At 44.1% G+C, this 62994-nt stretch overlaps 1 protein-coding gene and 1 long non-coding RNA gene across 3 annotated transcripts; one reads left to right on the top strand and one right to left on the bottom strand.

The window, feature by feature from the left end:
- Positions 1-6578: 6578 nt before the first annotated feature.
- On the top strand, positions 6579-8142 carry LOC135240955 (uncharacterized). The gene is made up of 3 exons (XR_010325837.1): positions 6579-6764; positions 7333-7392; positions 7531-8142. It is a non-coding gene; the product is annotated as an uncharacterized LOC135240955 (long non-coding RNA).
- A 3646-nt stretch (positions 8143-11788) lies between these two features.
- Positions 11789-56049, bottom strand: tfpia (tissue factor pathway inhibitor a). 2 transcript variants are annotated; one of them, XR_010325749.1, is made up of 7 exons: positions 55782-56049; positions 29343-29546; positions 25376-25552; positions 23651-23716; positions 22777-22857; positions 13087-13369; positions 11789-12309 (listed from the first exon to the last, which is right to left on the bottom strand). XR_010325749.1 is itself a non-coding variant. In XM_064310523.1 (7 exons), the coding sequence occupies exons 1-7, from the start codon at positions 55870-55872 to the stop codon at positions 12242-12244; spliced, it is 867 nt and encodes a 288-aa protein (XP_064166593.1). In that variant the 5' UTR covers positions 55873-56039; the 3' UTR covers positions 11789-12241. The 2 variants fall into 2 exon arrangements, 1 of the variants encoding a protein (XP_064166593.1); XM_064310523.1 differs by having other exon boundaries at positions 13190-13369; positions 55782-56039.
- Positions 56050-62994: the final 6945 nt, after the last annotated feature.

The following is a 62994-nucleotide window of genomic DNA, read 5'->3' as shown; positions in this document are numbered from 1 at the left end:
TAACCTTCCTATTGTGTTAGAATGTTGCACGCACCTTTTGTATTGGCGGGTCAAATTTGACCCATACTTTAACTCAGCAGATAATAATAAAAATAAAAAAAAACAATGATTATTATCCAATATTGTTTTTTTTTTTTTTTTTTTTTACCTTATAACGAACGTATTATCCATTCATAACCATACAATCATCTTTTTAATTTTTTATTTCATGGTCCCAAGACCACTTACAATATACCACTCGTTTTCAGTAAAAAAAAAAAAAAAGAGTCTAAATTCACTTATTACATTTCCTATAGCGAAGACAAGGGGTAATTATTTTATCTGACTACAAGAGACAAATATTAGAACACACTTTTCTGGAATAAATTGCTTGTGGTTTTTTTTCTTACTTTACATTATTAACCGTTGTGGCACCTGTGGTGTTATGGGTCAAAACTGACCCGTATAGATCTATGTTAGAAAAAAGGTAAAAAGTCTTATTTTTTCCTAAAACCAAACTTTATTTTGTTCAAAATAATACATTCAACTTAAATATGAACAAGGGGTTTCTCAAATCATGTAGTCAAGGCAGTCCACCTTACTGAAATAAAGGTACCACCATGTGCATCCATTTGTAATGTGAAAAATGTCCTGTTATTTGTCTGAATAATAATTTGTACTCAAAGCTTATTTGAAGGCCTAAACAAATATTTGACTATAACATATAACATCTTTGCCAAAGGTTGCACAAGGTTTGATTAAAGGCTCAAAATAGTAAGCCTAATAGTAACCCAGGTCTCCTGTCACAGCACAGTGACTGGGAAAATGTCTCAAATCAAATCAAAATGTATTTATATAGCACATTTCACAAACAATTGTCACAATACACTTCACAGACAACCCTAGCCTAAACCCCCACAGGAGCAAGCCTAAGGTAACAGTGTCAAGGTAAAACTCCCTGTGGCAGATGGGAAGAAACCTCAGAAGGAACCAGGATCTGGGGGGGGGGGGGGGGGGGGGCACCAATCCTCTACTGGTCGACTGAGGGTGTAGCTTGGTGATCAACATGGTCAGTCAATCAATGTTCACATTGATCAATATAGTGGCAGCTAAATGACAATTCTGACGTAGCAGATCAGATGATGGGTGGGGCCAGGTAGCAGTGGTGGGGAGTGGCAGGTGAAGACGGAAGTGGGCATAGTGGTGGTGGCAATTAAAGATGGGCCGGACCACAGTGGTGGGGGAGTCCAGACAACAACATTGTGAGAAACCCTGAACAATTATATTTATAACCAGACAATACCAAATACAGGATTATCTCTCTGAAGAATCTCTTTACCATTGAAGAGGATGTGTCTCTTTTTTCTGTGTGTGTGTTCATGTTCAATTTCCTTGTTAGTGTGTGAGTGTATGTGTGTGTGTGTGTGTTCAAGTTTATTTTGTGTGTGTGTGCGTGCATGCATCCATATTCTGCGAGAACAGTAGAGTTCCCATGGGGGGAGGGGTGCTGGTGGGAGACGAGGGGTGCAAGTCCATACTGCAAGAATAATGTTGTTTATGGTAAGGAAGACAGAAAGACAGAGAGAGTGGGGATGTGTGTGTGTGTGTGTGTGTGTGTGTCAGTTTCCACATTCTGCAAGAAAAATGTTGTTCCCGTTGGGGGAGGGGTGCCAGAGGGATTGGGAGCATGAGTCCATAATGCAAGAAAATAAGCGTTCCTGGGGAGGAAGGGGAGCGGTGGGGAGTCTAGACTCAAAGGTGAATCTTGTTTGAGTCAAATTTGATCCACAGAGCTACCCACAACTTTTCAATGCTGCATGCCATACTGTCAACAGTCAATATTCTCTGCTGGGTCATATTTGACCCATAACACCACAGATGTAACCTTCAGAATTGAGACCTTCAGAATTGAATTAAATGGTGACCATTGGATTTGTTGTGTTCAAGTAGCTGTTTTTGAGGATATCATGAAGCCTTGTTCCAATAAAATAAACTATATGGTATTTATCACATATTTTAATTTCAAATTTGACCCTAACACAATAGGAGGGTTAAAGTGTTAAGCAATAAAAAAATATCGTGCTAATGTTCAAATTCCAGAGAAGGTATTGAAACGACCAATTTCATGGCAATGCTGCCCTCTTGTGGAGAATGCCTGCGGCAGCATAAAGAAAAAACAATTTGCGGTTGCATTTTGAGAAGGGGACCGCTGCTCTACGATCGGGCTTTCCCTTTTATTCCTTAACCTTACCATTATGAAAAAAGAGGCTAAACTGATCCTAGATCAGCAGAATATTTATGAAGATCGACCCTGAAGCCAGAAAAGAGCAGGACAGGCCTTTAGTTTGACAGAGCCAGACCTGACAACTAGCTACAAAAAAATAAACAGTATTAAGTAGCCTAATAACACTGATAAAAATGGGAACAATTAACCAAACAACACGTTTTTTCAGTACATTGTCACCAGATTAAAGCTAACAGCCATATTAAGAAACAACAGATAAACACAAGAGGACAGGACATATCATACATAAGTGTCTCAAACTCTGCATAGATAATACAATCAGACTCACACAGTTACAAAGTATAAGAAACAAAAATATTACGGATTGTATACATATTTATACATGAGTCTTATTTAGCAAGGGTACTGTACTTTCACTCAAGTAGGCCTACAGGATTTGTGTACTTCGTCCACCACTGCTTATTTTCTTGTTGCTCATCAAAACACATATTACTCCACTAAAAGTCTTCAATTTAAATTTCTACTTGAGTCAAAGTACAAAAGTACCTGCTTTTAAAAATACTTAAGTATCAAAAGTAAAAAGTACTATTATTTAGTATGGTTATGTTTGTCAGGGGTTGCTGACATGACAAATAATTTTAACATACAGTAGGAAAACGAAATTGTTCACCTCCTAACATACTGTATGTAAGAGTGAAGACTATGGTATAAATACAAATTCACAGTTTAATTAAAAAAAAAATGGAACAAAGGCACCATCAATTCCAATATTTCACTATCAAATATCAAAATACATTGAGGTTTCCTGGTGACTTAGCCACCAGAAATAATATAGCACAGGCAACAGGTCATAGCTTAATGCAAAAGTGAATGGATAAAAACGCTATTCCAAATGCAAAATTACAAATGAAAACGATGTCAGCTAGGTATATCAACAAACACATGGCTTAGGCATACCCAGAAGTCCTCAATAATATTAGTATTTCCCAAGAAATTACAAAAAATTGTTGACAACGTTTCGTCAGGTGCAGCGTCTTTGACTGCTAACGCAGAGTGAATGCGTAAGTGAATGCGATGATGAGAAAACTTTCGGTTGACCTATTAAACGCTATTCCAAAACCAAAAATAGACGTGTTATACATGGCTAGAAAGCTTATACTCACACCTACTGAATAAATGAATTCTCAATCAAGCCAGACTGTACTAAAAAGGGCAACAACGCCGTCAACAACACGTGTGCAGCAGCTTCTGGTCCCGTCTTACTCCAGAAAACGAGGTCAGCTAGTAATACCACACGTTGCTTTCGGTGTTGTCGTCCTTTGTAGTACAACCTGGTTTGATCCACAGTTAAATGATCCAATATGTGACAGAATAAGCTTTCTAACCATGTTCAATATGTCTAATTTTACTTTTGTAATACCGTTTTATATCCCAGGGTATTCAAAGGTTTTGTCTCATTATAGCTGAATTAGCCTACACATTCATTTTGTGGTAGCAGTGAAAGCAACGCTTTATCACCCCAACTCATGGGTAAAAGATGACTTTCGTCGTTTCTTGGAAAATACTATTATTCTTGAGAAATTCTGAGCGCGGCTGAGGCATGTTTGCTGTTAGATCGAGCTCATATACTGTTTTAAGATGTACTTGGACTGCTAAGCTGTCTCTCTGTGTTCCAAACAAGCGGCCAAAACCAGACTTTGTTTTTGAAGCTCATTTCCTGGTCTTGTTGTTCCTGGTTGCTCACTAGCGCCACTACGGTTGGCTCCAGTATAGGTGTTTTCATATCCGGTTTCCATGTAAGTCTACGGTACAAATGCGGTCAAAATACAAAGTCAATAATTTTTTCTCATGAGAACAAATAGTCACAATATGTATATTTTATTCGTCTTATGACTGTCCATGGGTCGATTTCATGATTTATTGTGTCATTTGGGCACTGTTATAATATTTGTTGTGGACCAATGAGGTACAGTTTGCGTCACTTCCTGATTACTGCAGAGGACTAAGCTACAGTAGGGGCTACAGTCTATGGTCACTGGGGTGGGAGGTGGCGCCTCTTGGCCTTGACATTGCGGCTCCGACCACGGTCCACCTGTGCGAAGTCAGAAAATGCAGGCATCCCATTTCGTAGTGATTTCATTATGGCGTGTGCGTGTTTACAGCTGCACTAGACGACCATAAAATAATCCTCCTCTTAGGTTTTTCGGTAGCCGAGTCATTTTTACTATTTCCTTTAGCCTACTTAACCAAATGATTAGTTGGGAGAAAGTGTAATCAGCTTGCTATATTTGCCATTTGACTAGCTAGCTAACCCTAAGCTGCAAATATTCAATCTGTCAAACGTGTTTGACGGCTTGTCAGTCGTGTACATTCCGTAAATGTCTACCTGGGCCATGTTTCACGCATGTGCCAAAGCTACTATAATCCCGATTTTGGGATAAACACTGCAAAATTTTCAGTTTCACAAAGTGAATTAAGAGTCTTAAGGTTTATTTGCTGAATAGCATACAACACACGATGAAATCACACACACAGAATTTAACGAAATTAACCATCTTTGTAAGACTGGCATTTAGAAAGGAACATGTTTTTAGCATTTAAGAGACCGACAAGAGCATTTAAGACAGTGGTTCTCAGAATCGGTCCTGGGGGCTCCTTGTGTATATTGGCTTTTCTCCATTGATTTTGATGATTTACAAGAAAAAAATAATAGTCTAATAATAATTAGAAATTCAATGTACACTATTTTTGTCTTCATGCACCAGGTGGAAAACTTGCTGTACAAAGTGCGTTGTCATATTTACACCCCTGCAGATCAGTTATTAAAATACTTGGTAGATTTGTTAATCACCGCTGACAGTGTTAATTTTTATTTGGTAGAAAGTGACTTGCGAATGATTGGTCAGCTAGTGTCACCCAGCAAGTGAACACCACAAACGGCGATGGCGTAGCTAGTAGCAGTTACTGGCTCATTAACTGACTGTGGCGAAAACCTACGACGATAACTTGCTCGGTTAACAGCAGGTCTACCAGACAGTTATACGAAAATGAGCCTAGTCAAATCACCAGTAGCCTACACATCTCTGACTGATTGACCGACCACCAGTGTAGTCGATGTTCTTCCCCTGTGGTTCATATTGCTAATGCGTGAGCTAACCACGGATAGCCTACCTAGCTCACTGGCAAGCTGATATGCTAGCTAAGCATATTCGTTTTGCTGAGAAACCTAGCAGATAACTGAACATAATTGTATTATTACTGTCATACATATAACGTGATTACATGAAACAGTACAGTCACGGATGGAAATTAAACTCCGTAAACATTTCATAATATATTTTAAAACATAATGGCAGACAGTCAGCTGGCCTCAAGTTCGTTCTGCAATCGTTTGTTCAGGTTGATGGGCTTTTCCGCACCGGACTGTCAATTACATTGTCAAAATCACAAGACCGCTTAACTCTATGGTTTTGGCTCCAAATCGACAACATGGCCGCGCCCGCCATTGAGCTTCAAAACGTGTTTTAGAGACCCACAGAGTGTCAATGGGTGATGTCACAGTAGCTTTGTCCATATTTTTTACAGTCTCTGGTTCCAAATTGCCTGTCTCTACTCACCTTCCCGCCTAGCCAACGTCTTTGGTTCAAAGTGTCATGAGCCGATCGAAACGCACGCTGCACCCTGATTGGTAGGCTTCAGTATGAAAGTGATGTCGTATTATTATTCTATAGGATCTTTTGGACAATCCATTTTCTCCACATCAAAGTAACAAGTAACAGACAGATATCGCACAAAAGTAGTGGAGTAAAAAGTAGGATATTTCATTTGAAATCCCTACAAACACACTACGTAATGACAACGCTACACTTTGGTCGTAATTTGGTAAGTCGCAACATTACCAACAGGTGACGTTGTGACAACATTGCTCTTATGGTCGCAAAATAACCAGTCCTCATGGAGACTGTTCTGCAACGTTGCTGTAACGTTATAGAATTACGTAAATACGATGTAATTTAATAACGTAATGATTACGTTATATCACAGTCCTCATCCTTACTTAATTTGAAACGTTACTGGTAGGTTGTCAGAACGTTTGTAAATGACGTATTGGCTTACAGTAAAATATCTATCTGTCTGCGCGTTTACGCTTGGACCGTTAACACGTTATATCCAATGCAGGGTTTATTATTTATTTATTTATTTATTTTTAAATATAGGATATGATGGATAAGCAGGTATAGGGTTCTTGGGTGGCTGACATGGATAGGGATTTTATAGTAGGACTCGATGTAAAGCATGGAGGATAAAATATAGCTTAGGGTGAAGGGATTTTTGAGTGTAAATCTATTGTCTGATACACATTCTGGAGCAGAAGGTGGCGGTAATTCACCAATAAGCTGTGTACCACCCTCTGTTAAACAAGAAGAAGACGGTATATCCAATCACATGCGCATGTTGCTGTGACGTGCTCTTGGAAGAAGATCGTTGTGATTTCAAATTCTCGGTGGGAAAATCTGGGTTTGACGGCGTTCAAGAGCAGGTAAGCGTTTCATTATGCCTTTATATTTTTAACTGAATGTATTAATGCAACAATACTCGATGCCAACCGCCGTAAAAACTAACAAGAAGAACTGAATGCATTGGAGACCTTTTCAGTTAGTAGTATTTGCAATGTAATGATGGAGTCCTACTTTCAACATGCATGTTTGCAGTTCTAGCTGAATGTTGCTAATGCTTTAAGTTAGTAGGTGAAATGGCGTCTGTTCAGACCTGGCGTCTGTTTGGGACTTATTTTTAGTTAGTGTTCTGTTAGATAACATATTTGCTACTTTGAGTATTTAACGCTAATATTCCAGTGCAAATGTAATGTAAGACCAGCTAGCATTACCTAGCTGATCTGGGCGATGGCCTGTTTAGTTAGCTAACAATTGAGCTAATTCGACATGTATAAACAGCTGTCCGTAAAGCACCTTTGTTTATGTCCTTTTAGCTAGCATTGTTGCCAGTGCCTCTTTTTCAAGCGCCAGTGCATTGTGTAATCAATATTAATCAAGAGTATTTCTCTGTATTTTCACCAAATACTGACTTAAATTGATTTTCTTTTGCAGAGTTCTCTACATTTGGCCCAACAGCTCAAATGGAAACTAGAGCACAATATCAGAATGAAGGTAGTTATGGATATTTTATGGAAACAGCTCTTTGCTCATTGACTGTTTGTCATTGTCAAAACACAATTACAATTTTAGCCTGCTGCGTGTGTTACTCAATGTATTTTTCTTACTTGGTCCAATTTCATATCCTTTCAGCTCCCACACATGGCCTTATGACTGTTGCCCCAGTGAAGAACCCGAGGTCCAGCCTTCCCCACTCAAGACATGCCGGAGACAAGAGTGACTGTATTACAAATTGATCCAAGGTGATCCTAACTTAAATGTAGTTCACCGCTTGAAAAAGACAAAAATACTCAACACTATTAATGTTGAAATCATTGGTCTATGGTGATTACTGTCCTGAAACTACCCTTCGCCCTTTTTTATGTTTTTGTATCTAGTTTTATATGTTTGTCTCATCTTCTGTACCATAATTATGCTTGCACATATTGCCTACCTAGAAATGTAAGTTGAACCTGATCTTAATGGTATTCTATACAATGACAATAAAGGCTTTCTATTCTATTTGGGCTTGATATGTGTACATTTTTTATTGCTGCACTTAAAGTATCTTAAATTTTGAATATATGAATTACAGAAGCAATGGCATTTCATTGGTAGGATAGAATGTAGATCAAAATTACGACACCATGATATACCTTTTTTTAACACACAAAATCAAAATGTATGGTCAGGGTTTAGTAAGTAAGTGACCAATCCGCAACGTTGTGGAAAGGTAAATAACGTAATAAAGAAGTTTAAACAACGTGTCAGTGACATAAATCTATAAAAAATTAAGACAGTTATGTCTTAAGTAGAGGTTGGGTCTCATTGTCACAGGGAATGGTTGAGGAATTATTCCACTGAAAAATGTAGGACTTATTGAAATTTCGTTCAATGAATTAATATGTATCTTTGCTTCCCTTAATGTGTAAGGGCTTGAGGTTCTCATCTTCAGTTTTGCTGTCAAAGTCAGAACCAAAAATGACTTCAAATGTCTCTGAAGGTGCTTTGTAGGCAAAAATCTACAAATACACTACATGGCAGGAGCGATATGTGCCCAGGGATGCTCTACAGATAGCTCATCACTGTCACTGTACCATAGAAGCTCTGCCATGCACTCATCACAGAAATGCCACATGGGATACATCGGTTAGCCAGAGGCCCAGCATCGGTACAGCCGTAAGACTGCCAGCTTATCCACTCCACAGGAATCCACTCTAGGGCAGTGGACCCCTGTGCATACTGATGTTTCCTACAGCCGTCAACATCTCTTGCTGAATTATGGCTGTTGAACATGTGTTTAAGTTCTTTCAGAATGTTTTCGCTGGCACAAGCGCACTTTTAGTGCTGTGGGCGGCCTGTATGATGTAGAATAATCACTGGCTCTCCTGTAGTACTGCATGTGGCCTGTAGGGTGTAGAATAGTCACTGGCTCTCCTGTAGTACTGCATGTGGCCTGTAGGGTATAGAATAGTCACTGTATCACCTGTAGTACTGTGTGTGGCCTGAAGTGTGTAGAATAGTCACTGGCTCTCCTGTAGTACTGTATGTGGCCTGTAGGGTGTAGAATAGTCACTGGCTCTCCTGTAGTACTGCAAGTGGCCTGTAGAGTGTAGAATAGTCACTGGCTGTCCTGTAGTACTGCATGTGGCCTTTAGAGTGTAGAATAGTCACTGGTTCTCCAGTAGTACTGAAAATGGCCTGTAGATTGTAGAATAGTCACAGGCACTCCTGTAGTACTGTGTGTGCCCTGAAGTGTGTATAATAGTCACTGGCTCTCCTGTAGTACTGTGCGTGGCCTGGAGCGTGTAGAATAGTCACTGGCTCTCCTGTAGTACTGTGTGTGGCCTGAAGAGTGTATAATAGTCACTGGTTCTCCCGTAGAACTGTGAGTGGCCTGTAGGGTGTAGAATAGTCACTGGCTCTCCTGTAGAACTGTGAGTGGCCTTAAGCATGTAGAATAGTCACTGGCTCTCCAGTAGTACTGTGTGGCCTGTAGGGTGTAGAATCATCACAGGCTCTTCTGTAATACTGTGAGTGTCCTGTAGGGTGTAGAATAGTCACAGGCAGACCTGGGTCAAATACAAATATGTATTTGTATTTGAAAATATATGTATATACATATTTGAAGTATATTCAAATACATTTAAACACGAAATACTTTGTATTTGATTTATTTAAATTATTTCAATAGAAAACCAAATGCTTTCACAAATACTGTAGCATTTAAAAAATACTTTCCTGGGAAACCAAGTACATTTTCTAATAGTATTTGGAGCTTTTTAAAAATTACATTAAAATACAAATACAAGAATGCTATGTTGTTTTTTCAACATAAAGGTATTACCTTATACCACAGTGTTAGTGTACTCTGGACTCCAGTGATAGACAACAGAAATGACCGAGCCAGCAACAATATAGGCTTCATACTGAAGGGGGTATGCCAGACCTGTTTGCACAATCTTTGTGAGTGGCTTTCTATGTGATGTCGGTAAGCTATAATACTGAGGGCACTCCAGGGGAACTACTAGGGGCTAGGGCTTGAATTTGGATTATGGGAAAGGCCAGCTTATGTTGGCAATTTTAAACAACCCATGCACTGCCTCTAACAGACAGTAGCCTAAATGCCCGTACATCTCTTTGAATAGGGGGATGGAAAACTCAGACTTCTTGATAAGCTACTTGCCAGTTTATTGGAACCCATGTAATCTTTTTCAAGTTAGTGACCTTTTACTGCATTTCCTCTTTTTTTCTGTTGTCAGAGCGTTCGACAGCAATATGTACAGTTCCATCTTTTACATTTTGTAAGGTCAGACACTGATGAAATAGAATTCAGCCGTGCATATTCACTACCAATTAACAATGTAAATCGGTACAATCGGTATTGCTCCTTAAATGTATTTTCAAATACATGTAATTAAAATACTCAGTATTTATAAATGCTGTACTTCAAATCATTTCTAAAAAAGTATTTAAAAATAATTAAAATACTGGAAATATGTATTTGACCCAGGTATGGGTCACAGGCTTTGTGTTGAGGGCATCACAGGAGCGTCAGCAGGTCAGCCACAGTGTTCTCTAAACGGGTGAGGGATGTGTGGAGCTACTTTAGGTGCATGAATGGCGATTACAAACCGAGGAGGAAAATAAAGCAATTTCAAAAATAAAACCTACAGCTGAGGGGATTGTCTGTAAAACGTCAGATTTCTAAGCTGTATGATAGATATTTCGAGCAAAAAACTTACTGGGCCATGTCAGAAAAGTGCTCTGGTGTCATTATTTACCACAATGGTATTTTTTTTTTTTGTGATGTCACATTTTGCCATTTTGAGCTTTTTAGCTCGGACGCGGGGGATACAGGTGTGGCTCATCACCCTCGACAGAGAGCTGAGATCATCAGAACAGGCACACAGCAGTACAGCACAAAGAGCTGAGATCAGCTGCAGACGAACAGTCACTCTATCACCAGAACAGGCACACAGCAGTACAGCACAAAGAGCTGAGATCAGCTGCAGACGAACAGTCACTCTATCACCAGAACAGGCACACAGCAGTACAGCACAAAGAGCTGAGATCAGCTGCAGACGAACAGTCACTCTATCACCAGAACAGGCACACAGCAGTACAGCACAAAGAGCTGAGATCAGCTGCAGACAAACAGTCACTCTATCACCAGAACAGGCACACAGCACTACAGCACAAAGAGCTGAGATCAGCTGCAGACAACAGTCACTCTATCACCAGAACAGGCACACAGCAGTACAGCACAAAGAGCTGAGATCAGCTGCAGACAAACAGTCACTCTATCACCAGAACAGGCACACAGCACTACAGCACAAAGAGCTGAGATCAGCTGCAGACGAACAGTCACTCTATCACCAGAACAGGCACACAGCAGTACAGCACAAAGAGCTGAGATCAGCTGCAGACAAACAGTCACTCTATCACCAGAACAGGCACACAGCACTACAGCACAAAGAGCTGAGATCAGCTGCAGACGAACAGTCACTCTATCACCAGAACAGGCACACAGCAGTACAGCACAAAGAGCTGAGATCAGCTGCAGACAAACAGTCACTCTATCACCAGAACAGGCACACAGCACTACAGCACAAAGAGCTGAGATCAGCTGCAGACGAACAGTCACTCTATCACCAGAACAGGCACACAGTACTACAGCAGGGACTGCTAGTAATACCTGAGACAGCCAGCTAGATACTGCAATGCCTCCAAAACTCAAGATCTCATTAAACGAAGGGCAATAAAAACTTTTCAAGCTAGGAAAGGATTGAACAAGTTCTGAAATTCTCCTTATGGGTTAAATCAAGCTGAAAATAAGACTGGCTGAGAAGAACAGAGGGGGAGAAAGCACATTATTATCTTTGAAATGAATCACAAAACTCATGTTGAGTCATTTATTCTTGTGTTTTTTAATTGTATTAATAGTTTGGACATACAGTTTAGATCAGAAACTAATCAGAAATGAGTCCTCTGGCACAGCTTTGTAGAGTGATATGGAGCAGAATGGCTTTTTCTGCATCTTGTTTACAGTAAAATACCTTTTTTCATAGCACTTTTCAGTACAATAAAAAGTGCATATTCCTTTAAAAACAGACATGTGTCAATGGGCCCGTGAACTCATTTCTAAATGTGATTAAAACAGCCATAAAAATACATTTCATATAAGAGCATCGCAGTGAAAATGTTTAACATTACTATTCTACATCTAAATAGTGAGGCAAGGCCAGCGTCTGAACATTATGAAGACGAATACAGTAAACAGCAGAAACAAGACATAAATAAAGGCTGAAAATGAACCGAAATGGTAGTGTTGAATAGAAAAGTTCCAAATGCAGATTTAGGTTCAGACGGATCGAAATATGATGTTGAAATTCCTCTTCTTGACCCGTATCCTCATTCTTCCAGCTTGATCTAAAAAGGCAGTCGAGTATTTACACAGTCAAACAAGCATGGCAGTGCTGCATTCATAAGGCACATGCATCTTTTTGATATAAAATGATTAGGAGCCTGCTAGTAAATAAATCATATAATACCATAATCGAGAGACTTATAGTAATAGTGATTTATCCTCTGGTTAAACAATAAGAATAATAATACATTCTATTTAATATAAAACAGAGAGCCAGCTGGTTTGGGAACTGGGCCCCTAACTCAGAAGATGCAGGGGCATTTCTGAGCTGGGGGGCTGTCACTGTACCCTAGAGCAGCGTAATACCCTGAGCCATTTCAGTAAAACACAGCTGATTGTGTATAAAATTGTGATCTCTCTGAATTAGGGCTTCTGTTAAATGTAATATGAACACGAATGCAGCAAACCTGTCAGTGTTTAACTCTCAACAGACAACAGGGACCACATCCACTGTACTGAGAACGTGTCAGTGTTTAGCTCTCAACAGACAACAGGGACCATCTGACGATTCAGGTGAATAACACTGAATTTTTGGTGATGAGGTCATCATGAATACTCAATGCAAATAAGAATTCAACCGTGCGCTTTCCTGAATGAGAATAAATACACCTAAAAATAAAATATAAAACACACACAAAATGAGTCAGTGAATATCTACACTTTCAAAATCACTTTGGTCAAAAGCAATCAAAATTTTTGAAGAACAGTTTAAAAAAAAAAAAAAACAGCTGAAGGAGGAAAAAAATCAAACGCTTCCCACAACAAAATGCTGCACTCACCAAAAAGGACCGCAAAGGTTTCAAAAACAGGATTTGAAAGAAACCGGACGTGTTCAAAGATGGAGTCACAGAAAGTGCCGGAAAGCAGGCTGTCCCACGCTACCTCTCATGCAGGTCCTGACGCACTCGCGTTTGGAGGCGAAGTTGTTCTGGTTTCCCCCGCAGCCGGTGTAGCGGAACGCCTGGCAGCGCTTCTTGTGTGGGTTGTAGACGTACCTCCGGATGGTGTCGTCGCACGACCCTCTGTCAGGGCGGGTGAGGCACAGTGTGGGCGGATGAGCATCTGAAAACAGAACAGGCCGTCATGAGTGAGACGGACCACTGACCTAACACGTCCCTCACGCACAGAACCGCTGCCCCCCGGCCCTGGAGGATGAGGTAAGGACCTGGGCCTGAAACCTGAAGGTTGCAGGTTTGAGTCCCCGGGCCGGGAGGACACTGCCGTTGTACCCTTGAGCTTCAGTATATATCCAGCTGTATAAATGGATACAATGTTTAAACCAAACGCAAGTGGCACTCTTTATAAGAGCATCTGCTAAATTCCTGTGATGTCATGTAATGTCATTCAATGGAATAATGTGTTAAAGAAACACTACAGGGAGAATGCAGGACAGACTCTTAAGGATTCTGACCAGATGATTTTAATACGTGCACTATCACTTAAAACCTCAAATAATCATAACCCACTTGATGGATTAATTTTATGGTTAATTCACAAAATGTATCATAAACTAGGCAACCTAAATAATACATGTACACAATAACAGCACTATTAAGAAAAAAAGAAAAAAAAAACTTTATAGCACCTTTCATATATGTCTGAAAAACTGAAGTAAGAAAAAAGTTAACACAAAACAAAGCAGAGAAACAACATAAAATGTAAAGTACCTCGAACATTAAAAACAACAATAGATTAATAAAACAGAAGTAAAATACAATAAAACAATAAAATGAGGGATAAAAAGCATATAAAACACAAAAGAGAATAAAGGAGTATGCCTTAATGGTATGGTGTGTACCTTGCTGTGCATACACTGAAGTGTTTAAGTCAACACACTCATCCTATAGGAGTAGCTGTGTATCAAACAAGACTAATTAACTAATGACTGATGAAGGTCAGCCTGCTTAGAAGATCATAACCAGCGATAATTCTGCTCTATTCCACTGAGAAAACAGGCATGGAAACCCAAACAGCTGTTTGATTCTACAGCTTTCCTTATGAACCATTACAGTGGATTTTCAGCCTACATCAGGTTGTATATCATCTAGTTACCTTCTGCCATTGTAAACAACTGTGCAACGTTTTTAATGGCCTACTAATTTCTCAGTGGCATCCAATGTATCACCAAAGCCAATTAAGATGAAATATATGTTCCTCTAAACAGAGGATCAACACTGACATTAAATGAGTTCGAAATATTGTTACAAAAAGGAAACTGACAATAAGCTGATAAAAAAGACTGCCATTTTGTGGAAATCCACAAGATGGCACCATGGGATGCAGCTTCTGCTATTCACTTTACCAGAAAGCAGAAGAGAGGTGTGTTCTCCTTGGGCTGTGGATGTGGAAAGCCCTAACAGAACTAAAAAAATATCTTTTGTTCAGAGAATTCTGCAAAAATACACAAAAAAGAGTTAGAGATGTATAATGCATGATATAAGCTCTGTCTGAGCAGGATTTTTTTCCAACTAAAAAAATCTTGTGACATAAACGTGTACATGAGATTCCAGAACGACGTCCCCCGCTAACATGCTGCAATGAACTTTACCCAATATATCAGCACAAGCTCTGCTGATTCACCCTTGGGCCCTGTCACAGCACTATGGGTAAGAGCAGTGTATCACTGTCAGTACAGAGTCTTGGGCCCTGTCACAGCACTGTGGGTAAGAGTAGTGTATCACTGCCAGTACAGAGTCTTGGGCCCTGTCACAGCACTGTGGGTAAGAGTAGTGTATCACTGTCAGTACAGAGTCTTGGGCCCTGTCACAGCACTGTGGGTAAGAGTAGTGTATCACTGTCAGTACAGAGTCTTGGGCCCTGTCACAGCACTCTGGGTAAGAGCAGTGTATCACTGCCAGTACAGAGTCTTGGGCCCCACAGCACTCTAGGTAAGAGCAGTGTATCACTGTCAGTACAGAGTCTTGGGCCCCACAGCACTCCGGGTAAGAGCACTGCATCACTGTCAGTACAGACTCTTGGGCCCCACAGCACTCTGGGTAAGAGCAGTGCATCACTGTCAGTAAAGAGTCTTGGGCCCCACAGCACTCTGGGTAAGAGCAGTGCATCACTGTCAGTACAGAGTCTTGGGTCCCACAGCACTCTGGGTAAGAGCTGTGTATCACTGTCAGTACACAGTCTTGGGCCCCACAGCACTCTGGGTAAGAGCTGTGTATCACTCTCAGTACAGAGTCTTGGGCCCCACAGCACTCTGGGTAAGAGCTGTGCATCACTCTCAGTACAAAGTCTTGGGCCCCACAGCACTCTGGGTAAGAGCTGTATCACAGTTAGAGCAGAGCGAGGAACCGCGATTGCAGCCCAGGCCTGGGCCCCCAGCTTCCCGCCCATTTGCAGGCCATCTGGCCCCCCAGCCTCGGCTCATTAGTGAGATTATGACAGAAACGTGCGTGCAGCAAACACACAGGTGCTGCGGAAAGCCCCGGAACATTCATAACGAGGCACATTCATAAAGAGGCCTCCTGCTTATTACAACACACCCCATCTGAAACAGACACACGGAACAGACACATTCATAAAGAGGCCTCCTGCTTATTACAACACACCCCATCTGAAACAGACACACGGAACAGACACATTCATAATGTGGCCTCCTGCTTATTACAACACACCCCATCTGAAACAGACACACGGAACAGACACATTCATAAAGAGGCCTCCTGCTTATTACAACACACCCCATCTGAAACAGACACACGGAACAGACACATTCATAAAGAGGCCTCCTGCTTATTACAACACACCCCATCTGAAACAGACACATCTCTGCAGAGGAACAATGAAGTATAAATACATTCAGAGCACAAGATAATGAACATTTTGTGGTATATGATATATGGCTTATTTTCCTGCTGTTGCTGTTGCATGGTCATTTTTATGTATTTATTATTTTTTATTTTTAAGAAATTAAGTTTAGGGAGACGGTCGATCTATGCGCTTCTGAGTCTGTGGGTCTGAGTCACCTTTTGAGCCAAATGCTCATTGTTCTTATGTTCTGACAAAATCACACGTTCACTTGTCACTGAAATGAATGACAATATGATGTAATACATAAAAATGTTAGGCATAATCTCTCACCCAGACTCAAGCAACGAGTGGCATAATGACTGGGTTTAATTCCCCTTCCTCATCTGAATTCTGGTGCTTATTGAATGTTGTAAACATTAAAGAGCACGATATTGCTGTATAATTTTAGTCCCATCCCAGTCATAAGCCGCGTTTCCACCGCAGGAACTTTACCCCGGAACTAGGAACCTTTTGAGGAACTCAGTGCGTTTCCACCGCAGGAACTAGGGTCTAAATTTAGTTCTGGGGGATTTATTTTACCCCCAAAAAAGTTCCTGCTCGGGGGGTAGTACTTTCCGAAAGTACAGGAACCTTTTGGGTGGAGCTTGCAGCGCTGAACATTTTTGATTGGTCGAGTACTTGCAGCATTTTTTTGTGTTTATTTTCAACCGCCATGTTTAAAAATATGCAGCCGCAAACCGATTTATTTTCATAATAACTTCAAATCAAACTTGTATGTTATGCGGCGCAGTAGCCTAGTTTTGGTTATAGCCTGCCAACGTCTTGGAATTATAACGTGTGCTCTTCTGTTCTTTTCTTGCTTTAGCATTCGTTTTATAAAATGCTAAGCATTTGTGCTGGGACAGCATATTACGTACCAAAACATTCAAACGGATTAATTCGGTTGCTGAATATTTTCTTCCGGATTTTCTTTGTTAGCCCGTTGTAATTGACTCAAAACGTTTGATACAGTTATGTGAGGTAGTTCTGCGTAATTCACATTGGTGATACAGTAAAAGCAAACTGGAAATCACCTTCCACACTTTTTGTCAGGGTAAAATAACAGGTTAATTCTAGTAATCGTCCCTTTAGCTTTTTCAGACTGCCGTAATTTTACTCTGCCATTCTTCAATTCCACAAAAAGACCAGGAAGACTATGGACTAATTTATGGTGCATGGTTCGCATCTGGAGGGCACACTTCGCTGCTCGGCTAGCAGTAACTTTGAAGGAAAGCAAACGGTGGCTGTACCACTGCTAATTTAAATTTTCATGCAAGAGTTTTCGTTCTATTCTTGTCATTTTGCGATTAGCCTATATTGAATTGACGATGAGAAAGTAATCAAACAGCAAATTGTTTACAACGTGTGCATGTTTTCTGCTGTTGTTGCCAGTTATATTGGAAATGTGAATGCATTCTGTCGCTTCGGATGTCAAGACATGAAAGCGAATGTTCGCATAAAAACATAATGAATGTGTTTGAGAGGATATATAAAACAGTTACAATCTGACTATCAGCCTGTTATATCCTATTTGTTGCATAACAACGGTCCAAGTTCAACTACCAACGACAGTTTTGCTTGACAACGGTACAATATGCCCAAACGGCTGCAGAAGAATATTTAAATTCCAGATGATTAAATCGATAAAAATCAATAAATACAAAAGTAACCATATATAATCATTGTTGGTAACCCGTTGTATATAAGTGGAATAAACCCCTCCGGGCTGTCCCGGTTATTAGAAAATAATGTAGGCTACTTCGGTGGTAGTAGAAGAAATCATAGGATAGATGGACCGACGACAACGTCGTTTTTTCATACGTCAGTGGGCTGATTTTCCTAATCTTCGCGGGACTTTAGACCGCGGTGGAAACGCAGACAACAATGGGCTGAAGGAACCTTTTAGTTCCGGGTACTTTTGGTGGAAACGCGGCTATACTAATTTACTATAGAAAGCCTTCACTGAACCATGAATTTCAAAACAAAAACAAACAATTAATCACTCCTGGATTTGACATGCATTTCCATTCTGAGCTAAGTCCTTAAAACCTAGAGCTTCAGGAATCCCCACTTATCTCATTTCTTCTGAAATACTCCCAAGTGAGACACTGAGAGAACCTGGACACTAAAAGAGCAGGAGAACATCTGAGACGTCTAAAGAGACATACTCTTTACTAAATCCATCCTGGTAGTAAAGAATTGGCTAAATTAATTTGACCGACGGTGTCACAGAAAGACATTAAGAACATGTACGCGCTATAAATAAATCTGAAAGTTTTGATAAGCAGGTTGAGTTTCTGGTATCTATAATCTCAACGACAAAAAAACCCATATTTAAAAATTTTATTTTATTTTATTTATTTTAAAAATGCCACTGTGGTGTGGGGATGGCTGGTTTAAGCAGCCACACCTGCCCTGGGTCAAGCTAATTAGACCTGGCCAATTGGATAATTGGTTAAGAATTAGATAATTGGCCAGGCTAATTGGACCCAGGAACAGGAGTGGCTGCACCTGTGCGTAGTGAGGTAATCAGTGCGCACAGGTTAAATCTGCCATCCCCACTCACAGAAGGGAGCCTCTGTCATGACTGTTTTACATCTGCTCAGTTGGCTGTAACATCTTGCCGACCCTTGTAAATAAATGTGGACTGTTGGAACATCGTCTCCCTGTGTCTCTGTGCTGGAGGGCCCCGTGGAAAGCCACTTCATTAGGTACACCTGTTCAACTGCTCGTTAACGCAAATATCTAATGCATTTAGGCATGTGGACATGGTCAAGACGATCTGCTGAAGTTCAAACCAAGCATCAGAATGGGGAAGAAAGGTGATTTAAGTGACTTTGAACGTGGCATGGTTGTTGGTGCCAGATGGGCTGGTTTGAGTATTTCAGAAACTGCTGATCTACTGGGATTTTCACGCACAACCATCTCTAAGGTTTACAGAGAATGGTCCGAAAAAGAGAAAATATCCGGTGAGCGACAGTTCTCTGGGCAAAAATGCTTTGTTGATGGCAGAGGTCAGAGGAGGATGGCCAGACTGGTTCGAACTGATAAAGGCAACAGTAACTCAAATAGCCACTTGTTACAATTGAGGTATGCAGAAGAGCATCTCTGAACGCACAACACGTCGAACCTTGAAACAGATGGGCTACAGCACCAGAAGACCACACCGGGTGCCACTCCTGTCAGCTAAGAACAGGAAACTGAGTCTACAATTGGCATGGGCTCACCAAAATTGGACAATAGAAGATTGGAAATACGTTGCATGGTCTGATGCGTCTCGATTTCTGCAGCGACATTGGTAGGGTCAGAATTTGGCGTAAACAACATGAAAGCATGGATCCATCCTGCCTTGTATCAACGGTTCAGCCTGGTGGTGTAATGGTGTGGGGAATATTTTCTTGGCACACTTCGGGCCCCTTAGTACCAATTGAGCATCGTTTAATGGCACATACTCAGAGGTAGACGTTGTCTGCAGTCGGAGGTTGCCGTTCAACCCCGCTGGCATGTCAAGCGTCCTTGAGCAGAACCTAACCCTACTGCTCTGGCGATGAGGCACATTAAAGCGCTTTGGATAAAAGCGCTATATAAACGCAGTCCATTTAAATGCCACAGCCTACCTAAGTATTGTTGCTGACCATGTCCACCCCTTTATGACCACAGTGTACCCATCTTCTAATGGCTACATCCAGCAGGATATCGCGCCATGTCACAAAGCTCAAATCATCTCAAACTGGTTTCTTGAACAGGACAATGAGTTCACTGTACTCAAATGGCCTCCACAGTCACCAGATCTCAATTCAATAGAGCACCTTTGGGGTGGGGTGGAACAGGAGATTCGCATCATGAATGTGCAGCCGACAAATCTGCAGCAACCGCGTGATGCTATCATGTCAATATGGCCCAAAATCTCTGAGGAATGTTTCCAGCACCTTGTTGAATCTATGCCACAAAGAATTAAGGCAGTTCTGAAGGCGAAAGGGGGTCCAACCCGGTACTAGCAGGGTGTACCTAATAAAGTGGCCGGTGAGTGTATAAAGCACTGTCTGTAAGTCATTCATTAAAACTTGCTAAATCTAGGCCTGCCATTAAAAGTATTGATATTTAAATGAGGCGAGGTTACAACAAACAATATTAGCTATCAGCTCTCACAACATAAACATCTCTGTTCCAAAGGAATGCCACTGAATGCTTCTTAGATTAATGTAACTTGGCCCTGCGCTTATCATCTGACACAGTGACAATCAGCGTTCCCCTAGCAACTTAAACCACCAATGGCATGCAAGCATCACATATGAACCCTGAACTGTCTGTTAGAAAGCAGGTAAATCAGTCTGTCTGTGACAGACTCCATCAGGGCTCAGCAGTGTGATCCCGGAGTGCCAGTGGTGCTCCTGCTTTCTGTTCCACCTGAGCACGACTGCAAGAGTGTGATGTTATTATGAACACTTAGAGCCAAAATGGTGAAACGCCGAGTGCCACTACCACATGGACACCTGTGTTGAAACCTGATAATTAATCCAATTATATAGACATAGGTTTGGATGGAGCAGAACCCAGGGACTTATCTAACACTGCAGCACCAGGGCTGCCGGCCCCTGGTCTATATCCTTATTGAAATATATGATCAATCTTGATATAACCTCTTCAAGCTTAGTAATAGACTGTGTGTGGAATAGCCTGCCAGGTCACGTAGTAGAGGCAGAAACTCTGGGGATTTGATACAGTGTTAGACACTGTCTAGTCTGTAGGTAATCAGAGCACACTAATTTAGTCAGGAAAATGGTGAGCATTGTTGGGCTGAATGGCCTGTTCTCGTCATTATATCATGTTATGTTAATATCAGCAAACACATCACAAGTTAAGAATATTTATACAAAATATTGCTGCATTCAAATCTTGCCATATACAGTGTGCTCCAGAATTGTTGGCACCCTTAATAAAAATGAAGAAAAAAGGCTGCATATAATAAATGACACAGATAATAATCTATATGTTATGTTCAAACATATGGGAAAACTATATACTTTTATTTCAATACATTTAATCTCATGCTTCAATGTTTTTTTATTAAGTAATCTAATTTTTTCTGAAAACCATAGGTGCCATAATTATTGACACCCCTAACAATTACTGTAAGCAAAATCAAACAAAATGAAATTGGCAATACAATTTTACTTAATTTAGTTCATCTCAGTCTAAAGGAACTATATTGTGTCATTCCATCACTTCCAGTTTCACTAGAGAATAAAAATTAGGTAACAAGCACACAAAATCCCTTTGTCATCCATCAGCATGGGAAAAGCCAAATAACTGTCAATTCAGAAGAGACCGATGGTAATTTACCATCACAAGTCTGGTAATGGGTACAAAAAAAGACATACACGGTTAAACATACCACTTAGCACTGTAAGGGCAATAATAAAAAGGTGTAAAACAAATGGAATGGTTGCAAATTTGCCAGGAAGAGGAAGCAAGTGCATGGTGTCTCCACGGACGGTGAGGAAGGCCATTAATAACCCAAGAATCACTGTTTAAGAATTGCAGAGACTGGTTTGTTTCTTCCGGTCAACAAGTCTAAAAAAAACATATAATGGCACCTCCATACCAACTAACTCTTTGGTAGCACGAAGACAGCACTTACTGAGCACAATAAACAAAACCAAGAATCTCAAGCTTGCCAAACCTCATTGGAATTATGACTGGAAGAGAGTGCTATTGTCAGATGAGACCAAAATTGAACGTTTTGGCCATACACATCATCAACGTTTGGCAGCAAAAGAGGAATGCATACAGGAGAAGCACCTCATACCTACGGTCAAATATGGAGGTGGGTCATTCATATTTTGGAGATGTTTTGCTGGCAGTGGTCCCGGGGCACTATTTTAGATCAATGGCACAATGAATTCAACGAAGTACCATGAAATTCTGGCAGAAAATATGGTTGTCTCTGCTAAGAAGCTAGGACTTGGTCATAGGTAGATTGTCCAGCAGGACAATGACTCCAAGCATACATCAAAATCTAAACAGAAATGCTTAAGTGAAATCAACATCCATGTTTTCCAATGGCCATCTCAGTCTCCAGACTTAAATTCCATCAAAAACCTGTGGTCTGAACTGAAGAGGGGGGGTCCATAAGTGCAAACCCAAAGATATCAATGATTCTGAAAAGTTCTACATGGAGCAATGGTCAAAAATCGCTCCGAATGTGTTCTCTAAACTTATCACAAATTATAGGAAAAGACTCAAGACTCATCTTTGCCAGGGGTGTTTTCACAAAGTATTAAACCAGGGGTGCCAATAATTGTGGAACCTGTTTTTTGGGGAAATATTTTTTTTAATTAAAACATTTAAGACTTTGGTTGATTCCAATGAATCATTAATGAAGTACACTAGTTTACACATGTTGGAAAATAAAGCTTATGTCAATAACTGTATTATTTTTTAGCTTAGCAAATTTTTTTTGCATTTTTTGTGCATATTTATCAAGGGTGCCAATAATTCTGGAGCCCACTGTATTCATACAAAATACAAAAAATTAATACAAAAAATACATGCAATTATATATTATATAACATAATATTTTCCCAAAAGTCCACATATTTGCGGCATACTGCAGTGTGCCCTCCTGTTTAGTAAAAAGTTGGTGGTATTGAACATCCTGCTCTTACCAGTTGAGATGAGTGGCAGTGTGCTTGGTCTGGCTGGTTCTCGGACACTGACTACTCCTGGCTGTTCGACAACCTCCGGTTCTGTACAAACAGCAAAGAGAGACTGAAGTTGAATAATAACAACAACAACAACAACGACAACAACAACAACAACAATAATAATAATAATAATAATAATGCACTTCAGGCAACATCCCATGCCTCTAATTTGCACAGGTCTACCTATTATGGGTGATAGAATCAATATGTTGATGGAGACAAAAACAGGCAGATAATATGGGCTGCACCCTTCAACTTCAACCATGCTGGAGTCTCACATATTTGCATTTTCCAAATGCATGCATAAGTTTTTATGATGCTGTAATGAAAACTGAAAACGGGGCATTTGGTGGTTCAGACATTTTAAAATGGCAAGCATTTGAACAAGTAAATAAATGAATAAAATAAGGCATTGAACAAAAATATGAACTGAACAATGTTCCAATAGTGATGGATTGGGAAGGGTTTACAATGGTTGGGGGCGCACTTTTCTGGCATGATTTGGGTGCACCCACAAACGCACATAAATCATTACTTACAGTAATGCTCACAAGGGATAATCTGTAACTCATATTATGCGTGTGACGCGGCCTTCTCTGTCACCTGATCTGACCCCAATCTATGCAGAATTAATGGAGCATTCTGGAATGGTGGATGAGACAGTGCCGTGCCGCCCCCCCCCCCCCCCAATAATTTCAGGCACTGACACACTGGTATACAGGCTACTATGGCCCAACACATCACAGTCACTAAACACTGGTGTTACCGTACCACACAGTCTACAGTCTACTACACTCGCAGTACTGCATACTCTCAGTACTGAGCACAGACCTACCGGGGAGAGACTCTGCAGGTTCTGAGATTCTTCTGGTGTGAATGACAGGGGCCACTGGGTCAGGTTCTGCACAGACAGAAGAGAGAGATTGGCCTTGATATTTCAACATAATTGCTACTCAGTGAAGGTCATAAAATGATGGTGTTGATTTCTGATGCTCCTTGTTTTAAGGTTCATAAGGTAAGCATTAACCTACTCTATGCTATAAAAGCTCTTAATCTGAAATACAATAATACAAAATAAACGCCTCCTACAGTTTTAGGACTTTAGTGTTATCATGCTCTTTTACATCAAACACAATATTCTGTCAGAAGCACTGGGAAATGCACTGTATTCCCAAACTGTTTCAGACTAACAATCAATACAGCAACAGCAACACCACAGGGGCTTATTAATTCCACAGTCACATAAATCATTTAAAAAGAGATTTCATTTTCAAAGTTCCATTTAGAAAAGATTGGTGCTTTTCATTTCTCTGAGCTCAACATTAAATCTAATTTACATCAAGGTCACTGCATATCTGCACTTTCAGAACCGCATAATACCACAATATAAAGAAATAAGAGCAAGAAGTAGGTCTTTATGGCCATTTGAGTACTGTAAAAAATGAGTTAATGGACTTTGGCATTATGTGCCAATGACTGGATGTGCATCATGTGCCAAATGACCTGATGTGCATTACAGTATGTGCCAAATGACCTGATGTGCATTACAGTATGTGCCAAATGACCTGATGTTCATTACAGTATGTGCCAAATGACCTGATGTGCATTACAGTATGTGCCAAATGACCTGATGTGCATTACAGTATGTGCCAAATGACCTGATGTTCATTATGTGCCAGAGACCTGATGTGCACTATGCCAAAGACTTGATGTGCATTATGTGCCAAATGACCTGATGTGCATTACAGTATGTGCCAAATGACCTGATGTTCATTATGTGCCAAAGACCTGATGTGCATTATGTGCCAAAGACCGGATAAGTCTGAGTTGTGGAGGAAGAGGAAGAGGAAGCTCACGCTACCCCACACCTGCACCCCTAATTAAACAGCCTGATCAAGTAAAGATTCAATGTTTCCCTAAGCTGCCAGCCAGAGGGATGAAACAACACTTTTTGAAAAAATAAAATAAAATCCCCACCCCCTCCCCATATACACTACCCTCTACCCTCCCCTCACCCCTTATCAATTTCCGCAGAAATAAAACAACTTTGCATTAATGAAAGTCATTCAGCAACAAGCACAGGCTTATTGACATTATCCTGAGTATAACAAGATATGCGAACATAGGCCCACATGGATAATAATTATACAAACAGACTTATCTGGATAGTGCTCTTCATACATGGTGTAACACCATAAATTATGCATAAAATAAATAAACAGAGATGGAAACAGAATAAAGAAAGTGGATTCTGCCAAGATATTTACACAAGGCTGAAAACAAGTTGAAAGAATCGGTCTTTAACCACGATATAAACGACAACACAGTGACAAAGGCCTTAATGAAATCTGAATTCAAATTATTCCATAGAATTGGGGCCATAGAGGAAAATGACTATCTCTGGCTAATACCATGCGTTCACACAAACAGGCTGTTCCTTAGTTATATCCTCGTCCAAGATGACATCACTGACTGAGATGTTGCCGTGGGACACAGATCCGCCAAAGCCGCCGGGGCGGCGAGCGGAACCTCGGGCCGGGCTCTGTGGCGGGGCACTCACTGCGCTGGTGGCACCGGTGCTGGCACTGCTCCCGGGTCCGGAAGTTGTTGGCGTTGCCGAAGCAGCCGCCGTAGAAGAAGCGCTCGCACGCGCCGCTGGAGCTGTTGAAGAAGTAGCGCGGCACCAGCCCGCGGCAGGGCCCCGGCTCGTCGTCCAGGTGACACGGGTTCTTATCGGCTGGGGGGGGAGAAGAAGAGGGCAGGTGACACGGGTTCTTATCGCTGGGGGAGAAGAAGAGGGCAGGTGACACGGGTTCTTATCGGCTGGGGGGGGAGAAGAAGAGGGCAGGTGACACGGGTTCTTATCGGCTGGGGGGGAGAAGAAGAGGGCAGGTGACACGGGTTCTTATCGGCTGGGGGGGGAAGAAGAGGGCAGGTGACACGGGTTCTTATCGGCTGGGGGGGAGAAGAAGAGGGCAGGTGACACGGGTTCTTATCGGCTGGGGGGGAAGAAGAGGCAGGTGACACGGGTTCTTATCGGCTGGGGGGGGAGAGAGGGCGGTGACACGGTTTTATCGGCTGGGGGGGAGAGAGAAGAGGGCAGGTGACATGGGTTCTTATCGGCTGGGGGGGGAGAAGAAGAGGGCGGTGACACGGGTTCTTATCGCTGGGGGGGGGAGAAGAGGAAGGTCACACGGGTTCTTATCGGCGTGGGGGGGGGAAGAAGAGGGCAGGTGACACGGGTTCTTATTGGCTGGGGGGGGGGAGAAGAGGCAGAGGACGCGGTGGAGAAGGCAGTCACCCGGCAGAGCGGTGGAGCAGATTCAGCCGCACCCCTCAGATCCCACCACCTCCACAAACCTAATTAAGGTAGGAAGCACCGCGCAGGACTGAAATGCAAACAAACGCACCGTTTACTAGTGAATATTTATGACACAAAACCAGCAGGGAAACTGGTGGTGCCGCACAGCATGACTGATCACGTCCGGGCCGGTCTGTGGGATACACGACCCGCCCCCCCCCCCCACCCCCCCCACCCGCCCCCACCGCCCATCCCCCCCCCCACACACCCCACACCGCCCACTCCCCCCCCATCCCCACACACCCCCCACTCCCCCCCCCCCGCAGGCTACAGCCAGCGGTCCTCATATAATACAGCTTAATATCTGCTATCTTGCTCGTCTCTCTGCCCTGTATTTACGGCTGCCTTTAATTAAAATGCTTCCATTAAGCAGCCGTCTATCATCATTCCGGACACTTCAATACCCCCCCCCCCCACACACCGCCCCATTCCCCTGACAGAAAAAAACACTCCCCCTTCCCCCCTGACAGAAAACAAGAATGTTAAACTCCTTAATCAAATGTACGGTTTAACCCAGTCCTGCTGTCAGGCTGATTTTCCCAGCGATTGGGCCCAATGTGCTCTGCACGCACACAGCAATGCACACACTAATGCACACAGTACTGCACACACTAATGCACACAGTAATGCACACACTGATGCACACAGTAATGCACACAGTAATGCACATAGTACTGCACACACTGATGCACACAGTAATGCACACACTGATGCACACAGTAATGCACACAGTAATCCCTGCTGAACTCCTTTCTCTAATGCCGCTCGTTTGTGGCTCTCCCTGGCTATTCGGCGCAGTCGCACGTTTGGAAATAAACGAACGCACATCAGAGATAATAAATCCCAGCGAACGGAGAGGCGTGCAAAGCCTCTCTCACCTCAGCGCAGTCTCACACAGGCATTTCAAACGACCTTAATGAAGAAAAAACCACGCCAACAAAAAAAGCCTGTTGCTGAAGATGCTTTCTTTCTTTACTGGCTTGGATTAGCCGACCGCGTCCGGGACGCTTTATAAGTGCGATGGGGTTGATTGGGCAGCGGAAGACAATCCGTCTGTCGAGCGGTCTCGCACGCCACGCTTCTTCAAAGGACGGCTCCAGAAATCATTCCAAACTGCATTTTTTTTTTCCAGCAGCGACTGGAAGTGATTGAGTTAAATGCCCCAGAAAAGGCAATAACAAACAAGCAAGAGAGCGGGGGAAGCAGCCGATACGTCTTACTTTCAGAAATATTCACTCTGCCGGAAAACACCGCCGACAAGCTGAACACCGCACGCGGTAAAATGAATTTGCTTGGATGAATCGTTCAGAAAAAAGCAATTCTCCAATTCTCAGATGGAATACCACGAGAAAGATTGAGTGTTCGCGTCGTCTTATTGGTGACCTTCTCTCTTTCTTGATGAAGCACTTCGACTTTATTTGTGCATATCAATTTTCTCGGCACCTGAAGGACACCCGCATTTGCAGACTTGTCAATACGGGATTGAGAATTTAAGAAAGCAAAACTGGGGATTAATGCCAAGGCAGAGACTCAGTCCAATACCGAATGCTGAAGAGAAGATTGAGAAGACTACCCACCGAGCATACGCGCTAAATTTGGGAAAAGCATGTAGTGACATCAGGGCTCACTAGATGGAGACAAACATATTGTGATTTCAGCTGGGGATGAGAATTCAGCTGGGGAGATCAAATGAGAGCAGACTGCTGCCCCTCCAGACACACAGAGGAAAAAACAGCCCCCGTATTTAGAGAAAGGCAGTCTCGTCTGTTAAAGCACTTTTCCTGATACAGCAGCTTCGTTGCGCATTTCTGCGATTCGTTTAACAGCGTTCCCACAAGTCTACGGGAACTTTCCAGTTTTCCCACCGTCAGAATGAACTCTGAAGGAACTCAAACGAACCATGATCAGATGATGCATTACACGTACAGATTAGATAAAGACAGTTCGACAGTTTTCAAATGAATGGGGTCATTCAAGTTCTTGTACTGGCCTCTGTAGCAGAACACTCCAACCCCCACATTCCACATTCCACCCCCGCCCCCCAAACACACTGTTTTTCAAACGGCCCCCGCTGCACAAGAGCGGGCATGTTTGCTCTGGCGGCAGTGCGGGGATCGCCGCGGCTGCTTCTGCGATTGGCCGTTAATGTCATCCACAGACCGCGGGGCCGGGGGAGGGGCCGAGGACGGCGGTTACCACGGCGCCGCGCCGCTTCACCCGCTTTCCCGCTTCAGGGCGGGGTCAGGGCGCGGAGTGGGAGGGGCACTCCCTCGTCCCGATCCCGCCCCCGCGGAGGATGCGGAATCAGCCCCCCCCCCCCCCCCCAGCACAGCGTGGCGATAAACCCCCCCCCCTCCCCCCCCCCCGCCTGATCAGTGTTCCATGTCGGATTAGCCGCGAGCCGCCAAAGTGCTTCAAGTTAGACGGCTTGGTCCAGACATCGGTCTGTGCTCAGGCAAAACTAACACGCACTGCAAAGCCTGCCTTTGGAAGTTCATGTGTTCAGTGACCGGCCCCTGGCATCGACTCTGATTTCTCCAAAGGAACTTTCTTCCAATCCGTAATACGGACATTGAAGAATGATTCTCACTGTGTGAGCAGGCATCGAAATGGTTGGTGAGGCAGTTCTCCTTCACAGACTTTCTCTCCCATTTGGGGGGGGGGGGGTGTCGGGGGTGAAGTCAGGAGGAGCAAACTGGGTGCGTAAGAATCATGGCTACGCCACAGCCAATCACCCCATCAGCAGCCACAGCACAAACACTCTGCCAAAGGGTGTTCATAACAGCCCATTCCCACTTCTAAACCAGCCTGCAACCTTCTCCTTATCTTGCACTGAGACCGGACTAAAGCTCTCTGTTTTTAAGGGTTAGCATGATCGCAAACCAGGGAGTGTCTGCCGATGTGGCCTGTGTAAACACTGCTGTTATCGCTATAGATAACCTGGCCATTCTCTGAATTCTCTGCCATTATTAGCTGTTAAAGAGTAACTCCCACAGCCCTGGGTAAACCCTCCTAACCCGCACCCAATTCCACACGCCCTCCTATCCCGGACCCGATTCCACACCCGCGTCTCTGCATCTCTCTCTGAAGGAGCTACCAGGCCTCAGCTGTGGAAATATACCAGCGGGAACCTCTCTGACACACGCACAAGTTTCTGGGGGCTTACGTTTCACGATGCACATTTTCTCGCACTCCTCCAGGGACTCAAAGTTGTTGGCGTTGCCGTTGCAGCCGCCATACTGGAACCTCTGGCAGCGGCGGGTGTCCACGTCGAAGTAGAAGCGCTCTTTCAGGGCCTTGCACGTCCCCTCGTTCATCTTCAGAGCGCAGGAGTGGTGGAAGATCCTCAGCTCGGGCTGCACGCCGTTTCCTGAGGGGGGAGAGGCAGACGTTACCGTTTTCCCACCGCGCACAATTCATTAAACCGTTCCTCTTTTTTTTTTTTTTCCAGAGCGTAAATTAAGTCAGCTATCAGCTTTAACCTGCAGCACCATGGGGAACAAACCGGCATTCTGGTACATAAGTGACTCCAATTTTACAAGTTCAAGATGCCCTCACTGCTTTCAGATATTTGATTGTGAGAAACTCCGGGAAGAGTCCAGCGGGCACGGACTGGCATTTTAAAACACAGACTGTTACAATAAACCAGCTTTAGCTCAACTCAATCATTCACAGAAATGGCAGGACATAAACTTCACGCCATCGGCCCAATTCTAAAATGTGTGATAAAGATTTCTGTTTCTACTGACAGAACTGTGTCAAGAAGGATGCCTGTGCCTTCACATTCTGTGTGTAAGGAAAGCCAAGCGCTGCATTTCATGTGTCATATTTAATGTCTGCTTTAGCAGGTGAGCTGGGAAATATGATTCTACCGCATCATACCAGCAAGACTTGCAGGGTCTCACAAAAATAACATCTTTGGATCCGAGTGGCGCTGAAATCTCCGTCACAAGAAGGCTCTGAGAGCGACAGCCGCTCAGCTACGGCAACGGCTGCAGACAATTTTCCGCTTTTGTTTTTTTATTTATTTTTTTTTATAGATGAGTTGGTGGGGGGAACATAATCTTTAAAATCCCATGATTCTTCTACACAGTGTTTACCACTGTCTTACACCCCCCCACCCCACAATGCATTGCAGTAACACTAGGTCAGAAGTCTTCATGAAAACATTTCGCTGGCATAACTTCCTGTTCTCTTGGTTATTTGGATATTCCTCGGCGGGAACTCTGACCCAATAAGGCCCAGAGCGCTAATCCAGCTCTGCTCTGATCGTTTGCTTTTCCCTGAGGCCCAGACACTACTGTCTGCATTCCTGCGCCCTGAGGGATCAGCGGCGGGGAGACTCAGTGGGGAGGTAATCACGCTGACGATTGGGGGTTCTGCCCACACCGGGCCTCAGCCAGAAGGAGAATGTGCATGCCAGAGCACACAGAACCACAGGACAGACCCTGCACACGACACATAACTGCAGTACAGACCCCGTACACCGCACAGAACTGCAGTACAGACCCCGCACACCGCACAGAACTGCAGTACAGACCCCGCACACAACACAGAACTGCAGTACAGACCCTGCACACCACACAGAACCGCAGTACAGACCCCGCACAGCACACAGAACTGCAGTACAGACCCCGCACACCGCACAGAGCACGCCCCGCAGGCCAGTACTGGCGTTCAGCGGGTACTTGTGTTTGCCTCTCGAGGGCGGAGCACCACGCAGAGTGCAGCCGCTCCTCTCAGTCCTGGGAATGGAGAGGGAAAAATGAGAAGCACGCAGGGGCCTGGCTTCTCCACGGAGCTGGGACTAAAGCTGCTGGACTGTTTTTCACACATCCTCATGGGCAAAACATGCTGGAACAAAACTGCCAAGAGGTCGGGGGCAGAGAGTTTTTCAGATGTTATTCTTCTGCTGAGATCAGTGGAGAGAACACCCCTCTCTTACAGCATAGCAGCGAGAGCACTATCTAAGCCCTCACACAGGACTGCAGACACAGCCGGCCTACAGCCTCTCTCTTACACAGCCGGCCTACAGCCCCTCTCTTACACAGCCGGCCTACAGCCCCTCTCTTACACAGCCGGCCTACAGCCTCTCTCTTACACAGCCGGCCTACAGCCTCTCTCTTACACAGCCGGCCTACAGCCTCTCTCTTACACAGCCGGCCTACAGCCTCTCTCTTACACAGGACTGCAGACACAGCCGGCCTACAGCCTCTCTCTTACACAGCCGGACTACAGCCTCTCCCTTACACAGGACTGCAGACACAGCCGGCCTACAGCCTCTCTATTACACAGCCGGCCTACAGCCTCTCTCTTACACAGCCGGCCTACAGCCTCTCTCTTACACAGGACTGCAGACACAGCCGGCCTACAGCCTCTCTCTTACACAGGACTGCAGACACAGCCGGCCTACAGCCTCTCTCTTACACAGCCGGCCTACAGCCTCTCTCTTACACAGCCGGCCTACAGCCTCTCTCTTACACAGCCGGCCTACAGCCTCTCTCTTACACAGCCGGCCTACAGCCTCTCTCTTACACAGGACTGCAGACACAGCCGGCCTACAGCCTCTCTCTTACACAGCCGGACTACAGCCTCTCCCTTACACAGGACTGCAGACACAGCCGGCCTACAGCCTCTCTATTACACAGCCGGCCTACAGCCTCTCTCTTACACAGCCGGCCTACAGCCTCTCTCTTACACAGGACTGCAGACACAGCCGGCCTACAGCCTCTCTCTTACACAGGACTGCAGACACAGCCGGCCTACAGCCTCTCTCTTACACAGCCGGCCTACAGCCTCTCTCTTACACAGGACTGCAGACACATCTGGCCTACACCCCCTCTCTTTCACAGCCGGCCTACAGCCCCTCTCATACACAGCTGGCCTACAGCCCCTCTCTTACACAGGACTGCAGACACAGCCGGCCTACAGCCTCTCTCTTACACAGCCGGCCTACAGCCTCTCTCTTACACAGGACTGCAGACACAGCCGGCCTACAGCCTCTCTCTTACACAGCCAGCCTACAGCCTCTCTCTTACACAGGAATACAGACACAGCCGGCCTACAGCCCCTCTCTTACACAGCCAGCCTACAGCCCCTCTCTTACACAGCTGGCCTACAGCCCCTCTCTTACACAGGACTGCAGACGCAGCCAGCCTACATCCCCTCTCTTACACAGCTGGCCTACAGCCCCTCTCTTACACAGGACTGCAGACACAGCTGGCCTACAGCCCCTCTCTTACACAGCTGGCCTACAGCCCCTCTCTTACACAGCCGGCCTACAGCCCCTCTCGTACACAGCTGGCCTACAGCCCCTCTCTTACACAGGACTGCAGACACAGCCGGCCTACAGCCTCTCTATTACACAGCCGGCCTACAGCCTGCCTACAGCCCCTCTCTTACATAGCCGGCCTACAGCTCCTCTCTAACACAGCTGGCCTACAGCCCCTCTCTTACACAGGACTGCAGACACAGCCGACCTACAGCCCCTCTCTTACACAGCTGGCCTACAGCCCCTCTCTTACACAGGACTGCAGACACAGCCAGCCTACATCCCCTCTCTTACACAGCCGGCCTACAGCCCCTCTCTTACACAGGACTGCAGACACAGCTGACCTACAGCCCCTCTCTTACACAGCCGGCCTACAGCTCCTCTCTAACACAGCTGGAACTACAGCCCCTCTCTTACACAGGACTGCAGACACAGCCGACCTACAGCCCCTCTCTTACACAGGACTGCAGACACAGCCGACCTACAGCTCCTCTCTAACACAGCTGGCCTACAGCCCCTCTCTTACACAGGACTGCAGACACAGCCGACCTACAGCCCCTCTCTTACACAGCTGGCCTACAGCCCCTCTCTTACACAGGACTGCAGACACAGCCGACCTACAGCCCCTCTCTTACACAGGACTGTAGACACAGCCGACCTACAGCTCCTCTCTAACACAGCTGGCCTACAGCCCCTCTCTTACACAGGACTGCAGACACAGCCAGCCTACATCCCCTCTCTTACACAGCCGGCCTACAGCCCCTCTCTTACACAGCTGGCCTACAGCCCCTCTCGTACACAGCTGGCCTACAGCCCCTCTCTTACACAGGACTGCAGACACAGCCGGCCTACAGCCTCTCTATTACACAGCCGGCCTACAGCCTGCCTACAGCCCCTCTCTTACATAGCCGGCCTACAGCTCCTCTCTAACACAGCTGGCCTACAGCCCCTCTCTTACACAGGACTGCAGACACAGCCGACCTACAGCCCTCTCTCTACACAGCTGGCCTACAGCCCCTCTCTTACACAGGACTGCAGACACAGCCAGCCTACATCCCCTCTCTTACACAGCCGGCCTACAGCCCCTCTCTTACACAGGACTGCAGACACAGCTGACCTACAGCCCCTCTCTTACACAGCCGGCCTACAGCTCCTCTCTAACACAGCTGGAACTACAGCCCCTCTCTTACACAGGACTGCAGACACAGCCGACCTACAGCCCCTCTCTTACACAGGACTGCAGACACAGCCGACCTACAGCTCCTCTCTAACACAGCTGGCCTACAGCCCCTCTCTTACACAGGACTGCAGACACAGCCGACCTACAGCCCCTCTCTTACACAGCTGGCCTACAGCCCCTCTCTTACACAGGACTGCAGACACAGCCGACCTACAGCCCCTCTCTTACACAGGACTGCAGACACAGCCGACCTACAGCTCCTCTCTAACACAGCTGGCCTACAGCCCCTCTCTTACACAGGACTGCAGACACAGCCAGCCTACATCCCCTCTCTTACACAGCCGGCCTACAGCCCCTCTCTTACACAGCCGGCCTACAGCTCCTCTCTAACACAGCCGGCCTACAGCCCCTCTCTTACACAGCCGGCCTACAGCCCCTCTCTAACACAGCCGGCCTACAGCCCCTCTCTAACACAGCCGGCCTACAGCCCCTCTCTTACACAGCCGGCCTACAGCCCCTCTCTAACACAGCCGGCCTACAGCCCCTCTCTAACACAGCCGGCCTACAGCCCCTCTCTTACATAGCCGGCCTACAGCCCCTCTCTTACACAGCCGGCCTACAGCCCCTCTCTTACACAGCCGGCCTACAGCCCCTTTCTTAAACAGAGCGCTATTAAACCCCATCAGGAGGTCTTACACTGGACTGCAGACATAGCCAGCCTTCAACACCTCACATGGGCCTAGACTTATACACTTTCATCTTACAATGATTAAAATACTATTTTTGCTGCATGGTTTTCCCAACAATTGACTCAGCACCTGAAATGCTTGTTATCTTTGCAGAACCATACATTTCCAAGTGTCAAGGAGGTATTGAAGTCTTCATGAAGGAAGGATGGCATGCAAATAATTCCCCAAAGCACAGCACAGTAAGCAGTAAATAACAGGATGTTGTTCATTTAGAAATTGGCCTGACATAAGGAAGGCTGGCTTTCTTCCAAGCTTCTGTTTAATGTAATGTGGGTGGATTACTTCATCAGGAGGAGCAGTCCAGACACGCTTCCACAAGTGCTGGGATGGAAACTGTTGATGTCCTTGACTAACAGAAAGTGTCCGTTGTTGCTACCACCGATAGCGATCACTACAACAGAAGCCGGAGACAGACCAAACCAGCTGATAGCGATCGTTACAACAGCGCCCGGAGACAGACCAAACCAGCTGATAGCGATCGCTACAACAGCACCCGGAGACAGACCAAACCAGCTGATAGCGATCGCTACAACAGCGGCCCGGAGACAGACCCAAGAACAAAGACCAGCCCACAGAACAGAGCAGGTGTTTCACACAGGGCACACGCTAATGCAAAGTGTGGCCTGTAGACAGGGTCTGCGCCTCAGTAAGAGTGTTGCTGCCACAGGACAGCATCAAACCGGTGGAAGTTCTGCTTTACTCGCATCGCCCCACAGCACCAGTGATTCACACGCGACTCGCAGTCAACAGAGAAATCGGGTCACGAGCACCAAGTACATCAGAAAGCCGCGGAACGATAACCGGCACTTCCGTAATCACCACTCACAGGGGACTCAACCCGTGTCCTCGGAGAGCAGAGCATCGCGCGTGGTTACGCGCGCTGTATGAGCGTACGGCGAAGAGCGCATCACCAGGAGATCAATACCGGGCGGACACGCCCGCCATCAGCGGGAGCACTCCCTTACCCTCCAGGGCACGCAGACCCGATACTGACTCACCGCCAATAGCTGTGATTACACGCTGAAGGGCAGCTCCTTAAGTCAACACAGAACATGACACAGAGTTCCATTAAGCCTGCGTGTGAGATGACGAGCCGGGCCCCGATCGCGCCGCGCGGTGCCTTCCCGGAGTGAGTAAGACTGAGCTCACGGCCACATTTCCGATGAACGGGTTTAAGTTTAACAAAAGGGGTTTTTAATCGCCGCTGGCCCACATCTCTCCATCTTCTGAAAGCCTTTTCTTTCAGAATACGTACCAGAAGAAGATTAAGAGCCAGAAGAAAGCAGAATTAGAGAGGCACAGATCAATGTCACTGCTTCCGTGGCGATAACCGGCTTGTCTAATCGTACGGATCCGGCGGTCTGAAAGGAAAATGCTGATCTCAGCAGTTTGAGATCTAAGCCACCCTGACGGCTTTCTGCGAGGAATCAAATGAAGACGTGACGTCCGGTGCGGCTTCGCTCGGTTTAATTATCCTGCAGGACCCGCTGCGAAGCTTTCATCTGGAAGAGTGTCTTAGGCTATCAAGTTAAATCTTTATACCTTGGTTTACATTAAAATGAAGATCAATACCATGGTCACAAAATTACACTGAACATGACTGTCATGCTTCTTTGAATTTTCTTTTTTTTCCCGTACTATGTCTATAACCACACACAAAAGTAGAAATGATTGAAAAATGACTCAATTTAATTAAAAGCAAAACACTTTGAATCCAATCACAGCATTGTGGTCTGCCTATGTACTACGGCAAGATCCTTTTCCTTTAATAAGCCTGCGTTCTGCTGTGATTTATCTGCAGCCCTGTATGAGAGTTGTGTGTTGGAATCCCTGCTAAATCTCCCCAAGGCCATTATCTGATCCAGCTGAGATCACCAGGCTGAAATCCAGGTGTGTTCCCTCTCTGAATCTATGTATCAACAGAGAAATGGTACATTCCAGCTGAATCTGAGTATCAACAGAGAAATGGTGCATTCCAGCTGAATCTATGTAGAGAAATGGTACATTCCAGCTGAATCTATGTATCAACAGAGAAATGGTACATTCCAGCTGAATCTATGTAGAGAAATGGTACATTCCAGCTGAATCTATGTAGAGAAATGGTACATTCCAGCTGAATCTAGTACACAGAATGTATCAGATCTATGTAGAGAAATGGTACATTCCAGCTGAATCTGAGTATCAACAGAGAAATGGTGCATTCCAGCTGAATCTATGTAGAGAAATGGTACATTCCAGCTGAATCTATGTATCAACAGAGAAATGGTACATTCCAGCTGAATCTGAGTACCAACAGAGAAATGGTACATTCCAGCTGAATCTGAGTACCAACAGAGAAATGGTAAATTCCTGCTGAATCTGAGTATCAACAGAGAAATGGTAAATTCCTGCTGAATCTGAGTATCGACAGAGAAATGGTACATTCCAGCTAAATCTATGTAGAGAAATGGTACATTCCAGCTAAATCTATGTAGAGAAATGGTACATTCCAGCTGAATCTATGTAGAGAAATGGTACATTCCTGCTGAATCTGAGTATCGACAGAGAAATCGTACATTCCAGCACCCCTGTAGAGACACTGCTGGCTGCTCTCTTAATTTATCCGTCAGCCACCTGGGGAGTTCATAAAACGGCCAATTTCCCCGTGTATGGGCTAATTAGGGGCTTCCAGACGAGGCCTCTCCCGCATCCAAACTAAGCCTGTGTGTGCGCGAGGGAATGTGTGAAACGAAGGACTGTCTCTGAGCCGCAGCGTACTGGTTGGCTGGATCTCTACACGTTCCACGCAAGCTCCGCAAGGCTAAACCGGGGCAACGTATGACATCATGCATCAGAAACATATCTGAGCAAACCGAGCGAGTGAGTCACATCCCGCCAGAACAGCACTCACGGACGAGTGAGCGAGATAACACGCAATAAACGTGCTCAACAACCGTACACGTATGTAACTGTCACGCCAATAAAACTGCTCGTGTGGCAACACACTTCTGCCTATTGCTAAACGTTCTTCGCCACTATTTTTTATTACAATATTAAATAAATGGAGGAATGACTTTGGAATAGAAAGAAGAAGTAGTTGTGATTTTATGACTGGGCTTGTACAGAACACTGTGTTTAAATATGATGTAAAGGTCAAGAGACAGAGACTGAGAACGAAACGTCTGAACGCTGCAGGGACTGCTCTTTAAAGCAGCTTCCCTCCCGCTCTGATACTCCCTGCCTGGGGAGACAGTGTTCATTTACAGCGTGTTGAACCACAGTTTTCCATCACATTTATACATGTGCTGAGAGTCATTCCCTGCTGTTATGAAATAGCTTTCTGCGCTCTCAGTGAGTGAGCTGGACCAGGGGGCCCCCTCCCTGTGTCCAGATACAGGAAACCCCCCAAATTCAGCACAGGAAAGGACAGCCAGCGAAGAAGCACCACACAAGATCAAAATGATATGCCGCCCTGCCAAGGCGAAACTTGGCGGGATGGCATACCTGCCAACCCAATCTCCCAATAGGACACATACAGGAAGGTACCACGAAACTAGCTAGCATGTAGGACCCTGTAATGAAGGCACTACACTACGGCAAAGGACCGGTGGGCTGGGAAGGACATGTAAAGGACATGTGACCCCGCATACCGAAAACAGGACTCCCCAAAGAGGACCTGCTGGCTCACACCCCAAGGAGGAGGAGGAGGACGGGCTGAGCTCCCTCCCCAAGGAGGAGGAGGAGGAGGAGGGGCTGAGCTCCCTCCCCAAGGAGGAGGAGGAGGACGGGCTGAGCTCCCTCCCCAAGGAGGAGGAGGAGGACGGGCTGAGCTCCCTCCCCAAGGAGGAGGAGGAGGAGGCTGAGCTCCCTCCCCAAGGAGGAGGAGGAGGAGGAGGACGAGCTGAGCTCCCTCCTCAAGGAGGAGGAGGAGGACGGGCTGAGCTCCCTCCCCAAGGAGGAGGAGGAGGAGGAGGAGGAGGACGGGCTGAGCTCCCTCCCCAAGGAGGAGGAGGAGGACGGGCTGAGCTCCCTCCCCAAGGAGGAGGAGGAGGACAGCCCAAGCTCCTTCCCCAAGGAGGAGGAGGAGGAGGAGGACGGGCTGAGCTCCCTCCCCAAGGAGGAGGAGGAGGGGCTGAGCTCCCTCCCCAAGGAGGAGGAACTGTAGTCTAGCACAGGGGAAGAAGAGCTGTACTTCACCTCCAACAGACACTGCTCAAAAATAGCAGCAGAAGATGATAAATGTCTAGTCCTGTGATGATGAAGCAGTGCCCAGCTCCCTGGGGGACAAACCGAGCTGTGCAGCGATGCCTGTGCACTTTATTACAGCCAGACCCAGCCAGGAGAGAGAGTAACACACACAAACACACACACACACACACACACACACACTACACAGACACACACACACACACACTACACAGACACACAAACACACACACACTCACACCACACACACACATACATACACACACGCACACACACTCACACACTACACACACAACACATGCACACCCACACTCACACACTACACACACACACACACACTCACATACGCAAACACAAACACCACACACAATATACACGCACACTACACACGCGCAAACACACATTTTGATAAGATGTCAGCATGCCAGCAAATAACACTTAACTTGTAGAATGTGTTGTTACAAATGAACATATTATTATAATGCATAAAAAGAGTAAACGTGACGATAATGACAAAAATGATCATTCACATTTTAATAAGAAAATAATACTTTCACTCCAGACTTCCTCCAGCGTTGCTGACACCCCTGACATGGCGATCTGCGGCCGCCAGGCTACAGCGCGATCAGCACGGGCAGGCCAGCCCGGACTCCAGCTCCAGCCTCTACTCTCACAACCAGCCCGGACTCCAGCTCCAGCCTCTACTCTCACAACCAGCCCGGACTCCAGCTCCAGCCTCTACTCTCACAACCAGCCCGGACTCCAGCTCCAGACAAGCTGAGCTGCACTGCGTCCTTAAATCAGTGGTCTCCATCACTGGTTCTGGAGAGCTACAGGGTCTGCTGGTTTTTGTTTTCACCTTAATATCAGCACCCAATTGAGACCCAAGACACCAGGTGAGTTGAGTTAACTGTGTAATCAACTTCTCTAATTGATTCATGAAGTGCAGAGTCACTATGAAAACCAGTAGACCCTGTAGCTCTCCAGGACCAGTGTCGGAGACCACTGCATTAAATGAATTATGTTTGAGACGGCAAACCGCAAATTCAGTGAGAAGGAGCGTCATAACAGTCGTTAATCTTTGAAACAGGTGAAGCAGGTTAATTCCTCTGAAATGTAGGTGCCTAATGTCTGGGAAAATAATTCACATGCTCATGGCTGATGAAATGAGCAGGCCACAAATATATCATGCGCACTTCTGCTTTCCGAGAAAATGAGTGAAAGACTGGCTGTTAAATGGGGGCATAACTGGGCCCTCAGGGAAACAGGTACTCTATGCAGAGTGAAACAGCACCAGTCACACCCAACAGTATTTAAAAGTGCAGTAGGAGGAGCTTGATTCCCCCAACCATACAGTACATGGGGAATTATCTTTTGTTCCAGTAATACCAATGCGCTACAGTGCTCCCATTTTAGGAGCATTTGCTAACTGGAAGTATAGCTTAGGAGCACATCTACTAATTTGATTTCATTAGTGTGCCTCCAAATTTTTAAACTTAAAAGCACATGTGCTCCTTGGGAAAAATGTTAGCGTAGAGCCTTGTTTGCCCTGAATATGTTCACTGTTGAAAGGCTGTTCCATTTTATGTAGAGAAACTAAACAGAAACTGAGATCACTTCTTTGTCCCATTGCAATGGTTGAAAGTGTACTCCACAGTATACGGACATAATGAATACAAAAGTATCTACTTTTTAGTGAAAAGCAAAGACGGTTTACTGATCAGGTTCCATCTTGGATCTGATAATGGGAAACAATGTCCTGTGCCATCAATAGACTGCAGCAAAGCTAAAGTCACCCTGAGTGGTTCAGGGATGTTAATACACATATTCTGGAGTACACAGTGCAATGCACTGAATGCCTGAAGGTACGCTCAGTACAGCTTCCACTAAAAGTGCAGGATGGTCTTCTATTGTTGCTGTGTGCTCGAGATGCCTGATACAGGTCAGTGCTAGGAGCACGTACACAGACACGCACACGCACAGGCAGAAGCACCCGCACACACACCAACACGCACACACACACACAAACACACAGAAGCACACACACATTGATGCACACACACAGTCACACACACACGCACCCACCCACACCTATGCGCATACACACACACACACACACACACCCATGCACGCACACACACACACACACACACACACACACCCATGCACGCACACACACACACACACACACAAACTGTGATTGGAATAAGCCTCTCTATAACTTAGGTGTTGGGCGCATGTAAAAAGTTTAGCAGCATAATAAAATAAATCAGGAAATGTCTGTATGAGCCACTTGATATGTGGACGCTTTTGTTAATCACAGTAACAGACCCATGTAGGAACACTTCTCCGCTTCATTTGACCTGGGCAGCTGGAAGCCCCCAGCTCATCTGCATCTCAAATGCTCCCTTACTGATGCCTTTACTGACACAGCAGGACTCCCCCTTCGCACTGAACTCACATCCTGATCTACTGGCTCATGATACAGCAGGACTCCACTGAACTCACATCCCTCCCTCTACCAGCTCATGATACAGCAGGACTCCACTGAACTCACATCCCTCTCTCTACTGGCTCATGATACAGCAGGACTCCACTGAACTCACATCCCTCTCTCTATCGGCTCATGATACAGCAGGACTCCACTGAACTCACATCCCTCCCTCTACCAGCTCATGATACAGCAGGACTCCATTGAACTCACATCCCTCTCTCTACTGGCTCATGATACAGCAGGGCTCCACTGAACTCACATCCCTCTCTCTACTGGCTCATGATACAGCAGGGCTCCACTGAACTCACATCCCTCTCTCTACTGGCTCATGATACAGCAGCACTCCACTGAACTCACATCCCTCTCTCTACCAGCTCATGATACAGCAGCACTCCACTGAACTCACATCCTTCTCTCTACTGGCTCATGATACAGCAGGGCTCCACTGAACTCACATCCTTCTCTCTACTGGCTCATGATACAGCAGCACTCCACTGAACTCACATCCCTCTCTCTACTGGTTCATGGCTATTTCTCTTACTGGCCAGGAGTTTCCTATGTCAAACATGTCCCTATGTCAAACTATTATGTCCCTATGTCAGGCTATTATGTCCCTATGTCAGGCTATTATGTCCCTATGTCAAACTATTATGTCCCTATGTCAGGCTATTATGTCCCTATGTCAGGCTATTATGTCCCTATGCCAGGCTTTTATGTCCCTATGTCAGGTTATTATGTCCCTATGTCAGGCTTTTATGCCCTATGTCAGGCTATTATGTCCCTATATCAGGCTTTTATGTCCTATATTAGGCTTTTATGTTCCTATGTCAGGCTATTATGTCCCTATGTCAGGCTAGTATGCCCCTATGTCAGGCTATTATGCCCCTATGTCAGGCTATTATGTCCCTATGTCAGGCTTTTATGTTCCTATGTCAGGCTATTATGTCCCTATGTCAGGCTAGTATGTCCCTATGTCAGGCTTTTATGCCCTATGTCAGGCTATTATGTCCCTATGTCAGGCTATTATGTCCCTATGTCAAACTATTATGAGATTTCCTAGAGCTTTTGTACATAACTGAGAGGGTGTTTATTTTTAGGATAGGATACCCTCTCAGCTGTGTATGGAAGGTCTGGGGAATCAGTCTCTTAAAAGAAATACTTTTTTGCTATTTTCCTTGATGAGAATAAAATAATACAGAATAATGATATGTCTTGTAGACCAGCACATTTCTATGCCAGAGAAAAAAGTCTCATTGGCCAAAATAGGGAGTATTCAGGAATGCTGTCCCATTTTTACATTAACTCACACTCATCTCACAGAGAAGCACACTAATCTCAGATGATCTCACAAACTAATCTCACAGAATCTCATATATAATCAATCTCATCTCACAGAAAAGCACCCTCATTTCACAGAGAATCACACTCATCTCACAGAAAATCTCATATTTAATCCCTCTCATCTCACAGAGAATCACAATTATCTCAGATACTCTCATATTTAATCACTCTCATCTCACAGACTCAAACTCATTTCACAAAGAATGCACAGGCTAAGTCAAACAGAGCATACAGCTCAATCCATAAACTAGAATAATTACAGAAATATGCTTACTTACAATATGCATTACGGTTACGGCACACACACACTTTTACAACATACATAGACAATGCATACATCATACATGCAGTGCACAGACAATCCCCACCCCCCCCCGCCCCCGCCCCCCCAACTCAGCAAGATAAAGCATTTGACATCTGCTGACAGAAATTGAAAGTCAGCAATGCTTCAGACAGGAAGGGGCACCTTAAGATGATCAGGGACTTCTAGAAAATGGGAAGAACCATCTATGTTTAGCCCCATTTACCATTAAAGACACATGCGCGCCCAATGGGGAAGTCTGGGAAGCGACCTTGTGCAGGAAGAAGATACCGCTATCAGCACAGCCGTTCCTGTCAGTGATGCGTCACTGTGCAGCATCAGTGACAGGCAGAGCGTTTCAGCACAAAACTACAGCCGACACCGAGACTACACAACTGTGCCTTCTACACTGGGGTCACAGTGAGAGGAAGGGCCCTCAGCAATGACACGGCTGCTCACAGCGACAGCACGCATGAACTGCAAAACTGGATACAGAAAAGGTCAATGTCTTACTTTCACAAGGTGCACACACTTCAAAATTTATCATTTCAAAAAGTTCCTGAAACGGGACACCTCTTGACCTCAATGCTGATTGGGCAACAAGCCTTCCCAGCAGTGCCAATATTTATACTGCACAGCTTAATAATGTTTCAACATCATTTTAATACAATTTCGCCTTTCGCTGTTACGGGCATCCTAGATATCAAAGTGTAAGAAGTCATCCATAATAGAAATTATATTTTTAGCATCTCATTCAGTCTCATCTCAACTCAGTGCCCTGACGTCCAACATAGGCTATCCAGCATGTTTAATTAGTGGTGCAGGGAGAATAAATGTAGCTGGTAAGATGAACACAACCGTAAAAGGTGAAAAAAATGCGAAAAAGATTCTGCATGAATGCCGTGCGAAAAAAATAGACTACATTTTACAGCTTATTAATAAAAAATACAATATGAACATTTAATTGATTTATTTATTTCACCAAATTTTATTGTAAGAAAAAAAGTGTAAAACTGGGATGTGTGAGATCTTAGGCATTTGAAGTGACTCACAGAAAGGAGTGATAACAGGAGTGATAAAGGAGTTTGTGGAGCTCTGCATCTTTGGAAATGCCAAGCTGAAATGAGAATTTCCTCCATAAACGCAGCGCACGGGGAGAAAGCGGCACCCCGGTCACGCGGGGAATGGATATTAACACGGAGCAGGAGCACTCCACGGGAGCACTCCACAGGAGCACTTTAGTCAGCCACACTGTCCCAGGGGTGGCACGAGGGGGGGGATGGGGGGGGGGAGGGGGAGGAGATGGTACGAGGGGGAAGGGGGGGAGAGGGTTGGAGCGAGGGAGAAGGGGGAAGGGTGGAGCGAGGGGGAGGGGGAAGGGGGGGAAGGGTTGGAGCGAGGGGGGGGGGGTGGCTCAAGGGGGGGAGAGGGATGGTGTGGGCGGGAAGAGGGAGGCGTGGGCAGCGTGGCGGGAAGGGGGGAGAGGGATGGCACGAGGGGGAAGGGGGGGAGAGGGTTGGAGCGAGGGGGAAGGGGGGAGGAGAGGGGTGGCACGAGGGGGAAGGGGGGGGAAGGGTTGGAGCGAGGGGGGAGGGGGTGGCTCAAGGGAGGGGGAGAGGGATGGTGTGGGCGGGAAGAGGGAGGCGTGGGCAGCGTGGGTGGCGCGGGCGCCATCCTCCCGTCGGCTGGCTGGACGTGATAATGTGAGGCCCGTCAGACAGGCTGCAGATGAACAGGCTGAACACCAAGCGCTGCTCCCCCATGAACACGGAGAAGAGGCCTGTTACTCCCTCTGACACACGGCACGCAGAGTTTACAGACTAAGGGTCTACACAGAAACCACTTTCAGCCACACTGAGCCCCCGCCAGCCACACTAACCAGGTAGTGCTGCAGCATTCAAACACAGCCAAACCTGATGGGCAGGACTGGCCATTCAGCCCATCTAGAGCATAAGAACATAATGAAGAGAACTGGCCATTCAGCCCATCTAGAGCATAAGAACATAATGAGGAGAACTGGCCATTCAGCCCATCTAGAGCATAAGAACATAATGAGGAGAACAGGCCATTCAGCCCATCTAGAGCATAAGAACATAATGAGGAGAACAGGCCATTCAGCCCATCTAGAGCATAAGAACATAATGAGGAGAACAGGCCATTCAGCTCATCTAGAGCATAAGAACATAATGAGGAGAACAGGCCATTCAGCTCATCTAGAACATAAGAACATAAGAATAAGTAATGAGGACAACAGGCCATTCAGCCCATCCACAACACAACATACCTGGAGGAAACCCACGCGGACACAGGGAGAACATGCAAAATCCACACAGAAAGGCCCCAAGCTGAGAGTCGAACCCAGGACCTTCTTGCTGTGAGGTGACAGTGCTACCCACTGCACCACCGTGCCGCCGAAGCTGCTTCATGTATTTGTACCTCCTGATCTCAGAGTAGAATTAACCTGAACCTAATTTTCAACCGAATCTTGTAGTTCTGCTGACATAACTCAGTGTGAAATATTTTTAATGACTTTTCAAAACCCGCTCATTCTCCTTCTGCAAAGCCCGAAGAGATTCTTACACATCTCCACTTAACTTTCATTTCACACCAGGGACTAATTTAGTTGCCCTTCTCTGTACTTTTTCCAAGAGCTTCTACATAATTCTTGTAGTAAGGAGCCCAAACCTGCACGCCATCGTTCAACCTGACAAAGGCATTGCATAACACACAATACAATACAATCTCCTTTTATTAAACTCAACACTAGCTGCCATACATCGCAGCATCCTATTGGCCTTTTTTACAAGTACAGGTAAAGCAGAATGCTTTCATCCCAACAACCATTTGCAATAGAGCAATTTGTATAGCAGCGTGAATGATGCATGAAATGATTCACTCAGCCCCTTCTCTTCCACCAGTTCACTGCTCCCATCTGCTGTAAATGGGGGGCTGGACAGTGGCTGGGTGGCAGTGTAGTATAATGGGTAAGGAGTTGGTCATGTAACCGAAAGGTTGCAGGTTCGAGTCCCTGCAAGGACACATTGTACCCTTGAGCAAGGTACTAAACCTGCATTGCTTCAGTATATATCCAGCTGTATAAATGGATGCAATGTAAATGCTGTGTAAAAAGTTGTGTAAGTTGCTCTAGATAAGAGGATCTGCTAAATGCCTGTAATGTAATGTACCCCACAGTCCCTTCGTCTTGTTTTTATTTGCCATCGTAATTTGGGTGTAATTTCCATGTTTCCCACACCTGCGCTCACGTTTGTACTGGGTTTCTGTTCAATGAAACTCATGCCTCCTAAGGACCATCCATTCAAGGTCCCTATTAAAAGATGCATGACAGGAAATTAATACCAATTTCTCTTCTGTGTGACACTTGGATATATCTGCTATATAAGCCTTGTTACAAATCCACTTACAATAAATGAGCTTTTTTATTACCGTAATCGATAAATGAATTCTTTCTGTACTGGGGTGAGAGGCAGATTTAGTGCTGTTCTGTGTTCCAACAACTCCTTGAGCTGTGAGAATTTTTTATGATTTTTAAATCTCAGTCCCCTACCACAAAGTGCAGCACATCATTTATCTAGAATGACTTGAATTAAATGAGCGATTAACAGATCAGGATAAATTCTCCAAAATCATACTAACCACTGATGCATTTTGTTTTCAATATGTGCTAAAATTAATAAAATTTTCCCTGGAAGACGTGCTGTTCCCTGTTGCACACACTTGGGAGGAGGGAACAGTCTATCTTAGCATTCTTTGAACTTTGCCAAGTCAACACATTTCATCATATAGCGACACGCAAAGTGAAGTCCCCATGCATTAATATTTCAGTGAGTCAGACTGAACAGTGTATTTTTAAATGACCTTTTCTAAAACATTTATGAAAATTGCCCAATGTGCCCCTTTTCATGTACGGAGGATACGTAGCACAGCAAAAAATTACTATAATTATGGTTAACGCTGCTTATTGACTAATGCAATCAGGCAGGTCTAAAAGCTTTGGGCCAAAAAATAGAACTACTGTACAACCAAAAGCTAGGGTATACCTATGGGTAAGTGAAGGGATTGAAGGTACTGAATCTGCCAATTCAATACTTACATGCAGAAGGTATTAAGTTTAACAATGTTTCAGTGTGAATAATGAAGTAATTTGGTTTTTCATTATGGTCTTAATGAAGAGAACATTCTCACAGTGTCCAGCACATTGACTCACAGAGCCTCTCCGCCAGTGTGGGTGTGCTTCCGCGACCAGAGTCAACACTCCTGCTACAAAAAGCTCATTAAAATGCCGCACGCCAAACAATTCCACTTGGCCGGAGGGTTCTGATTTTTTTCTTGTTATTTTTGAATTAACAAAAAGAAAAGGCTTATTGTGGCCACACATTCAGAACAATTCAGAGCGCAGTGTATAACTCTTTATGTTAACATTGTTTTCTTCTTCAATTAAAATTAGGGGGTCGGGTCAGAATCGAGCAATTTCCAAGTACAAGTGCATTGTCACGCTTGAAAATAGGAAAACTTTACTCTGAGTAAAGCACGGAGGTTTGTACATAATACCACCATTGTCAAAGGATACCAAGTAAATACTACAGGAAAAAAGTCTTTATACACAGATAAATAAAATAAATAAATATCAAGTTCATGGCAGGGGGCTAATAAAGTCAACACAACGAGTAAGATTGACTACAAAGTCCACTGTACCATACCAAATATCTGTGACAGATTTCTTATTTTTTGTAAAATCATTTGTCATCACAGTCACCAGTCGTCTAAACCACAGTCATCAAAACAGACTTTCACTTTGCAAGCTCAAAACTTGGGCAAAACCAGTACTGTTTTCATTTCAGATAGAAATGTTATCTAAAAATCAGCATCACAACTGCACACACACACACACACACATACAAACACACACACACACACGTCATATGAGGTTATATATTCTGATATATATAAACAGGATAGCCAAAGGTAAACAAAAAGGTAAATCTTACAATCACAATGGCAGAATTTTCAGAAACCCTTATTTTACAGAATAAAAGATTTTTGCTATCAGAATTAGATAAAGCCATATGTTTTTCATTTTGCAAAACCTCCAAGTTGACCACAATTATGGAAACATAGTATTTCTTCAACATCACAGCATCATGTTCTCTCTGGCCATGCATGTAAGGAGAAACACTATGAGCTCTGGATCATCCCTGGTGTGGATCTGCAGCTATGCTACCACATTTCAGACTGTTTTTTCCATTTGTTTTTATTAATTTATTTGATGCATGGATGGCTCATTAGTACCCAGCATGTTAGCATGCAGCACATCAGGGGCTGGGAACAGAGAGGAATCCTACAGGATCGCATACAGCTGCTTTGGGCATCTACACCATGCAATCCTCATTCCTCTGCGACGGACTGTTGTTATCTGTGTTACTGTGCTCCAGTAGTTGGTTTGTGTGGTGTGCCAAGCCTGGCAGTCATTTTCAGTGCTGACAACCATTTCTCACTTTATTAAGTTTGTGGTGTCTGATTAAACCAAAACAAATGCTACCACTGCATTAACAGTGCCCCCTACCCCACAAACTAGCCATGGAGGCATCTGGCCAATCGGGATGCAAACTCATCCGAACCCCCCTCATGAAATTACCAGGAAATGACCCATTACCCTTTACAAGAATACACCCAGTTGTTGTCATGACAACCATGTGACATATATAACCTCCGGTTTGACTTTAACCCATATCGTCTATGTGACGTTGAACATCAGCAAGCAAATCATTAACTGGAAACGCTTACCAAGAAGGTGCTGGACTTGAACCTAACATCTAAAGCCGGGCACCCACCGCACGCGTATCGACCGCGAGCGCACTACGCGCGTACCTGAAGCGTAGTTGAAGTACTGTTATTACAATGGCAGCGGGCGACGTCGTCTCCACCAGATGCGAACGCGTCGCGTACCGGCTGCGAAGCTTGCGCGACACAAGTGAACTGAAGTGTAGTTTTTCGCTTCTGTTCTATTTTTTCGGCTTGTCGCGCGTCACGGTGGCGTGTTTATACACAGAAATATGCTCTAAAATGCTAGGTATACATGCTCTGATTTATATTTCATCCTTATATTACTGGGGGTGTGTCCCTAGTTACCTCCCAGATATTTTATAAGCAGCTAAAAAAATACAAACCTTTTCGTTTTGTAAAAATAAATAAATAAATGGAACCTGGGGAAAAGGCAAACTTAGTTTCGCTGTCTTGTTTTGCGGAGGGGGTGGGGTAAATTTGAAAATACACCACAGAAAGACGTAGCCTATTGAATGACGTAGAAGTGAATGCACAGAGCAGCGATTTGTTAGCTCGAGTGTTGAAAGGTAGTTTTTAACCAACCATTGCTCAGCCTATTTGACTTCTCCGATGTCTTCGTTCGCCGTGCTTTCAAAAAGGGCTTGTTAATAAAAATCAGATAATCTACAGAGCTTTAAAAAAATCAGATTATTTAGTGGTCTTGCCGATGAAAATGCACCTATTTTATAAATGAAGTTGTAAGCAAGCCTTTATTGCACGTGTACTTCAAAGCTTCTGGTGTTCATGGCGTTGTGATGTTCATATCCATTCAAGATTAAACTGTTACTGTCTTTTTCATGATTAGCTGATTTTACTAAATATGATCATATACATGTTTTGACGTGAATGACAAGACAACACGGGAATTCCCAATGGTTGATTACGGATTATTTATTATTATTATGATCATTACATATTCTTCATGAAATTGGCACGCTTGTTAACCATGCAAATAAATTAATACCGTTTGAGATTGATTGTTATGCAGGCTACGTTGCGATTTAAGTTTATGGTAATTCTTGAAAGCGTTTACTTTCTCACGTATTTACGAGTTAACGAAATATTACCAAATTAACAAACTGAAAAAGGTCTCTCACCAAAGTATTCACTTAACCCATAATCAACAGTCGTGAACAAACGTGAAATACACAATGTAATCCCACTGCAGACTGCGAGAGCTACTAGGAATATAGAGCTTTAAGCAAGCCTTTGCGCGACACAAACGGAACCAGTGGAGACACGCTACGCGCCGCGTCGTGCTGCTTCGCCGTGCTGCTTACGCGACGCTTACGCGACGCGTGCGGTGGGTGCCCGGCGTAATACAACTTAGGATATGATGAAGGGAAATGACACTATTGATATGTGATATCCTTCCTTTTTTTATTTCACTTACATAAAGCATATTTTAGGCATTATGAGATATCACCTTGGTCACTGTGCTCTAATCATGCAGAAACTGGAACCTTAAGCCGGGCACCCACCGCACGCGTATCGACCGCGAGCGCACTACGCGCGTATTACGCGCGTAACTGAAGCGTAGTTGAAGTACTGTTATTACAACGGCAGCGGGCGACGTCGTCTCCACCAGATGCGAACGCGTCGCGTACCGGCTGCGAAGCTCGCGCGACACAAGCGAACTGAAGCGTAGTTTTTCGCTTCGGTTATATTTTTTCGGCTTGTCGCGCGTCACGGTGGCGTGTTTATACACAGAAATATGCTCTAAAATGCTAGGTATACATGCTCTGATTTATATTTCATCCTTATATTACTGGGGGTGTGTCCCTAGTTACCTCCCAGATATTTTATAAGCAGCTAAAAAAAATACAAACCTTTTCGTTTTGTAAAAATAAATAAATATATAAATAACTGGAACCTGGGGAAAAGGCAAACTGTCCGCTGTCCGCTGTCTTATTTTGCGGAGGGGGTGGGGTAAATTTGAAAATACACCACAGAAAGACGTAGCCTATTGAATGACGTAGAAGTGAATGCACAGAGCAGCGGTTTGTTAGCTCGAGTGTTGAAAGGTAGTTTTTAACCAACCATTGCTCAGCCTATTTGACTTCTCCGATGTCTTCGTTCGCCGTGCTTTCAAAAGGGGCTTGTTAATAAAAATCAAATAATCCACAGAGCTTTAAAAAAATCAGATCATTTAGTGGTCTTGCCGATGAAAATGGACCTATTTTATAAATGAAGTTGTAAGCAAGCCTTTATGGCACTTGTACTTCAAAGCTTCTGGTGTTCATGGCGTTGTGGTGTTCATATCCATTCAAGATTAAACTGTTACTGTCTTTTTCATGATTAGCTGATTTTGCTAAATATGATCATATAAATGTTTTGACGTGAATGACAAGACAACACGGGAATTCCCAATGGTTGATAACGGATTAATTATTATTATTATGATCATTACATATTCTTCGTGAAATTGGCACGCTTGTTAACCAAGCAAATAAATTAATACCGTTTGAGATTGATTTTTATGCAGGCTACGTTGCGATTTAAGTTTATGGTAATTCTTGAAAGCGTTTACTTTCTCACGTATTTACGAGTTAACGAAATATTACCAAATTAACAAACTGAAAAAGGTCTCTCACCAAAGTATTCACTTAACCCATAATCAACAGTCGTGAACAAACGTGAAATACACGATGTAAGCCCACTGCAGACTGCGAGAGCTACTAGGAATATAGAGCTGTAAGCAAGCCTTTGCGCGACACAAACGGAACCAGTGGAGACACGCTACGTGCCGCGTCGTGCTGCTTCGCCGTGCTGCTTACGCGACGCTTACGCGACGCGTGCGGTGGGTGCCCGGCACGCGTAGTGTAAGCGGCGCGTAGTTATAAGCTACTGGTGCCCAAATTCCAGAGCACAAAACAGACAGAAATGCACATAGTGTACTTGGCTAAATGCACACTGTGTACCTGGCTAAATGCACACTGTGTACCTGGCTAAATGCACACTGTGTACCTGGCTAAATGCACACTGTGTACCTGGCTAAATGCACACTGTGTACCTGGCTAAATGCACACTGTGTACCTGGCTAAATGCACACTGTGTACCTGGCTAAATGCACACTGTGTGGCTGGCGGTCATAAGGCTCAGAAATGCAAATCAGTCAATCAGGAGCATTGCAAAAACCCTGGGCATGCCCAAGTCAACAGTTTGGTTCATCATTAACAAGAAAAAAAACAACTGGTAAACTCAATTATGTCAAAAGACCAGGTAGACCGAGGAAGACCACTGTAGTGGATGACCGGAGAATACTCTCTATGGTGAAGAAAACCCCCCTGACGACAGCCCAACAGATCAAAAACATTCTCCTGGACGCAGGTGTAGATGTGTCAAAGTCTACCATATGTAGAAGACTACACCAGCAGGGCTACAGAGAATAGTGTGGCTTCACCGTCAGATGGTCCGCCCACTAGCCGTCACTCAAAACGCAAGGAGTACGCCCTCAACCCTGCCCACGCAGTATCTGACCTCCATAGTAACATGATAGTAACATTTTTGTGATATGTCCAAAAGTATACATTTTTATCATTTAAAACATTTTAAAACCATTTAAAAACAATTTTGCAATGGTATAGAATATAAATAAACGGTTCATCTGATATGTATGAAAATACCCTCAAATTAAAGCTGACAGTCTGCACTTCAACCTCATTGTTATTGTATCCTTTCAAACTCAAAGTGCTAGAGTACAGAACCAAAATAACAAAAAATGTGTCACTGTCCAATGAATTATGGTGCTCACTGTATGCACACTCTGCTCACAAAATTCGCTCGCACAGATGAAAGGCTCCAACCTTGCTCAATCAATACACAGGATATATGATTGCAGGTGATGCATAAGTCATGTTTTCTACCCGAATCGTGATGAAACTGATTGAAACATATGCATTGGCTCAGCTGGCTCGCTGTCACATGTTCTTTATCTCCATAAAACCAGTGAGAGTGAAAACTGCACTAATGTATGCACTGTATAGCCTACTGTATACCCCATGACAGTCTATTACATAAAAAGCACACATGATTTCCATAGTGCAGTCATCTAGAGAGAGGCTGATATTTTCAGGAGATCCTGCAGTTTCACTAGCGAGTTAAAACTAGCTGAGTGACACCAGCTACCCGACACACGAGGTGGCAGAACAACACCTGAGGTGGAAACATGAAAATGGAATAATACAGGAGGCCATTTCCAAGAGGCATGTGGGGCCCAGCATCAACTGGCTACAGCACACTGAGGGCAGTGAGTCTCTCATTACCGTAAACTGGCTACAGCACACTGAGGGCAGTGAGTCTCTCATTAGTGTAAACTGGCTACAGCACACTGAGGGCAGTGAGTCTCTCATTAGTGTAAACTGGCTATAGCACACTGAGGGCAGTGAGTCTCTCATTACCGTAAACTGGCTATAGCACACTGAGGGCAGTGAGTCTCTCATTACCGTAAACTGGCTATAGCACACTGAGGGCAGTGAGTCTCTCATTACCGTAAACTGGCTATAGCACACTGAGGGCAGTGAGTCTCTCATTACCGTAAACTGGCTACAGCACACTGAAGGCAGTCAGTCTCTCATTAGTGTAAACTGGCTATAGCACACTGAGGGCAGTCAGTCTCTCATTAGTGTAAACTGGCTACAGCACACTGAGGGCAGTGAGTCTCTCATTAGTGTAAACTGGCTATAGCACACTGAGGGCAGTGAGTCTCTCATTACCGTAAACTGGCTATAGCACACTGAGGGCAGTGAGTCTCTCATTACCGTAAACTGGCTACAGCACACTGAGGGCAGTCAGTCTCTCATTAGTGTAAACTGGCTATAGCACACTGAGGGCAGTCAGTCTCTCATTAGTGTAAACTGGCTATAGCACACTGAGGGCAGTGAGTCTCTCATTAGCGCGAAGTCTCTCATTACCGTAAACTGGCTACAGCACACTGAGGGCAGTCAGTCTCTCATTAGTTTAAACTGGCTATAGCACACTGAGGGCAGTGAGTCTCTCATTAGCGTAAACTGGCTATAGCACACTGAGGGCAGTAATGTGCAAAATGTTCTTGACTGGCCAAGTCAATCTCCAGTTCTGAATCCTACAGAACATGTGCTTCACTTTCTGAAGACGAGACTGAAGGCAAAAATCCCCCAGAAACAGGCAGGAGCTGAAAATGGCTGCAGCACAGGCCTGGCAGAGCATCAGAGGGTAGATACCCCGATGATGTGTATGGGTCACAGACGTCAGGCACTTAAATCAAAGGATCTGCATCCAAGTACTAAATATGATTACTTTATTTAAAATTATATCAATTCGTCCAACTACAGTACATTTAGACCCCTAAAACGGGGAGACTATGTATAAAAATGGCTGTAATTCCTACAAGGATCGTTACAGATGTAGCCTAAATGCCAAAACAAGAATTGCATCACTGTCCAAATACTTACAACCTGCACTGTGAATAATAAATTGTTATGACAATTTTAGCCAAATTTCCAATCATTCCGTATGTTATATCTTCAAAGAATAGGTATACCAGTAAACCTACACTTTCCGAAAAAAGGGTTCCAAAAACCATAGAGGAACCCTATCTAGTGCAAGGGTTCTCCATCAGGAAAAATGGTTCAATCTGGGAACTTTCAGACTTTTCACACCTACCACAGAGGGTTCCAGAAAGAACTAAAAAGGGTTCCCTTATGAGCCAAAGAACCCTTTCAGAACCATATTTTCCAAGAGTGTACAACAATACAGAGTACTTATGAAACCACAGAATGAATCCAACACTTTAGATAACCAGAGATTTCACTTCCATCCCATCCCATCCCATTGACTGATCACTGAAAGGTATGTAACTTAATGTGAAATGATACTTTATGTACACATACAATATGGTGACAAGACAGCAAACAAACTATAATATTTAAAAACACCTCACTCTGCACTCTTTTAAACAGTCCTACAGAGAAGCAGGTTGTAAATCATCAGCATCCTCACATCATAGAAGCTCACGGATCTACACCCCCAAACCCCTCAAGATTTTCTGAATTAAGCACAATGCGTACCATAAGTAGCAGTAGTAACATTTCAGGACACATTTTACAGCCTCACTCCTACCCCATGAAATTCCATGAATGTACAGAACTGAACTCAGAAATCGCACTAATAAGCTCATGTTCAAACGAAGCACCTGTCAACTGTGAGAATGTAAAACCTGGGAATCATGCGTGAAAATCTAATGGGTTTATTTACCTTCCTTAAATTACAGTTACAGCTTCGCAATGAAGACAGGCATTAAAATTATGGAATCACTTCCAAAACTGTGCCATGAAATTAGCAGTTAAAGTTTTGTGTGCGAGTGTGTATGCTTGCTGTGTATATGGTATTGTATGCAGTCAACATAAATAGCTTCAATAACCAGTGCGATACAGGTTAATTTAGGAGAGTGTCTCATGTTTAACCCATGTAGGCACTGTGTTTTATTTCCTTAACAACCACAGCAACAACCTCAACAACAATAACATCATCCCAGTAATGGCAGCTAATAAAAGTGGGAAACAGAAAAGATCAGTAGCAATAAGATTTCATGGCACTGTTCTAATTATTTACTCAACGTGTGCGCGTACGAGTGTATGTGACGCCATTTCAGAGAATTCAGGCCGCTCCGTTTAAAAAAATAAAATAAAAAAATCTTTATATTGTAAGTATTTACATATTGGCACGTGCTGGGGGAATGTATTATTGTCTAGGAACCCTCTATTGTTCTTAACCGAATGTAAAACCAACTACCAACCTCTTTCCTTATTATTATTATTATTATTATTATTATTTCGGTAGCCGAATTAATTAATATGCATTCATTAAATACTTCTGAATGTGTTACTACATAACCGAAATGCTGACATGAGGACGTCCTGCATATAGGCTACTATTTAACAACTAGGCTATACGAAAGTCAGTCGATATAATTGTAAACGAACGTGTCAGAATAATTGTCGCGATCAGTGTAGCTGAGTGATTAATTAATTCCTGTGAATAAAACGTTTCTTTGATGACCTTGCTTTCTAGAGTGCAAAACAGTTCTTTTCTGTTCTGTAATATTTACGAATTGTGTAGGCTATGTGCTTGGAGTAAAAGTGACTAAGAGGGCTATCTAATGACAGGGCTGCACTTCTCAAGTCGTAGCCCGCGTCTGAACGCGGGACTAAACAAACTCAAGCGAACGAGTTGTACCATTTGATAAATGGAAAATGCATCTTACCTTCTTCTGCATCGAAGTTGCAAGAACATAAGTGCGAGATATACAGAAGTATACCGCTGCATAGAAAAAGCCCGTTAAGTTTTTCAGCCATCACAGCAACCAGAAGAAATACGTATGTCGGACCAAAGTGTTGAAATATAATGAACTTTCTGTGAATGCTAGGGCTTTATTCCCTGGTAGACGTTCCCACGCACTTCCGGTTAATAGCTCATTTGTAGTGTTACGATTCAATTCGGTGAGGACAGCGACAGCGCCCTTAAAATAGAGGGCTTTTCCAAAATAAACTTTATCATGATGAACTCTCACTGGTATTTTACTCATTAACCTAGTAATATCCTGTTTCGTAATGCAGACATTCAGGAAAACATTTGGTCGGTTTTTTGTGTTTACTCAGGTTCCCTTTGCCTAATATTATTTTGGCTAAAGATCTGAAACCATTCCGTGTGACAAATGTGCAATAACAGAGAAAGTCAGGAAGGGGGCAAATACTTTTTCACGGCACTGTACTTACATACATACACACATACATACATACAAGAAATAAATGTTACACTGCAGTGGGAAGGGAACAATGAATTTTAAAAGGTTGCATTTTGGAACCAAAATTTTCAGGAAATTCCTGGTGTAATGTGTAATTTACATGTTTTTGTTCACCACTATTTATTTTTTAATATATAATTGTATACTGAGGTTGTGATTCATTTAGTCATTCTATATGTGGTAAAGACTCAGCATTTCACATTTTTAAGAAGTTCATTCTGTCTGAGTTTTGGTTGTACTGTGGCTTTCCAAATGCTTCTCTGTATGTGCTATAATCCATCACAGTAATATCAAATATTCACAACTGAGTCGGTTTGCAGCCTCAAGCTAAAATTTCCATCAAAGTTCTCATTTCATTTAAACTTTTTTAAAATAAGAAATGAAGCAGGACTACTGGACTGTTTAAAATATAGCTGTTTATCCATTAGCTCCCATGCTTTTTGCATGAACAGAAAAGTTTCTGTCAGTAGATCCTTTGGCGTATTAGTAAAGACTGCAGTTATATGAAGCAACACATTTCAGTGGAGTTACGTTATAGTCTACACCTACCTTTCCTCCTACTCCAGATATATCGCACAGGGCGCTGTGGTTTATGAGGTGATGATGTCAGCCCTTATCACAGTGTTTAAAAATGCGCTCAGAAAACTAGCTTGGAAATGATTAGAGATTACTTTTTTCTTGTTAGAATTGTGGAACAGAGCAAGGTCTAGGAACGTCTAAAAGCCTGAATACCACAGAAGCAATGCGCAGGGAATGTGCAGGTCTCATACAAACTTCTGCTCTGCTTTAATTATTCTTCTGCCCTTCATTTGAATTTGATTTCCACTAGAAGTGTTTCTAATTTAATTATATTGAAGTGTAGGCACTGCGTTATATATTGCTAGTTCAGCTACATGTAATTCTGTGAAATATGATATGCCATGTGTAGGCTAATATAGTAGATGATATGACATCACATTCCCTACCCTTAAATAAAAGCTATATTATAGCTATTGCAATATTCTCAAACAAATTGCTACAGTATGATCCGGATCAGAAAAATATGGAAGTCCTCTGAAGCCATCAGAAACCTTTATTATTATTATTATTATTATTATAGTTAATATAATAATAATAATAATAATAATAATAATAATTATTATTATTATAAGCTTAGTAATTCCACATTATCTCTTCATTATATTGTGATCACAAGTTACATAACTCAGGATGTTTCTGGGTTGTCATGCCAGGATCACCCTTTAGTTTAGTGGGGATTTAGAAATTACCAAATTAATATTTTCTCAAAATTATGATACATATCCGGTGATATCAATAAAATGAATTAGATTTGTTTAAATAATGAGAATTAAATAAATATGAATTGCGACAAGGGGAGGAATATCAAAGTTCCTCCCAATAATTCTGAACTTGCTGGTCGTGAAAAATAACAGATAATATGATGAATCTGCGCATTATTAGGTTGATCATAGGTTAATACAGACAGAAAAAAAATTATGTCTGTCAATAACAGGCATTTCACAATGTATGGCCAAATGTACAAAATATTATTATTTCAGACACTGCAATATTTAAAACAAAATTAATATAAATGTATTGATTATTACTATTGTATTTCCAAGAGGCTCACATATTTAAGATATATTGCTGTATATTCAATTTTTTTGAGGGAAGCCCTCACCAAAACATTAAATCCATCACAAAATATTTCTGCTGAAAACATAACCTGTATTATCAAAAATCCTTAAAAACTTAAAATCGTGGTTGTGCTCCAATATCGTACATCAATTGTGGTGTTTTAATTTTGCGACAACAGTCAACCGATATTGTCACTTTTTATCCTGTCTGTAATGTTGAATGCCTAGATTTACGAGCAATTGAGTTGATGCCATTTTTGTTTATTTTTAAATGTGTAAACGTAATCTTTTATATTCTGCTGGCTGCCAAGCTGTGTGATATGGTACAATCAAATAAGGTTCAGAAGAATTAAACTTGACAAAAGAGTGTAAATGCTGTAAAAACCTGAACACCCCCGGGTCAGTCCCCACACAAACACATTTAAGGTGTGACATATTGTAGGCTGAAGTCGTTTAGCTTGTGATGTGACTCAAATATTCAGATAAATATTGCTGATAAATATGTATGCATTATATTTTTTCTTAGATATAAAACTGATTTTACTTCATGGTTTACGAATATACTTGTAGCATTTTATGAAAATGGGTAGGCAACTCCAAAGTTCTTGGTTTATTGAAGCCATCACTATTATTATTTATTTATGTATTATTATTATTATCATTATTATTATTATTATTATTTCGTTTTCCATTTTTTAGCTACGACCGCAGCTCTATAGCTCTGTCTGCTGGTCGGTCGGTTGGTCCACAAAAAGTGTCCCACCCTGTAGCGGCCTCAGTTTTCGCCCCAGGAGGCTGACATTTGGCATGGAAATTGGTCAGAGCTGAGTAACTTTCAAGGTCGATTGAGCGAGAGGGGGTGGGGCGATGGGCGTGGCCTATCACAAAAAGGCGCATAACTCCCGAATGGATTCACAGTTTTGCAAGATTTTGTGGAAAGGTTGGTCATGAGCCAAAGAAGAGGTCACATGTTTGTGTGAGGGTGTGTGCGTGGATGCATGCACACATGGATGCATGCGCGTGTGCGGTCGCAGCTATTGCGGATTCGTGCTTGTTAAATTATTTTTGACTAGTTTTTGGTTTCCTGTTGGCTACACCAAAAAAAGAAATGTAGTCTAATGGATAAACGTGGAAACACAAACACTTCAAACACCCATGGAACAGTACAAAAGCATTTCTTTCACATTTTTGAACCTTGAACCTGAAATAATCATAAGAAAGACAATATATTATTATCATATGCAACTGTCTGTAGCAACTGCTATTACATGCATAGTGACTTTTTTCCCTTCCTTTTTAACTTTAGTTGTGTTCTCATGTTGATAATTCTCTATGATAGTTGATAACATTGCTTAATGTGAAGCTATGCACAGATTAGGCTTTATTAGAATAAAAGGCAGAGAAGCAGCAAATTATACAGGACTGTGTAAATGAGAGACTACAGTGTGCTGTCTCTGATGCCTGTGTGAATGCTGTGGGGCTGTTACTAGCCTGTGTAAATGAGAGACTGCAGTGTGCTGTCTCTGATGGCTGTTACTAGCCTGTGTAAATGAGAGACTGCAGTGTGCTGTCTCTGATGGCTGTTACTAGCCTGTGTAAATGGGAGACTGCAGTGTGCTGTATCTGATGGCTGTTACTAGCCTGTGTAAATGAGAGACTACAGTGTGCTGTCTCTGATGGCTGTTACTAGCCTGTGTAAATGAGAGACTACAGTGCGCTGTCTCTGATGGCTGTTACTAGCCTGTGTAAATGAGAGACTGCAGTGTGCTGTCTCTGATGGCTGTTACTAGCCTGTGTAAATGAGAGACTGCAGTGTGCTGTCTCTGATGGCTGTTACTAGCCTGTGTAAATGGGAGACTGCAGTGTGCTGTCTCTGATGGCTGTTACTAGCCTGTGTAAATGAGAGACTGCAGTGCGCTGTCTCTGATGGCTGTATGAACTCTGTGGGGCTGTGGTCTTTGCTACTTTAGAGGACTTAGCTCTACAGCACCTCCATCTTTAGTTATTGGTTTCTGTTACTGTTGTTATGCTGCTGCTATTGGGTAAGAACAGTCTAAGCCTCGGGAGCCAATGCTATTTTAGAGCCAGAGATACTCAGGAACCGAGGGGCCCTATATAATCAGGGATGGAGGCCTGTGTGCTGTGGGCTGAATGCGCAGATGTGTCTATCCAGTTTAAAGAGCTCTCCATCTCCCCATTTCTGCCACTGAGCAGCAGGGTGAGGTGAGTCACATATCTGGGCACGCTCATCAGAGCTCTCTGACTGAGCGCACGTCGCCGTGCTGGAGTCTGCTGGAGGACACGCAGAGACCTGTTAGACACCAGCACTGCAGGTCCTGAACACAGCGTGTGTGTGTGTGATAATCACACAGGTCCTGAACACAGCATGTGTGTGTGATAATCACACAGGTCCTGAACACAGCATGTGTGTGATAATCACACAGGTCCTGAACACAGCGTGTGTGTGATAGACACACAGGTCCTGAACACAGCGTGTGTGTGTGTGCTGGACACACAGATCCTGAACACAGAGTGTGTGTGATAAGCACACAGATACTGAACACAGCGTGTGTGTGTGATAGACACACAGGTCCTGAACACAGTGTGCATCTGTGCTCAACGCATAGATCCTGAACACAGTGTGTGTGTGTTTTGATAGACACACAGATCCTGAACACAGTGTGTGTGTGCTGGGCACACAGGTCCTGAACACAGAGTGTGTGTGTGATAATCACACAGGTCCTGAACACAGTGTCGGACAAGCAAGATTAATTAAGAATATGTTTATCTTCTGAATCCAGCGGTTCCAGAATACTGAACCAAGTGATATTGCATGCTAGAACCCCTCACTTAACCTACATGTAAAATATATTTTATTAGATTGATCAATTAAACACCGAATTCATTGATAGGTCAGTGTACAGTGCACTGGTGGAATCAACCAATAAGTCAAAACAAGCTCTATACCAGGTTTTAAGATTTAATAATTGAATTGAATAAGTAGCAGTCAATTATAATGAACTGAAAACATACATTCTTCATTGAATGCTGGCACACTACTTCTAAATTACACAACAGAAGACATACAGCAAAACAACATTAAACAACTAATCTAGAATACCAGAAAATAGAGAGAGAGAGAGAGAGAGATATAGAGAGAGAGAGAGAAACGGATCGGCCAGACCTTGCCAAAGTATCACCCACTTCCAGTATAAGGGCCACAAGGAAACCGGCTAAAAGCACACAACCTAGGAACCACCACCAAAATAAAAAGAGGAAAACTTATTCTTCAAGGCTCCGACACCAACACAATACACCAACCTTTTTCCTGTTTTCCTACCTTACCCAGCATGGCTTGAGGATGTTTTGCCCTGATTGGGTGATGCTGAGTTAAGGTGTAGGATAGAAGGGAAGGGGGGTCAGACTAATTTATGACACAGTCTGTCCTACCTAAAGATTGGATTCAAACTTAAAGAGGACATGTGAAAGGGAAATGTTAGGCATGTAGGGTCTCTGACCCCCGATATGGTGTCCTGTGTCATCTGGTTTGACTCTTCGGAGGGGGTGAGACCCATAGATTGTCTGCCTAGATTAGGGTATCAGTGGATTTTATATTGCCCCAATCACATTTGCTTTGATGCTTGTGACGGGGAGGCCAGGCCACATTCTTATTCACTGATTCCCTCTCCAAGGCCAAAATCTAAACACTACATATCCTACAACAGAGTGTGTGTGTGCTGGACACACAGGTCCTGAACACAGTGTGTGTGACGCAGTGTGTGTGTGACACAGTGTGTGTGTGATGGTAAATGGTAAATGGACTGCATTTATATAGCACTTTTATCCAAAGCGCTTTACAATTTATGCCTCTCATTCGCCAGAGCAGTTAGAAGTTAGGGGTTAGGTGTCTTGCTCAAGGACACTTCGACATGCCCAGGGTGGGGTTTGAACCGGCAACCCTCCGACTGCCAGACAATCGGTCTTACCTCCTGAGCTATGTCGCCCCGTGTGTGTGTGTGTGATGCAGTGTGTGTGTGATGCAGTGTGTGTGATGCAGTGTGTGTGTGTGACGCAGTGTGTGTGATGCAGTGTGTGACGCAGTGTGTGTGTGATGGAGTGTGTGTGTGAGGCAGTGTGTGTGATGCAATGCGTGGGACGCAGTGTGTGTGACGCAGTGTGTGTGTGATGCAGTGTGTGTGTGATGCAGTGTGTGTGATGCAGTGTATGTGTGACGCAGTGTGTGTGATGCAGTGTGTGTGTGACGCAGTGTGTGTGTGATGCAGTGTGTGTGTGACGCAGTGTGTGTGTGATGCAGTGTGTGTGACGCAGTGTGTGTTAGACACAGTGTGTGTGACGCAGTGTATGTGACGCAGTGTGTGTGAGACACAGAGTGTGTGATGGAGTGTGTGTGATGCAGTGTGTGTGACGCATTGTGTGTGTGATGCAGTGTGTATGTGTGTGACGCAGTGTGTGTTAGACACTGTGTGTGTGATGCAGTGTCTTTAGCAGTCGTCACGTCACGCACTGTGGTGTCCTCAGTGTGTGTGACACAAGTGTAGCTCATCACTTGCTGAGTCGTGTGGTCCATCAGGAGTAACCACGTCCACACTTACTGCTGACCTCAACACACACTCACACACTCATTCACCTCTGCTGGGTCCTCAGAATCTGTAACACAAGCTCACACACTCACTCACCTCTCTGAGCTCTGCTGGGTCCTCAGGACCAGTAACACACGCTCACACACTCACTCACCTCTCTGCTGGGTCCTCAGAATTTGCAACACACGCTCACACACTCACTCACCTCTCTGAGCTCTGCTGGGTCCTCAGGACCAGTAACACACACTCACACACTCACTCACCTTTCTGCTGGGTCCTCAGAATCTGTAACACACGCTCACACACTCACTCACCTCACTGCTGGGTCCTCAGAATCTGCAACACACGCTCACACACTCGATCACCTCTCTGCTGGGTCCTCAGGACCAGTAACACACGCTCACACACTCACATACTCACTCACCTCTGAGCTCT

Source organism: Anguilla rostrata, chromosome 15, assembly GCF_018555375.3.
Source record: "Anguilla rostrata isolate EN2019 chromosome 15, ASM1855537v3, whole genome shotgun sequence".
Classification (NCBI taxonomy): domain Eukaryota; kingdom Metazoa; phylum Chordata; class Actinopteri; order Anguilliformes; family Anguillidae; genus Anguilla; species Anguilla rostrata.
This window is presented reverse-complemented; position numbering and strand designations above follow the sequence as displayed.

Bases quoted from the DNA above. Each gene is read 5' to 3' on its own strand.
- tfpia (XM_064310523.1), bottom strand. From the start codon at position 55,872: ATGGCTGAAAAACTTAACGGGCTTTTTCTATGCAGCGGTATACTTCTG. The intron at 29,547-55,781 runs GTAAGATGCATT...CTCCCCCCTCAG, and splicing joins CAACTTCGATGCAGAAGAAG to GAAACGGCGTGCAGCCCGAG. The intron at 25,553-29,342 runs GTAAGCCCCCAG...CTCCCCCCCCAG, and splicing joins GAAAATGTGCATCGTGAAAC to CCGATAAGAACCCGTGTCAC.